Source organism: Pinus tabuliformis, chromosome 4_1 (assembly GCF_031772625.1).
Source record: "Pinus tabuliformis cultivar Carrire ecotype Pingquan chromosome 4_1, CPIR1, whole genome shotgun sequence".
NCBI classification, from domain to species: Eukaryota; Viridiplantae; Streptophyta; class Pinopsida; order Pinales; family Pinaceae; genus Pinus; species Pinus tabuliformis.
Genome location: NC_142303.1, coordinates 301,130,439 through 301,202,527, shown reverse-complemented (window position 1 = coordinate 301,202,527; position 72,089 = coordinate 301,130,439). Strand labels below are relative to the sequence as shown.

At 41.3% G+C, this 72,089-nt stretch overlaps 1 protein-coding gene across 1 annotated transcript; it reads left to right on the top strand.

Moving 5' to 3' along the window:
* The first annotated feature begins 16,225 nt into the window (after nt 1–16,225).
* LOC149175483 (uncharacterized) lies at nt 16,226–35,441 on the top strand. The gene is made up of 5 exons (XM_089421146.1): nt 16,226–17,405; nt 17,544–18,065; nt 18,570–19,136; nt 19,527–19,703; nt 34,900–35,441. The coding sequence occupies exons 1-5, from the start codon at nt 16,226–16,228 to the stop codon at nt 35,439–35,441; spliced, it is 2,988 nt and encodes a 995-aa protein (XP_089277272.1).
* The last annotated feature ends 36,648 nt before the right edge of the window (nt 35,442–72,089 follow it).

Sequence of the window (72,089 nt, the reverse complement as noted above, 5' to 3'; positions counted from 1 at the left end):
AGTCCTCATGGATGGCCACTCTAATCCTCATTTAACACAACTAGACATGTATGCAAAGCAGTCAATTACTTCCTTCATTCCCTCAAATTCGTCTCTGTTAAATTTTTTCCTCGTTGCCTTGTCTCAAAGCCTTCTGCAGATCTATCTAACTTCGACAACTAACTATGTTATTCCGACATTTAATTCTTTAGTTGCTGACTCCTACATCAATTAAGTTCACTGTACTACTTCATCAAAACTCAACATATCATAACTTACACAGGTGGAGTTTTACGAGATTGCATTGCTCTGATATCCTTGGCCCCCTTTTCCTTTAGCTCCTTTGGCATTTTCTTTCTCATAGGACCGAGATCAAGATTAGATACCTCGAGATAAAGTTATGTGCAATCTTCCATGATGACTTGGTTATGGAATTTTTTAGTAGAGCGAACTTGTATGGAATTTCACGTGACATTGTTTCAACCTTCGGCATTTAAAATGATACACAACAAACTACAGTCTATTCACTTTCAGACACTTTTTTAAAAACTCAAATATGATTCTCATAGGGAAAGTTATGATGATTTTCCCTAGGTCACCTATTTGAGACTGAATTTTGGAGCATGCAAATTATTCGAACTATAAATCAGAAAATATAACGAACCAAGATCTGAAATTTTTACACGAAGTTCACCAAGATTTTGATTCCACGCTGTCAAAATTTTAGCTTTTATATCCTCGTAGAAAAGAGTTATATCGAAAATTCCAATATGACATGTTTGAAGCAGCAAAACCATAAAATCTAATCTTTTATACCAAATGTTATGCAACCATATCACAAAAACAGAAGAAAAGATAGATCAACAACTTGAAAATAAGCCTTTTTCCAAGGGGAAACCTCCTTTTACCTCACTGTTGTAGCGGCTACAACCACCCTCCAAAATTTTTCCTTAACTTCATTTTGGAGCCTCCCTTCCAACCTTCACAGCAACTTGCCTTGCTTCGTCAAGTTCATAAGCTTTAGTGTTTTTCTTTCACAAAGGAAGCATGTCGATCACAGCTTGATGCATTCCCCTCACAGGTTGTTCACCCAGAGTTGGTCCATTTGCAGGCTGAGTAGCTTCCCCAAGAAAATTGCGCATTTCTGGAGGGAAACCAACCTTCCCTCCAGAAATTGCACAATCCTATATGGCAGCCTATTGAGCTCCAATATTGTCCAATTCCGTCAGTCAACACTCCCAGCAGGAATTGCGCAATTTTCCCCAGCAGCGTTGTTCAGCCTAGAATTTGCGGAAATCTGGGTAGCAGTCAGGTTCTCTACCCAAAAATTGAGCAAATCTCCTGGGCATCCATCCCAGATCCCAGCCAGAAATGCACATTTTCTCCCAACAGTCGAGAAGTCTCTTGCATGTGCAGTTGAGTTTACCGGTTCTCTCTGGGAACGAGAAAAACTGACTTGCATGCATGGGTTGCTTCTCCCAAGGCAGCATGCAAAGGCATCCCTTGTTTCGGGGATCTATTTCTAGCAGTTGGAGGTTACATGCAAGGATCATTTCAGAAGCCTCCCACCAAGTGTCGCTTTTCCTAGATTTGTGGCATGTGCGTCACAACCTTGATATTATCAAAACTTATCAACCGGATGTTGCAGAGCTCATTCCTCACATCAACCTTGCAGCTCTGAAATCCCACATCACATCTAGGAGCAGTGGGCACATTCAACTCAAGTATTTTTGGGTAAGCCCGCTTTCCATGCCTTGTGTTGCATTTCTATTTATTTTTGTGTTTTCGCTTGTGTGAGTATGGTTTGCTTGATTTCTTTGAACGCTTTCTGTCATTTACATGTTTACTAGTTTTTCCTAGCATTGCTTCAGTTTTCATTTATATCTCACTATTATGGCATGCATGAAACTGTTTTTCACGAACGGTCGTTGATTCAGCGAATCACCTCACCCACATGCACGTTGTTCCATTTTCTGAATCTGTCATTCATTGTTTGCATGCATGATCATTCATTTATGCTTGCACTTAGTATCACCATGCATTCGCACTCACATTCACTTTCAGTTTCACGTCGGCAAGTCTGGGTAGCCTTGGCCCAGACTCTACCTCACCAAGACAGCATTGCGCAATCCTAAGAGGGAAGGCTCTATCTTCCTCTCTGGAAATGTGCATTTCTACCCAGTGACTATCCTCCAGGACTGTTTTGCGCATTTCTGAGGGACAATGACTGTTGGCCTAGAAAATTGCGCAATACAATCACTGAGCCTGCAACCATTGCCAACTGAGATTGCACATTACACAATTCCAGCAATCAGAAGCCAGATAGGACTGTGCATTGCACATTTCTAGCAGTCAGTGAGTCTCCCAGCAGCCTTGGCAGACTGTCTCCTGACCTCCCGGCCGAAATTGTGCAACCTTCATGATCAGTCACACAGGTATGTTGCGAGTCAGTTCTCAAGTTCATTTTGGTTTTTGACTGACAGATTTCTTGCCATGAGTGTTTCCATGTCTCCAGGTGTTGCAGGTGTTCATCTGCCTCTTAGTAGTGCAGGTACAATGGTTTCCAAGAGAGCAGAGTCGAAGACATCGTTCAGAGCACACCTGGAGATGCATTCGATCAAATGTCTATGAGCTTGCCTACTCACGAAGACATCAAGTTGTTCGTAGACAAGAACATCAAGATATCACAGCGAGCAGCATCATGAACAGCAGTTGAAGGTAGCATACCAAATCCATCAAATGCATCGAACATAGCGAATGTAGTGAACGCAATGAATGTAGTGAATGCATTGAACGCAGCGAATGCAATGAATGCAAGAGGAAGGTTGTTGACAACACAGAGGCGAAACAAAGTTGCAAGATCAAGCAGATCCACTGATGATGAAAGAAACTTTGGAGACTCAAGCTATGAGGTGACGGCGCGACATGAATATCGTGTGAAGACAGAGAATGGAACAAAGGAGTTGCATGTTCTGAAGTAGCAACTCAAGGAAGAACATGAAGCTTCACAGACAGACGAATGAGTTGCAGCAAGAACAGGAACAGTAGTGGGTGCAACATGCACTCACGGATGAAACTGTGCTCGTACAAGTTAAAGATCCATCCCAGCAGTTGGCACGGAGCAGACATGGTGAGCAGTGTTGTTGATCGCATGTATGGGATTCAGTAGCATGCGTGTCATTGTGCGCACACATGCAATCCAACCCATTCAACACACTCACCGAGTCCAACTAGAGCTGAACATGTACTTCAGCAAGTTGTTGTGCATGACACCAGCACACACTTGAATATCAACATAGACACTATGCATCACTGTGTGTCGTTTCATGCGCACCCAAGAAGATCATGCACATGTTAGTAGACGAGTTGGATGAAGGAGCTGAAATAATGCACCAGATGCAACAGAGACAAGAGTTCGCTTTAGCAAGATGTCACCATGGGGTGCATGCACACCATCATGGATGACCAAGCTTGGCATCAACTCACCACCTTCATCAACACAATCATGTCAAAGAGTTGGTCTCATCACAACAAATCAAGTGTCAGCGATGTCTTGCATGGCTTGTTCAAGCCATTTTGTCTCACATGAGTACATGTGCATTGTAATGTTGAGTCATGTCAAGTGTAAGTCAAATGTCAATAGTTGCATGTAACATTCATAGAGTAGGTGAAGAGTTATGACGGTAGTTGAACTATCACAAAGGGGAATGTCAAGGGTCACCCCACCCTTTGCTATAAATAGTCCCTCATAACTCATTGTATAGGCTTTTGGTCAGCCAAGCTTCTGATAAGACTATCTTGGAAAGAGCTTGGACATTATTCTAACGTACCTTGGCTTCTCCACTGCACGGAGCTAGTTCATCTCTTTGGAGGAGAAAGCGGATGTGGTTGTAACGTTCCACTTTTGGGGATAGTAGGTTTACATGGATGTATTGTGTGGTTGGAACTTACACTTCTTTATATAGTAAGAGCCATCACGTTTTCATGCATATGTTGTTATTATAGTTGGACTGTTTCGGTTGCTGTAGAAATGTATGTTGTTTAACTTACGCAGTTGTGTATGAACACTTTTGTATGTGATTATATGAATCTTGTTGCAGATGTGATGTTGGTTTAACCATCACTTTGGATTGTCGGACTGACCTGCTTTTCAGTTTGTGATGCATCTTCGCTCGTGAGTTCCCTTCCCAATTGAGGACACTTACAGGTTGCTAAGGGGCGCACTCATCTCAACCCCCATGTGTTTCAACCTCTCATACACCTTGGTTGACTCACTGCAGTGGTCACACCCTTGCTACTAATAGAGTTATCTTGCTTGCCTCTATGTGCAATCGCGATCAAGGCATTTCTTTATGATCCACTGCTGGGACTCCTACACCAAACGGTCTGAGGTCTAATTGGGACTTCTTACCAAGGAGATCCCCTTACATGTTGGCGGGTCCAGCACCGTCAACATTTTGGCATTAGAATGAGGTCCAGATGACAAGTTGAGCCCTCACATCTGTTTTAAGTCTCTACACATCTATTATGACTCACTACCGAGCTGCGCTTCTGGAATGTATGTCTTACGGAAATGATTTCATCATCCTGAAAAGGCTCTCGGATAACTTGTCTCATAAAATGTTTGATGGTGGAGGCTATGTAGCCTTGGTAAGGCACGCGGTTGGCATTGTAGGCTCATGCGAAAGACATGGATTCTTTGAAGAATACATGAGCTGCCCGTTGTTCATCTACACGCTTCGAGGGCACCCAATGCATTGGTGTGCCACCTTGCCCAAAAAATCTATTCATTCTATTGCTCATCTAGTCATAGAGATGGACTGTGCTTTCAATCACTTTGACTATAAAGCACTCAACAAAGAAATTTTGGAATTACGAAAATCACCCGATGAATCCGTTGAACAGTTTCACACACACTTTTGTAATCTTGCATACTGATTCCCGAAAGATGATATTGATTAGGAATTTCTTGATGGAAGATTTGAGTATCTTCTTCACGTATTTGAGCCCCGCTCAGCACACTTTGGCGATGGAGCTACTCCATCACAAGCAGGCATAGTTGTTGTCACAAGTGACTGTCCACCTTCACCTCATCAAACAGCTCCACCACCACGGAGTGATGTGGGAGATCATGCACACACCTTTGTTGAACTGTCACATCCTCCCACCCCACCTGCTCTTGAGATTTGTGCAGATTTGGCTTGCAAGCCTATTGGTTGTCACGTGGACTCGTTCCCTCGACCTCCGTCCTCACGTTCTATTGATCCTCCGGATTGTACTATCTTGTGTTCTCCCATTTCGGACTCCTCACCTATTGTGAACGAGGATCAAGTTGTCGACGGAGTTGGTGTTATGCAGTCGACCTACGCCATCATTCATGATGAGTGTGTGCGAGAATCTAAAGAAGATCCCGCAATGAAGGATGACTCCCTTCCAGCCGCGCCTCATCCGCTTCATCCTGACATCCCTTGTGATTCTGCCACTGTTGATTTCTCCTGTGAAAACTCATTTCCAGATGTTTCTACTTCCAAGCATTCACAAGACACCTCGGATGTCAATCTGTCATTAAAGTGTAGAGAGGACACATCTTCCTCAGAAAATCCGTTCAATCTGTCATTTATCTTTCTTGAAAACACAGAGGGTGAACATCCCCCTATGCCCGATTCATAAATCATGAGGATGCTGACAAGCATCTTGAATTTTTTGGTCTTGGTTGTCGTGACCTATTCACTTCCTCATCTGATCACGATGTCGATTCAATCGTTGTTAATTTGTCCAAGACACTAGTCTACAATGATCTATTTGTCAACGAAGTCGAAACCCCCCAGACTGTTGAGGCACTTCAGCCCGAGCTGATGGTTATGTCAAGCCCTTGCTGTCCTAAGGTTGGTTTCACTTCCGGTCAGGAAATTGTTGAAACACTCAAGGCTCCACTTCACTCTCTGCTTTGCATAGAAGATAAGCCAAACACCCAGATTTCACTTCCTCCACTCGAACTAAACGATCCCATCTCTCATGTCTTGGAGGAATCTTACACAACAAGCACACATGCACAACACAAGTTGTCTACCTTTCTCATGTTTGCCTACATGTCACCGTCAAGAGAATGCATGCACTCAACATATGCACGCAGTCACTTGTAAGCCCAGAGTGTGTTTGTCTTCACTATTACATATTTCTTGTTTGTTGGTTCGCGCAGCTGTCTTGTTCGTGAACCATGCCTTCACCAACATGGGTCAACCAATGCGCCAGTGGCTACATTGGAAGTATCACTTCACGTGAGATGGCCCATGCACCGTTAGCTTAGGAGTAAGAGTAGTGTTTGCTTTTAGTCAGTTTGCTTGCATGCTTGTTTGCTTACTTGTTTCATTTGTTTGTTTGTTTGTCTGCTTGCTTGTTTCGTTTGTTTGTTTGTTTGTCTGCTTGCTTGTTTTCTTACTTGCTTTGCTTTTGCTTTTGCTTCTGATTTGGTTTTGCTTTGTTGTTTGTCAGTTTGCTTGTTTCGTTCGTAGTTTAGTTTCGCTTGAAACCATGTATAACTCTTTAAACGAGCTGGGTGAAGTACAAGAGGGCTTGTACAACTACCACTACTTTGTTATCTGTCATCTTGCCTCTGTATGAAGAACTTGTTACTTTTGGTCCATGATACGTCAAAGGAAAATATGTATTGTTCAAAGTGAACCTTGGTGAAAACACAGTGCTTTCGCGCTATCTAGTGTAACAGTAAAAAAATAAATTAATTTCTTAATTAAAAAACATATGCTGACAAATAATTTTATATATATATATTACCTGTGATCAAGGTCTGCCAGATGACAACAAGGTTTTGGGGACGACTCTCCACCCAACCATAGGCTCAATTGTGCAAGGATTCTGCTACAACTGGCCACCCCCGAGCCCTCAATCAGCGTACTACTGCCAGTGACTCCTAAGTCTTAGTATACCATTCTCCCAAGAGAATGAAAGATAGAATCTCGGAATGATGGAATACCTCCCATCCTTCTCACCATCTATTAAATAGAACAAAAATTGGAAGGGGAACCACATGCACACACTCCATGTGTCTACATGCAACTTTTATTCTTGTTTTATTTCTTTACTTTTCTTTTTTTTAGCTTTCTTGTTTTATTTCCTTATTTTTGATAGTTTTCTTGTTTTATTTCTATTTATTCTTATTTAGAGCTTTAATATGGTTATTACTATTTTTATTTTTATTATTTTTATTTATTTCTTTATGTAACAGTAAAAAAATAAATTAATTTCTTAATTAAAAAAAAATATATGTTGTACAAATAAATATCTACATTACCTGTGACCAAGGTTTGCCAGATGACAACAAGGTTTTGGGGACAACTCTCCACCCAACCATAGGCCCAATTGTGCAAGGATTATGCTACAACTAGCCACCCCCGAGCCCTCAATCAACGTACTACTGCCAGTGACTCCTAAGTCTTAGTATACCATTCTCCCAAGAGAATGAAAGATAGAATCTCGGAATGATAGAATACCTCCCATCCTCCTCACCATCTATTAAATAGAACAAACATTGGAAGGGGAACCACATGCACACACTCCATGTGTCTGCATGCAACTTTTTCTCTTCTTTTTTTTTTCACTTTTCTTTTGATTTTTAGCTTTCTTGTTTTATTTCCTTCTTTTTGATAGTTTTCTTGTTTTATTTCTATTTATTCTTATTTAGAGCTTTAATATGGTTATTACTATTTTTTTATTTTATTTTTATTATTTTTTATTTATTTCTTTGTATATATTTTTAATATCATTTATTATTTAACATTTATGATTTATTATTTTTATTATTTATTATTAAGTAATTTATTTATTATTATTCATTATTTTTATTATTAATTATTATTTTTGTATTATTTTTATTATTTATTATTTATTATGTATTATTAAGGGGAGGGATATTACATACTCTCCCACTTTAAGGAACTTCGTCCCGAAGTTAAGTTTTATTATTTATTATTTATTATTATTTTTATTATTTATTATTTTATTTGCTTCATGTTGCCAACACCCTCTCCTGAACTAGTATAACCAGTAGGCATCGAAAGTCCCCAACACCCCGGGAAATCTCAAGGAATCTCTGTCCTTTTTCCCACTTTCAGCACCAAGCATAAGCCTGACCCAGTCTGTATCCTAGTCCAAGGTTGGCCCCAAGGCTCGCGCCTGACTCAGACCTCATCTGCCCCAAGGCAGGCATCCGGTCTGATACTCAATGACCTCGGGCATCTCGCAAGGCTGGCCCACTCCCTCCACAACTACTACGGCGCACAGCCCCAGGCATCGAAGTCCTTTACATCCCTTCCAGACTTCGGCATCCCAATCCAATACTAGGCACCTAACCTAGAACATCAGGCACGTGGCCTCCTCAAGATGGTCTCATAGCTCTTCTAGAGTTATCCATCAAGAGCTCTACACAAGACAAAGGAACCACTGGCATATGTAGTGTTGATTGAGTTTGTCCCCAGCCCATATGATGTTACTTATTCTCCCTCGTGCGTATGGGCTCGCATGAGATCATCAAATAAACCGGCCCTCTCGGCCCATTGTGGAGTCCTGTCAATCATCATACCTCAACATGCAACCAATGCATTAGCTATACCATCATAGTATCATAGAAATTAGTCCATATGCCAAATCTTGCATGTCATCATGAGAACATTCATCATAGTTAATCGCAACATTATGAATAATACATGCTTCACCTCATGAAATACCATCATAAGTTATAACATCAACATTAAATACCTATCATCATGTAGTAAATGAATATGTCAATATACCTCGACATAACATCATAATCATAAGGATACATCATCACTATAAGAACCTGTTGAGGGCCCCGAAATCGGGTCAACAACAAGGGGGATACCCACCCGGTCCGGAACCTGGTTGGCGGCTCCTTGCCCGTTTGATGTAGCGGGTCCGACTGGGGGTAACGGGACCAGCTTCCCGATGCATGGGATGTGTGTGTGTGTAGAGTTTGATTATGTTGATTCTGGAAGCATTCTAAAACTAATTTAAATCTAACTTGCAAACTGATTCTAAGCTATAGTAATCTAATGAAAACAACATATGTAATCTACACTAACCCGGGATATATCTTTTCCATTATGCGATTTAGAAAGATTTCATATAATAACTGGTAATAAAGATCATTCAGCTATCACAAGAATATAAACCATTTAAGATGAACCATTCTGCATAAGAAGTTAAACAAAACAGTTGTGAACAGCATATCGCATAAATAAATCATTCATATGTCAAGCATAAATAAATGAGTCCACCGTACAAAAGTGCCAAATGATAACCCATATGCTCATACATCAACATATAAACGATATCAGCTGCATATCGCTCTAAGAATATAAGCAGAAATTCGTCAAGAGATAAAAGTACCATTTATGACTGATTTTTACTCACAGACTTCAAGCAATAACGATTTATCTCTACTTGTTCTAATATCTACTAAGAGTACAGTAGTGCAACATTAGTAGCAGACATTAAAATGCAAACATAAATAAATCTCGATCCTTCCATTCATCAAAACCTCCTCTGAGGGTGCAGAAGTGCATGTTCCGAGGACAAGTTTTTGAAAAATTTCTGGACCCTTCTCCAATGCAATGAGAAGGGTTAAAATACTACTTCCTAATTCTAATAATAGTATTATTACAAAATTTAGGATACGGTTCTCAAATGACCGCCCTTTTTCTAATTTAGTTAAAAAGGAAAAAACAACATTCTAAATGAAATTACTTGTGAACTTGGTCTTTGAAGTTGCAGCTGTCAAGCATAGGCTTGAGAAGAGTAGGTTGGCTGATTTCTGCGCTTAGCTGGGCTGCGAAAACGGCATCCATAAGAGCTGGCGCTACCTTCTCGGCTGCGTTCATGATGCATCTTACTGTCATGCATTGGCTGTGCGGTTTAACTAAGTATGTCCAGTAACTTTCCCAATTTAGTCTAGCCAATGCCTGGATTGCTTTCCCGTTTGCCTGCGCTTTCTGCCTCCATTCTGTCTCTAGTTGCAACTTGCTCGGTAGGTATCTCGGGGTGGTCTCTGAAATCAAATTGGCTCTGTGTAAATTTTCATTTACACAGTCGATAAGGATGCTCGCTTGTGTCGCCGTTGTCTCTGCTGCTTGCTCCGCCTGTGTGATTTGTTCGTCCCATTTATTAAAGAGCAGCTCCTTGTGATTTTCATTAATCTTGGGTGCCCCTGCTCTTTTCCCTTCCTCATCATCTTGCCAAGTCAAATATTCTGTTACTCTTTTGTTGTTCTGATCATAGTCGTTCCGCAATTCCACCACCTGGCTGGTGATCCTGTCGCTTAGTTCACAAAAGTTTCTCCACTGTGATATTCTACGTACCATATCTTCCTGTTGCTGTGATAGTTGCTCGTTCAAGCCGATGGACTCTGAAATAAACTCTGCCAGCTTAGGTTCATCTTTATGCATTTCTTGCACCGTCTGCAGTTGCTTTTCTTTTTCTTCAAGACTTCTTTGATAGCTTACCTGCATCTGGCGAAAGTCTTCCTGTAGCTTTTCGAGCTGTCTGGAAGCTTTAGTGTTTGCGTTGGCTTGTTGCAACTGTTGTTGTAGCAGTTGTATTTGATTTTCATGTTCTTTTAGGAGTTGCTGAACTTCAGAGGCCTTGTCAATAGTTGCAGAAGCATATGCTCCTGCAATCTGAGACAGCTTCGTGAGATTCTCGGTTGGATTATTATTTAGGTCTTTCCACAAGACGTCTAGATGTTCAGCATCTTGAGACAGTGCATTCTCAAGCTTTCTCTTCTTTCTTTGTCTCCTTACAACTGCTTTGTGCTGGGGACTGTAGAATACGTCCAGTGGAGGAATTTCTTCTACGTTGAGTAGAAGTTCTGAGGATGGAGCGATAGGAAGGTGTTCTGCTTCTGCGGCATTACTGACTATGGTCGAGACGACCTCTTGCACCACCTGTGTATTGCCCACAGGTGTCTTCGGGACTTGCCCTTCAAGATTAATTAATTCATTGAAGGTTTCCCACTCTTTATCCAACTCTGTTGTGACAAGAGGTGTTTCGACGACAGGAGGGGGAACGTTTCTTGGTGGTGAGGCGATAACTTGCTGCTGAGCCATCGTACCTGACTGAGCTGTGTCTTTGGTTGTTTCTTCGTTCTTTTCTTTGTCGTGCACAGACTCTTCAGGATGTTCAGATATTTCTCTTGCGGCGCTGGACTTAGATCTGGAAGTGTTGGACTTTTCACTGAGGCTGATGCTCGGAGTCGGTTCTCTAGTAGCTACTCGTAGCCCTTCTAGTGGAATACTAGCCAGCCTTCTCTCTCTATATAACGTGAATTTCCGGAGGTCGTCTGGAGACAACCTTGACTGAGTTTCTTGCAAAATCTCTTTGAGCGAGCTCTTACTCTGAAAGAGATCATCAAACAGATCTTTCTTCCCATAGAACACTCTTATCTTGACGTTGGTTGTAAATTCCTGGGCCACATTATTTGGGTCGAATGGTCTTGATGAGAACTTAAATAATTGAAGACACGTCACATTCTCCACCTCGCCAAAAGCGTGTCCCACATCGAACAAAGAGAAGGCCCCACAAGTGACGGGAAATTGAGGCCAAATGGCCTTCTTTTTGTCCTTTAGGTCCTTGGTTAAGCCGCCTTCAGAACAAGTTTGATAAGCGATTTCCCGGGCCAACAGTTTATCAGGGACATACAAGGGTAGGACATGTGGAGGTACAGTGCTTCCAAAAACTCGAATGTAGGTAAACCATTCTTCCCCAAACCATCTCGCGATGGGGATGATGTCAATTTGGGCCTCGGGAGAGCACCTTGGGGGGTCCTTATCATATATCATTCTATTTATGGGCAATATGATCCCATGGCAAATCTGGTAAAAATGAGGGGAAAACTGGGAATCCCATAAGACTTTATGATAAACATGGATGGGCAATGGGTCTTGGGTAGTCCATTTCCAACCCATGGTAGGAAAATTTGATACAAGACAGACGGAGTCCATTATATAGGCAGACAAATAAAAAGGAGGATAGACCATTTGGGAGAAGGATCTCCTAGAACGGTAATTGACAACCGCCGTGTATGGAGTATCAGAAAGGATTTTGGCCCAATCTACTATCTCGGAGCTAGTCGCGGCGTCAACTAATGGTAGCCATTCAGATGAAAACTTATTGATATCGGGCATACCAAATAATCTACAGAGCATGGCTGTAGCAAAACAATATGGAGAGGTAAGGGAACCAGTGCTGTACATACCGTTTTTATCCTTTTTCAACGGCTCATCTCTTCTTGACCATTCTTTAGTGGTGTCTGATAGATCTGGATTTTCTACTGCGAACTTCTTAACAAACTGTGCATTATAGGTCGCTTGCGGTTCAGGAAGATGATACATGAGCTTCAGGTCTTGGGCAGCAAACGATCCCATGAGCCCATGTCCCTGGACTTTGAATTGCCTATTTGCCAAATCCGCATCATCTAGAATCCACTTGATCATGTCTGTATATGGTAGGATCTTCAGCCTTGCCGCTATTCTATGGAGGAAAGAACACGCTAGGTCTTCCAGGGATGCCTCCGAAGGACGTGATGCACCCGCGACAGCAGCAGTTACCTTCATTATTCTAGGGTTCTCTTCTTCTAACAACCTATACATGCCTTCCCATGTTGAGATACCTGCATCTCTGTTGCAGGCTGTATCTGTGTACAAGGGCACCATCTCCTTGGTTTTTTCTCTTGTTTCGGAGCTTTGAGCTTTGTTCTTCTTTCCCATTTCGCTTTGCGCTTCTGTCTGATTTGCCTTCGCACTTTGCTCCTGCAGGTTACGAGTGAAATGGAAAGACTAATCAGAAAGGTGATGGGAGAGTTTTAAATGCAAGAGATAATCAGATATGCCACCTTACGTGAAGCAAATCCGCATCAAGGCACGCGTCTTTATTCCACTTAATAACTGACAACTAATTTATTACTATCATTAAAAGCGCATAATTTCAAGTCAGGTTATAGTAAGTGGCTTTTCTTTGGGTGACGCGCCCGAAGGATTCGTACTAAGGTGCTTTATGATTTGCCAACGTACCCTTGCATGTCGCGCAATCGCAAATCGCAGCGATCGCAATATCGCGGATCGCAATAATTCAATGTTTGCCAAACTTTTCCTGCCTCATTTCTGCGATATGCGATCGCGCGACATAAACAGTAAAACATCGTGCGATAAACAGTAAAACATGATTTAGATTCTCCATAAAAGTATCTGTCTTGGCTAAGGAAGCACTCCTAATTAGTTCACCCACACATTTTAATCAAGTAAATAAGGAAAGTCTTGAAAAATAACAGCTGCATCTTCCCAGGTAGCTGACCCTGGGCTATATTGGTCCCATTGGACCTTGACTTGCTCAAACTCACGGTTCCTGAGTCGACAAACCCGGCGGTCCAGTATACAGAATGGTTCGACCTGAAGGACTCCTTCCTCGGAAACCTGCAATTTTTCAAATTTCAAAACATGGGATGGGTCGGGTACATATTTTCTAAGCATAGAAACATGAAACACATTATGCATCCTTCTTAGATGGAAGGGCAGCTCGAGCTTGTAAGCAATTGGTCCAATCCTCTCTAGGATTGTGAATGGCCCAACAAATCTAGGGGATAGCTTTGTTTCCTTACCCATCCTAAAGGGACTTTTAAAGGGTTTGATTCTAATGAAAACTTGGCTTCCTTCCTTAAAGTTTCTATCAATTCTCTTTGCATCAGCATAACTTTTTTGGCGATCCCTAGCTTCTTTTAGTCTCTGCTTAATTGTGGCCATTTGTTCTTCCATTTCTTGGAGCATTTCAGGTCCCAACATGACTCGGTCCTCTAATCGATCCCAACTTAATGGAGTACGACATGGTCTTCCATACAAGATTTCGAAGGGAGTTGCCTGTATTGAACTGTGGTAACTATTGTTGTAGGCAAACTCTACTAAGGGAAGGTATTTCTCCCATTGGTTTTGTTGATCCATGACATACATTCTTAGCATGTCCTCCAACACTTGGTTTACTCTTTCTGTTTGACCATCTGTCTCTGGGTGATATGTTGTACTAAAATTCAGTTGTGTTCCCATAGATTGTAATAGACTTTTCCAAAATCTGGAAGTAAAACGTGTGTCTCTATCAGATATTATCTTTCGTGGTACTCCATAAAGGCGAATTATTTCTTTCAGGAAAATTTGAGCGATAGTTGATGCTTCAAAGGTGGTCTTGACTGGAATGAAATGAGCACTCTTTGTTAATTTATCAACCACAACCATAGTCATGTCTCTGGGATGTCATAGGTAAGCCTCCAACAAAATCCATCAAAACAACTTCCCACTTAGTTTATGGTATATCATGGGGTTGTAAAAGCCCTGCCGGGTGACGATGTTCAGCTTTAACCTGTTGACATTCTAAACATCGAGCCACAAACATTGTTATATTCTTTTTCATTCCTGTCCAGAAAAATAGTTGTTTTAAGTCTGCATACATTTTCTAGACTCCTGGATGTGCAGCGTATGGAGCTTGATGGGCTTCCTTGATTATTAAATTCCGAAGATCATCATCTTTTGGGACATAAATCCTACCCTTATATCGTAGCAATCCATCATTTTCTAAGGTGTATTCCTCCCACTTGGTTGCCACAGGTACCTCTTCTTGTAAGGCAAATTTTATTTGCTGGTAATGTGGGTCCCCTACTAGATGATTTAGAATCCGGCTCCTCAAGTCTATCTTTAATGCCGACATTGAATGAAGTCTAGGTCTCCTGCTTAAAGCATCTGCCACTTTGTTCTCTTTTCCCTTAATATAGGATATCTTGAAATCATAATCACTAAATAGCTCACTCCAGCGTCGTTGTCGAGCATTAAGGTCCTTTTGTGTGAAGATATACTCAAGACTTTTATGATCTGTTCTTAACTCAAATTGACGCCCCATTAGATAATGTCTCCACAATTTCAAGGCCATTACAACCGCTGCTAATTCCAGATCATGAGTTGCGTAATTGATTTCATGGTTCTTAAGTTTTCGAGAAGCATAAGCGATAACCCCTTCATCTTGCATCAAGACTGCACCTAATCCTTCTTCTGATGCATCCATGCATACAAGAAAGTCCTTGTCCATGTCAGGTACTTTTAATATTGGGGCCGTTGTTAGTCGATGTTTTAGCTCATTAAATGCTTTCTCACACTCACTTGTCCATTCAAACTTAACCCCTTTCCTTTGGAGGTGGGTGATGGGATTAGATATCTGCGAGAACCTTTCTACAAACCTTCTATAGTAGCCTGCCAATCCCATAAATCTACGTACTTCCTTGACATTCCGGGGATTTGGGACCGGATGCCTGCCTTGGGGCAGATGAGGTCTGAGTCAGGCACGAGCCTTGGGGCCAGCTTTGGACTAGGATACAGACTGGGTCAGGCTTATGCCTGGTGCCGAAAGTGGGAAAAAGGACAGAGATTCCTTGAGATTTCCCGGGGTGTTGGGGACTTTCGATGCCTGTTGGTTATACTAGTTCAGCAGAGGGTGTTGGCAACATGAAGCAAATAAAATAATAAATAATAAAACTTAACTTTGGGACGAAGTTCCTTAAAGTGGGAGAGTATGTAATATCCCTCCCCTTAATAATAAATAATAAATAAAAATAATACAAAAATACTAATTAATAATAAAAATAATGAATAATAATAAATAAATCACTTAATAATAAACAATAAAAATAATAAATCATAAATGTTAAATAATAAATGATATTAAAAATATATACAAAGAAATAAATAAAAATAATAAAAATAAAAATAGTAATAACCATATTAAAGCTCTAAATAAGAATAAATAGAAATAAAACAAGAAAACTATCAAAAAGAAGGAAATAAAACAAGAAAGCTAAAAAAAAGAAAAGTAAAGAAATAAAACAAGAAAAAAAGTTGCATGTAGACACATGGAGTGTGTGCATGTGGTTCCCCTTCCAATGTTTGCTTTATTTAATAGATGGTGAGGAGGATGGGAGGTATTCCATCATTCCGAGATTCTATCTTTCATTCTCTTGGGAGAATGGTATACTAAGACTTAGGAGTCACTGGCAGTAGTACGTTGATTGAGGGCTCGGGGGTGGCCAGTTGTAGCATAATCCTTGCACAATTGAGCCTATGGTTGGGTGGAAAGTCGTCCCCAAAACCTTGTTGTCATATGGCAAACCTTGGTCACAGGGTAGATCATGGCTCCTAAACGTCGAAGACAAACCCGAAACAACCTTGGAGTAGAAACACCACCTCCCGCCACTTCAGAGATAGGAACCCCAGCTGAGCAAGCTATATTACATTCCCTTGGAGAAATGACCAATATCTTTAAGGACTGGGTCTCAAGCCAAGGACGAGATCAAGGAAATGTGCAAAAGGAATTGGAACAAAAACAGAGACAAGACCTAAATTCTCAACTCAATGCCAAAGATGGACAAGCAACACTTGATATTATGAAAGAAGTCCAAAAATCCAAATTACCAGAGTTTACGGGTCTAGAAGGGGGTTCAAAAGCGGAAGCATGGGTAATGGTTGTCAAAAGAGCACTTAGTTTTAAGGCATACACTTCTAGGGAAAAGGCCCAGATATCAATGAGTCTACTAAAAGGAGATGCCTTATTATGGTGGGTAAATGAAGAAACGAAGATGCAAGTCACCCCAGTACAAGTTACTTGGGAAATGTTTGAGGAAGCCTTCCGAACTAGGTACCTATCAGAGGAGTACAAACACCAACAAGTAGGAGCTTTCCATGAAGTACGACAGAATGGTAGATCTATCGAGGACTATGAAGCTGAATTTTATTCGTTGGTCCATCACGTGGACTATATGGCTGATGATAGACGTCAAGTTGAAAGATTCTTACATGGACTCGACCCCTTAGTCCGAGCAGAAGTCGCCATGTGGAAACCCACCACTATGGCAACAACCACTAGTTTAGCCAAACAAGTCTTGAGGAAAATCAATATGAAGAAACAAATGGTAGTTGATGAAAGTTCAGGAAAGGAGCATTCCACAATGAGGCTAAATAAACCAGGGGGGCAGCCATATAGATTTCAGGGAAGACAAAACACTGTTTCTCGGATCGCTAGCGCAACTTCTCGACCGCCTCTGAGAGGACATAAGGGTCAACCCTACTTGATTAATGGGAGAAGTAGAAGATTTGGTGACCAAGGACAAGTACAACATGAGAAGCAGGCACAAGTAGAATGTTGGCAATGTAAAGGTCCACATTATAGAAAAGATTGTCCAAGCTATCAAACAGGGATTAAACAACAGGAATACAAAGAAAAAGGAGAAAGACCACAAAACCCACATCGAATTCATGCAGCTACAAACCATCGCCAGGCTGAGCACCAAGCCACTGTAGTAAAATCTGCAGGTATGATCAATAACATCCCTCTATCTGTGTTAATTGATCCAGGTGCTACTGATGGTTTTATTTCACCTTCAACAATACTTAGATGTGGATTGACAGCTCATGAGCAAAGTAACTTTAGAATGGTATAAATGGTGTCAGGCTCTCAGCAATCAGTAGGGTCAACGGTAAGAGATTGTAGTGTTAACATTGGGGGGTGTGATACCAAGATTAATCTATATAGTAAAACTCTCGGAACGTATGACTTAATCTTGGGAATGGATTGGCTTGAATCCCATCAAGCTATACTGGATTGTTATAATAAGACAGTCCTCATAAAAAATGACCAAGGAGAAACCAAAGTAATAAAAGGGATTAGACGTGGTGTTACGTTGCGCCTCATATCAGCCAAGAAAGTTAATAAGTGTATGAGGAAAGGGTGCAAAATTTATGCGGTAGAAATGGTTCCTACCAATGAGAAGTCCTCGGATAAATTGCACCCACTACTTTCCGAATTTACAGATGTATTTCCTCCAGAGCTACCAGGTTTGCCTCCAGTTCGAGAAATTGATTTCTCCATAACCTTGAAACCAGAAGTGGAACCCATATCCAAAGCACCTTATCAAATGATTGTTCCAGAGCTTAATGAATTGAGTATACAGCTCAAAGAACTTCTTGATCAAGGTTTTATAAGACCCAGTGTGTCACCTTGGGGTGCACCAGTAATTTTTGTAAAGAAGAAGGATGGAACTCTTAGGTTATGTATTGATTACCGAGATCTAAACAAGGCCACCATTCGAAATAGGTACCCCATGCCTCGAATCGATGACCTCTTTGACCAACTAAAAGGAGCTTCAATATTCTCCAAGATAGACTTACGGTCAGGTTATCATCAGCTAAGAATCAAGGAGGAAGACATACCTAAAACAGCATTCAGAACGTGCTATGGACACTATGAGTTTATTGTTTTGCCATTTGGTTTGACTAATGCCCCAACAACATTCATGAACTTGATGAATAGTGTCTTCCGAAAATATCTGGACCGCTTTGTCCAATTTTTCTTGGATGACATCCTCATTTACTCTCGTAATGAGAAAGAGCATCTAGAACACTTGAGGTTGGTACTACAATGCCTCAGGGAACATAAGCTATATGGAAAACTTTCTAAATGTTCTTTCTTTGAGAAAGAAATTAAATATCTAGGCCATACCATTAGTGGCAAAGGCATTGCAGTTGATTACAGTAAGATGGAAACTATAATGACTTGGCCATCTCCCCGGAATGTCAAGGAAGTACGTAGCTTTATGGGATTGGCAGGCTACTATAGAAGGTTTGTAGAAAGGTTCTCGCAAATATCTAATCCCATCACCCACCTCCAAAGGAAAGGGGTTAAGTTTGAATGGACAAGTGAGTGTGAGAAAGCATTTAATGAGCTAAAACATCGACTAACAACGGCCCCAATATTAAAAGTACCTGACATGGACAAGGACTTTCTTGTATGCACAGATGCATCAGAAGAAGGATTAGGTGCAGTCTTGATGCAAGATGAAGGGGTTATCGCTTATTCTTCTCGAAAACTTAAGAACCATGAAATCAATTACGCAACTCATGATCTGGAATTAGCAGCGGCCGTAATGGCCTTGAAATTGTGGAGACATTATCTAATGGGGCGTCAATTTGAGTTAAGAACAGATCATAAAAGTCTTGAGTATATCTTCACACAAAAGGACCTTAATGCTCGACAACGACGCTGGAGTGAGCTATTTAGTGATTATGATTTCAAGATATCCTATATTAAGGGAAAAGAGAACAAAGTGGCAGATGCTTTAAGCAGGAGACCTAGACTTCATTCAATGTCGGCATTAAAGATAGACTTGAGGAGCCGGATTCTAAATCATCTAGTAGGGGACCCACATTACCAGCAAATAAAATTTGCCTTACAAGAAGAGGTACCTATGGCAACCAAGTGGGAGGAACACACCTTAGAAAATTATGGATTGCTATGATATAAGGGTAGGATTTATGTCCCAAAAGATGATGATCTTCGGAATTTAATAATCAAGGAAGCCCATCAACCTCCATATGCTGCACATCCAGGAGTCCAGAAAATGTATGCAGACTTAAAACAACTATTTTTCTGGACAGGAATGAAAAAGGATATAACAATGTTTGTGGCTCGATGTTTAGAATGTCAACAGGTTAAAGCTGAACATCGTCACCCGGCATGGCTTTTACAACCCCATGATATACCAGAAACTAAGTGGGAAGTTATTTCGATGGATTTTGTTGGAGGCTTACCTATGACATCCCAGAGACATGACTGTATTATGGTTGTGGTTGATAAATTAACTAAGAGTGCTCATGTCATTCCAGTCAAGACCACCTTTGAAGCATCAGCTATCGCTCAAATTTTCCTAAAAGAAATAATTCGCCTTCATGGAGTACCACGAAAGATAATATCTGACGGAGACACACGTTTTACTTCCAGATTTTGGAAAAGTCTATTACAATCTATGGGAACACAACTGAATTTTAGTACAGCATATCACCCAGAGACAGATGGTCAAATAGAAAGAGTAAACCAAGTGTTGGAGGACATGCTAAGAATGTATGTCATGGATCAACAAAACCAATGGGAGAAATACCTTCCCTTAGTAGAGTTTGCATACAACAATAGTTACCACAGTTCAATACAGGCATCTCCCTTCGAAATCTTGTATGCAAGACCATGTCGTACTCCGTTAAGTTGGGATCTATTAGAGGACCGAGTCATGTTGGGACCTGAAATGCTCCAAGAAATGGAAGAACAAATGGCCACAATTAAACAGAGACTAAAAGAAGCCAGGGATCGCCAAAAAATTTATGCTGATGCAAAGAGAATTGATAGAAACTTTGAGGAAGGAAGCCAAGTTTTCATTAGAATCAAACCCTTTAAAAGTCCCTTTAGGATGGGTAAGGGAACAAAGCTATCACCTAGATTTGTTGGGCCATTCACGATCCTAGAGAGGATTGGACCAGTTGCTTACAAGCTCGAGCTGCCCTTCCATCTATGAAGGATGCATAATGTGTTTCATGTTTCTATGCTTAGAAAATATGTACCCGACCCGTCCCATGTTTTGAAAAATTGCAGGTTTCCGAGGAAGGAGTCCTTCAGGTCGAACCATTCTGTATACTGGACCGCTGGGTTCGTCGACTCAGGAACCATGAGTTTGAGCAAGTCAAGGTCCAATGGGACCAATATAGCCCAGGGTCGGCTACCTGGGAAGATGCAGCTGTTATTTTTCAATATTTTCCTTATTTACTTGATTAAAATGTGTGGGTGAACTAATTAGGAGTGCTTCCTTAGCCAAGATAGATACTTTTATGGAGAATCTAAATCATGTTTTACTGTTTAAACCTTATGATACATACACTATGATTTCTGTTTAGTTTAATTAATTGTTAATATGTTGAGGATAATGGTAGGGGGATAATGATGCACATGTGGTTCTTATAGCGATGATGTATCCTTATGATTATGATGTTATGTCGAGGTATATTGACATATTCATTTACTACATGATGATAGGTATTTAATGTTGATGTTATAACTTATGATGGTATTTCATGAGGTGAAGCATGTATTATTCATAATGTTGTGATTAACTATGATGAATGTTCTCATGATGACATGCAAGATTTGGCATATGGACTAATTTCTATGATACTATGATGGTATAGCTAATGCATTGGTTGCATGTTTAGGTATGATGATTGACAGGACTCCACAATGGGCTGAGAGGGCCGGTTTATTTGATGATCTCATGCGAGCCCATACGCACGAGAGATAATAAGTAACATCATATGGGTTGGGGACAAACTCAATCAACACTACATATTCCAGTGGTTCCTTTGTCTTGTGTATAGCTCTTGATGGATAGCTCTAGAAGAGCTATGAGACCATCTTGAGGAGGCCACGTGCCTGATGTTCTAGGCTAGGTGCCTAGTATTGGATTGGGATGTCGAAGTCTGGAAGGGATGTAAAGGACTTCGATGCCTGGGGTTGTGCACCCTAGTAGTTGTGGAGGGAGTGGGCCAGCCTTGCGAGATGCCCGAGGTCATTGATTACCGGACCGGATGCCTGCCTTGGGGCAGATGAGGTCTGAGTCAGGCGCGAGCCTTGGGGCCAGCCTTGGACTAGGATACAGACTGGGTCAGGCTTATGCCTGGTGCCGAAAGTGGGAAAAAGGACAGAGATTCCTTGATATTTCCCGGGGTGTTGGGGACTTTCGATGCCTGCTGGTTATACTAGTTCAGCAGAGGGTGTTGGAAACATGAAGCAAATAAAATAATAAATAATAAAACTTAACTTCGGGACGAAGTTCCTTAAAGTGGGAGAGTATGTAATATCCCTCCCCTTAATAATAAATAATAAATAATAAAAATAATACAAAAATAATAATTAATAATAAAAATAATGAATAATAATAAATAAATCACTTAATAATAAATAATAAAAATAATAAATCATAAATGTTAAATAATAAATGATATTAAAAATATATACAAAGAAATAAATAAAAGCAAAAATAGTAATAACCATATTAAAGCTCTAAATAAGAATAAATAGAAATAAAAAAAGAAAACTATCAAAAAGAAGGAAATAAAACAAGAAAGCTAAAAAAAAGAAAAGTAAAGAAATAAAACAAGAAAAAAAGTTGCATGTAGACACATGGAGTGTGTGCATGTGGTTCCCCTTCCAATGTTTGTTCTATTTAATAGATGGTGAGGAGGATGGGAGGTATTCCATCATTCCGAGATTCTATCTTTCATTCTCTTGGGACAATGATATACTAAGACTTAGGAGTCACTGGCAGTAGTACGTTGATTGAGGGCTCGGGGGTGGCCAGTTGTAGCAGAATCCTTGCACAATTGAGCCTATGGTTGGGTGGAGAGTCGTCCCCAAAACCTTGTTGTCATCTGGCAGACCTTGATCACAGGTAATATAGATATAAAATTATTTGTCAGCATATGTTTTTTAATTAAGAAATTAATTTATTTATTTTTTTGTTTTATTTCTTTACTTTTCTTTTTTTTAGCTTTCTTGTTTTATTTCCTTCTTTTTGATAGTTTTCTTGTTTTATTTCTATTTATTCTTATTTAGAGCTTTAATATGGTTATTACTATTTTTATTTTTATTATTTTTATTTATTTCTTTGTATATATTTTTAATATCATTTATTATTTAACATTTATGATTTATTATTTTTATTATTTATTATTAAGTGATTTATTTATTATTATTCATTATTTTTATTATTAATTATTATTTTTGTATTATTTTTATTATTTATTATTTTTATTATTTGTTATTTATTATTTTTATTATTTATTATTTATTATTAAGGGGAGGGATATTACAACTAGTGTCACCTTCTCTATTCGGTTGTTTTTGGGTTAACCCTTGTCAGATCAGTCAAGTAGAGTAAGGTGAGGGGGAAAACCTAAACAGGCATGTCAGAGATATAATAAACAACTTCTCTGCTGGAAAAACCTCTTATGCTCTCAATAAGTCAGGATCCCTCTTCCGCCTCTGAAATGAATAAGTGTTATGCATAGTTAAAAAAAAATGAAAAAAAAAAGTGAAAAAAGTTTGAAAAAAAATGAAAAATGAATAAGGCGAAAGAAGAGAAAGGCTTCCTAAGTAGAGAGGTGATGCAAGTAATTCTGTCGGGGTACTGACCAAGCTCACTGGCAGCGGAGCCATTCTTGTGTTCCTATGTGACTCCGTCGAGGTACTGTCTAGGCCTGTTGGCAACAGAGCAACACCAGAGATGAAATTAAGGCTCTGACGACTATACTTCTTGTGCACCAATATACCCCTTAACCCCAAATGAAACAAATGTGTTGCCTTGGCTTGGAATGTGTGTCAATCGACCAAGGGCTTGGCAGATGCTACATCTTACAATCAAGCTAGTGTAAAGCCAGGATGAACTAAGAACTGAACAATTCTTCTGGAGGTGTCAGACTTGCTTTTCATGAACAAGGTCCATTCAGAGAGCTAGAGTTCTACCAGTGTGTCACCAAGTGTTGTAGCAACTACAACCACCCTCCAAAATTTTTCCTTAGCTTTGTTTTGGAACCTCCCTTCCAACCTTCACAGCATCTTGCCTTGCTTCGTCAAGTTCACAAGATTCAGTGTTTCTTCCACAAAGGCAGCCTGTCGATCACAGCTTGATGCATTCCCCTCACAAACTGTTCACCCGGACTTGGTCCAGCTATAGGCTGACAAGCTTCCCCAAGAAAATTGTGCATTTTTGGAGGGCAACCAGCCTTCCCTCCAGAAATTGCCCAATCCTGTCTAGCAGCCTACAGGGCTCCAAGATTGCGCAATTCTGCAAGTCAACACTCCCTGCAGGAATTGTGCAATTTTCCCCAGCGGGGCTGCTCAACCCAGAGTTTGCGCAAATTTGCGCAGCAATCAGTTACTCTTCCCAGAAATTGTGCAAATCTCTTGGGCAGCCAGCCCAGCGCCCGACCAGAAATGTGCATTTTCTCCCAGCAGTAGAGCAATCTCTTGCATGTGTAGCTGAGTTGACTGGTTCCCTCCAGGATCGAGAAAACTGACTTACATGCATGGGATACTTCTCCCAAGGCAGCATGCAAAGGCATCCCTTGTTTCAGGGATCTATTTCTAGCAGTTGGAGGTTACATGCAAGGATCACTTCAAAAGCCTCCCACCAAGTGTCGCTTTCCCTAGAATTGTGACATGCGCGTCACAACCTCAATATTATCAAAACTTATCAACCAAACATTGTAGAGCTCATTCCTCACATCAACCTTACAGCTCTGACATCCCGCATCACATCTAGGAGCAGTTGATACATCCAACTCAGTTGTTTTTCAATAAGCCCGCTTTCCATGCCTTGTGTTGCATTTTTGTCACTTTTTTTGTTTTCGCTTGTGTGAGTATTGTATGCTTGATTTCTTTGAACGCTTATTTTCGTGTACATGTTTACTAGCTTTTCCTAGCATGGTTTCAGTTTTCGTTGATATCTCACTATTGTCACATCCATGAAACTGTTTTTCACGAACGATCGTTGATTCGGTGACTCGCCTCACCCACATGCATGTTGTTCCGTTTTCTAAATCTGCCATTCACTGTTTGCATGAATGATCATTCACTTATGCTTGCACTCAGTATCACCATGCATTCGCACTCACATTCACTTTCAGTTTCCCGTTGACGAGTCTGGGCAGTCTTGTCCCAGACTCTACCTCACCAAGAGCCTCACCAAGACATCGTTGTGCAATCCTGAGAGGGAAGGCTCTGTCTTCCTCTCCGGAAATGCACATTTTTGGCCAGTGACTGTCCTCCAAGACTATTTTGTGCATGTCTGAGGGACAGTGACTTCTGGCCCAAAAAATTGTGCAATACAGTCACTGACCCTACAGCCATTGCCAACTGAGATTGTGCATTGCACAATTCCAGCAGTCAGCAGCAAGACTGGATTGTGCATAGCATAGTTCTAGCAGTCAGTCAGTCTCCCAGCAACCCAGACTGTGCCTTGCGCAGTCTTGGCAGTCAGTCTCCCGACCTCCTGGCCGAAATTGCACAACCTTCATGATCAGTCACACAGGTATGTTGCAAGTCAGTTATCAAGTTCATTTTGGTTTTTTACTGATAGATTGCTTACCATGAGTGTTGCCATGTCTCCAGGTATTGCAGCTATTCATCTGCCTCTCAGCATTGCAAGTACAATGGTTTCCAAGAGGGCAGAGTCGAAGACACCGTTCAGAGCACACCTGGAGATGCAGTCTATCAAATGTCTATGAGATTTCCTACTCACAAAGACATCAAGTTGTTCGTAGACAAGAACATCAAGATATCACAGCGAGAAGCATTATGAACAGCAGCTGAAGGTAGCATATTGAATGTGGCAAACGCAACGAATGAAGCGAATGCATCGAATGCAGCGAAGGCAATGAATGCAAGAGGAAGGTTGTTGACAACACAGAGGCGAAACAAAGTTGCAAGATCAAGCAGATCCACTGATGATGAAAGAAACTTTGGAGACTCGGGCTATGATGTGACGGTGCGACATGAAGATCGCATGAAGATAGAGAATGGAATAAAGAAGGAGTTGCATGTGTTGAAGCAAAAACTCAAGGAAGAACATGAAGCTACACATATAAATGAATGAGTTGCAACAGGAACAGGAACAACAGTGGGTGCAACATGCACTCATGGATGAAACTGCGCCCGTACAAGTTAAAGATCCATCCCAACAGCTGGCACGGAGCAGACATGGTGAGCAGTGTTTTTTATTGCATGCAAGGGATTCAGCAGCATGCATGTCATTGTGCGCACACATGAAATCCAACCCATTCGGCACACTCACCGAGTCCAACTGGACTTGAACATGTAATTCGGAAAGTCGATGTGCATGACCACCAGCACACACTTGAAGATTAACACGGACACTATGCATCATTGTGTGTCGTTTCAGCCGCATCCAAGAAGACCATGCACACGTTAGCAGACAAGTTGGATGAAAAAGTCGAACCAATGCACCAGATGCAACGGAGGCAAGAGTTAGTTTCAGCAAGATGTCACCATGGGGTGCATGCACACCATCACAGACGACCAAGCTTGGCATCAACTCACCACCTTCACCATCACAAGCATGTCATATAGTTGGTCTCATCACAACGGACCGAGTGTCATGATGTCTTGCATGGCTTGCTCAATCCATTTTGTCTCACATGAGTACATGTGCATTGTAATGTTGAGTCATGTCAAGTGTAAGTCAAGAGTCAACAGTTGGATGTAATAGTCATAGAGTAGGTGAAGAGTCATGAGGGTAGTTGAACTGTCACAAAGGGGAATGTCAAGGGTCACCCCACCCTTTGTTATAAATAGTCCTTCATAACTCATTGTATAGGATTTGGTCAGCCAAGCTTCTGATAAGAATATCTTGAAAGAGCTTGGACAGTGTAGTAATGCACCTTGGCTTCTCCACTGCACAGAGCTAGTTCATCTCTTTGGAGGAGCAGGTGGATGTGGCTACAACGTTCCACTGTTGGGGCTAGCAGGTTTACATGGATGTATTGTATGATTGGAACTTACACTTCTTTATATAATAAGTGCTAGCACGTTTTCATGCATATGTTTTTATTGTAGTTGGACTGTTCCGGTTGCTTTAGCAATGTATGTTGTTTAACTTGCGTAGTTGTGTATGAACACTTTTGTATGCAATTATATGAATCTTGTTGTAGATGTGTTGTTGGTTTAACCATCACTTTGGATTGCCAGATTGACCTGCTTTCCAGCTTGTGATGCATCTTCGCTTGCGTGTTCCCTTCCTAGTTGAGTACACTTACAGGTTGCCAAGGGGCGCACTCATCTCAACCCCCATGTGTTCCAACCTCTCATACACCTTCCTTGACTCACTGCAGCGGTCACACCCTTGCTACTGACAGAGTTATCTTTCTTGCCTCTATGCGACATCGCGGTCAAGGCATTGCTTGACGACCCACTGCTGGAATCCTACACCAAACTGTCTGAGATCTAATTGGGACTTCTTACTGGAGAGATCCCCTTACATGTTGGCGGGTCCAGCACCATCAACACTTACATAAATGAAAAAATCTTGGGTGATACAAATGACAAGGTCTCCTTGGTGTATATAGGAGTCTAAAGGGTCACAATATATTCAGGGCCTACATAACAATAATAATATAAGGGGTCAACAATAACAATAGTGGGCTTCTATGGGGCACAACAATAAAAATATTTGGGCTACCTGGGGCACAACAATAGCAATATGGGGGCTACACTAGTATTATAAGGACCTAACAATGGAAGTGACAACGATACATGTGACAATGACCTTGTTATTATGATACTTGATTACCTATCACCTTGATGCCAGCAACCTTGATGAGAATGACCTTAATGAACAGAGTTGAAGACTATGATACTCTTGTACTCCTTGATATCGTTGTAACCTAGTATGGCAATGACCCATGGTATGGAGATAACTTAATGATAATGACAGTGACCTTGCTTATGATAAATGATGACAGTGACATGATGGATGATGCATAACAAAAGTCTTGATATGACAGTGTTCATGACAGTGACTTTGATGACAACTTGATGGATGACTTAAGTGAAGATATCTCTACGACAAATTTGATTTTGTATAAGACAGTGATATGATAGCATCTCTCTTGGATTTGTTTCGTTCAATTCACAAACGAAGTTGTGAACTCACTTGGGTTGGCCATGATTGTTAATCTCATTCTTATTGTACTTTGTATCTTAACTGAACAAATGATGAATATCTAATAGAAGAATAATATGGTTAGGTTTTACCCCTTGTGGTATTTTTCCCTAATCTCTAACCTAAATTATGGTGTCTCCATTGTATATGTTTTTTTTATGTTGTTCCTTATCGTTTCATTTCATTGTTGATGTTATTGTTCTCTGTACATAATCGATGATAATTTTAAGATGTCATGGGGTGATTTTCATATGTAAATTTTGAAAAAGTTTGAAAATGTAATTATCTACAGCAAAGAACAATCTAGCCCTTAAAATTAACATAATGTTGTATACTTAGATGTTTGAACAAATAATTCATAATGATGTGTCTAATTTTATTTATGTATGTGATTATTAATATTGCATAATAAATATCTTGTCATTATGTTTGTTAGCAATTAGTTGCACAACAATTAACATCTCGTAATTATTTTATAAGGTTCCTTTATTGAGGGTGTTCATGAGTGTCACAAGTATTTTTCATGAAATTAAAGCTAATGAACAGTATAGCAAGGATGAGACTAAAAGTGAGAAAGATGAAAACTAAAGTGATTCTAGTGAATATGGCTTTTTCTCTAACTTTTATGTTATTGATTATACTTAATCAATTTCTCATGACATATTATTTATATATTTATTGATTATTTTCCATGTCAATACTAAGCTATTGATTATTTTCCATGCCAATTCTAAGTTATTTTTGTCCTCTAAAGCAACAAGGGCAACAAGATTCCAAGTGTAGAGATGCATAAAAAATTTCATGCACCAATGTTATCGCCCTTCTTTTAGTCGTTCTCCAACTTTCCATGGGGTCTTGCCAAGTTGCAACTTTGTTATCACTCCTTTCCTTTCTTTCATCAAGTCAAAGAGGATAGTTAATCTTAGAAATTTCTAAGCAAAGCTAATTAGCTTCTATTTTATAAGCTACTAAATGGTGATGAGTTCTAACTACTCATTAGATTCTTGGGTACTTAACACTTGGGGTGGGAAATGACCAATTCAATATTCAACTACAAAAATACCTTTCCAATCCAATTTATGACTATGCAAGGTACTCAAATCAGCCATAATCATTAGATTATTCTTAGTCAATAAACCAATGAACCAAGCTAAATAGCCACTTTCTATTCCTAAGTGACTTCTCATTAACCAAACATGACAATGAACTTCTCTAAATCCACAATGAAATTTTGTTTACAATAGTGCTACTAAATATCATGGTCTTCCCTGAACATTCCACAAAAATCACATGTCACATGAATAGAACTCATAGCAATAGGATTATTTATGAATGGATGTAAAGGCACAACATGAAAAACACTCTTTCAATAAATTGAATAATCGATAGTAGTAGGGTGAATCACCACTAACCAACGGATGGGGTGGTGGTGTGAGTCAAGGATTCCAAATGGGCACAACCAACAAAATACCAATATTCCACATGCAAAACAAAAAACAAATGTGTCAACATTAATAGTCTAGCACTATTTTCACTTTAAGCTCAACATTCTCACAGAATTATATATTTTCACTTGAGGCTCAACCTTCTCACACAATGATAAAACACATATAGCTTATGGTCCTTATAGTTTTGGTCATTCAAATAGCCAACATCATGTGCTACCACAACTATCATTAACCAAGTGCAACCTAATAAAGTGGTCATTCAACTCTTAGGGTTCATCTCACACAATGATTTACCTCAACCTCCAATATGTTGACAACTCAACATCCCATGAGCTAACATTTCTTTGGGACATAGTAACAATTGATGAGCTCTTTATCACACTAGTATTTATAGAAATTTCTAGGGATTCAACAATGATAGGTCAACTCTTTTTTCATATATTACTATCTATACAAGATTTTAGTACTTTACAAGTGATAAGTGGTCATTCAATCCCTAGGTCAAGTGTGGCTTATTGGGAAAATGTTTCCTTAACAAAATAAAACTTTATGGGATTGTTATGAATATAAATAATTAATTAATAATTAATAATGATTAGCATACTAAAGAGGCATGCCTCTAAGGACATGATCCTTTATGAAGGAGCACTTGCCTAGCTATATAAATAGGCCTTCATTTGTAATCAATATATATATATATGTGTGTGTGTGTGTGTGTGTATGTGTGTGTGTATATGATGAATGCTTTTATATTTCAAATATTCTAAATATTTCGCTGCATATATGAAACTGGTTTGTTACACTATTATCAGAGCCTCGTTCTCCAATCCCAAACTTTGGCAATTAATTCTTCATCAAGTTTATTGTCATTCAATTGAAACTTTCAGACAAACAGTATTGTGGAGGTTCTCCATTTTGCTATCAAGTCTTTGGCCATTAAAATAAAAGAAAAAAATTAAAATATATTATAAATAATAATAATAACAATAATAAATAACCAAAAAAGAGATTACATATGGGGAAAAAAATTAACCCAAAAAAAAAAGATAAATAAATAAAGCAATTTGTGGTTGTTAGCTGCCATACCAACAACAGTGCATGGTGTTACTGACAAACGATTACCGCCACCGACAGACCAATTTCCACAGCCACAACTGGACTGCTCCACCGTTGTAGCAGGTCGTCACCTCCCTCGTTTCAAATTCCTTCCATCGTCTCCACCACTAAATCGCTCAACTACCAGTAATATGCCCATCAGTCGCATTGTGTTGTCGTCATCCAAGGAGAACGATCCACTAATTAGCCAATTATTTTCTCCATTATCGCACGCCGCCACAACCACTCTGCTACCGCCACTAACGTTGATCTATAACTAGGTCAACTTTGTCAAGTGTTATTCTGACTCTAAGCTGCCCTTGTTGCTTTTCGACTTCCTCATATCGCTGATTTCATTTGCATACAGATTCCATTTTCCCCCCACCCGATTTGATACTTACCCATTGTTTCAATCACCCTACTCGAGTGACAAATATTAAGCAACTTTCATAAAAACAATTACAAATATTATATCGGTACACTTAACCATCACCACGTTGTCTAATTAGTTTTTCTTTATGTGGTTCATTCCATCTCAAGTAGTGGCTATTAAACGTGAATACGTTTCCATTCTTTAATGGTGTAACCTTTTGTAACTAATCCTAAAAGAAGGATTAGAATCCTTACATTGATTAATAGAAGAGTTATAAGGTTAGAAAATTTATTTAGAAAAAACAATAAGTGGAATACATTATTAATTGAAAAGCTACAAGATTATTATAGTTATTTAGAAAAACAATAAGCTAAATTATATATATATATATATAGATATATACATGTGTGTGTCCTCTTTGTTCATATGGATATCCTAATTGTTGAGAATCATTTAGAAATCAAAATGTCCTATGCACAAAATACTACAAAACTATTTAGTTGAATATCAAAATGACACATCAAAACAATCGTTAGAAGGTAATATGAAGTTTCGTGAAGAGATAAAACAATTAATAGTGACAAATGCAAATTTCAATAAAGAACATGTGGCTCAAGAATTGAAGAAAATAGAATCCAACTTGCAAGTTGAACACCCAACATCACTCCTACAAGAGAATGTAATCCAGTGTGCCGAGAAATTGTAGTTGAAAAATCAAGTGAATCCACACATTAAAAATTTTGAAAACAAAATAATGAAACTTCAACAAAACAAGAAGGCATCACAGCATAAATATGAAGATCTTGAAGATATGCATTATAAGGAAGTAATAAATAAAGACGAAGAAATTTCTCGCCTCAAGGACCATAGTGAAAAATTACTTGCACAAATCAAATACACTAAGGTCACAAAGAATGAACTCAAGAAACAACTATCAGATCAATAAGAGGAAATTTTACACTTAAAGAACCTTAATCAAATTTTATTAGAGCAATTCAAAATTTTAAAAGATGAGGAGAATGACACTAAGAATAAAGTCAACGATCCAAAAATGATGAAATTTCCCACATCAAGTATCACAATCAAAAGCTACTCATTCAAATCAAGAAACTTAAAATTGATAAGAAACCATTGGAGAACAAATTAAAAGAGCTTATGACAAAATCGAAGTCTTCAGACAAGACAACCCAAGTTGAAGAAAGGGAAACAAACACTACTCCAAATAAAATCACGATTTAGAATGATCCCAAACCAGTTAATGTAAAAACATATTCAAATATTACAGTTCAAACGATAGATTTCAAGTGAAAATCCAACAATTAACCAAGTGACTCTTGTACCAGAAGAAAATCAAATACCTCAAGTAAATCAAGAAATCGCACAAACGAGATAAGGAGAAATCAAATCACAAGAACTCCTTATTGGCATCAAAATCATAAAAGTAGATTTCTCAACCAGTGTGCAAATCCATATCACTCATCCCAGAGAAAAGTGACTTATGTTCCAAAGATAACGATGTCAGCACAATTCAGTCTTATGAACTCGAGAAGCATCTATCAAAGCAAGTATCGAGTAACTACAATATTCCACGGAAGATTGATTTAGAATGTTCAAATCTCTTTTCAATTCGACAATTTTGTTTCTCACTCAGATGATCCTATCATCTTGTACCATCGAAGAATTATGAAAGGTGTGAATAGATTACAAGACAAATAAGCAGATAACATGTATTTTCCACAATAAGCTTTGAGGACAAAGCTTTTCTAAAATAAAAGGCAATGTTATGAATGTAAATAATTAATTAATATTTAATAATGATTAGTATATTGAAGAAGCGTGTCTCTAAAAACATGACCATTCATGAAGGGGCACTTGCCTAGGTATATAAACAGTCCCTCATTTGTAATCAATATCATCTCATATATCTTGTATTCACACACATATATATACATCCGTTCATGAAAGGGAACTTGCCTAGGTAATTAAGTATTCCTTCATTTGTAATCAAACCTTGTTCATTACAAGCATTTGCCTTGACTCGTCACAACGCATACTCTTCTTTAATTTTTGCACCAAAAGTATAGAGGTGCTCTTCAACATAGCATGGCATATATGTGGTCAAATACATACATGACATCTAAAAAAATTGATCCAACTTAGACCATGTCTTGTATTAATTCCTTCATCTTGAACTATTTAAAAAATCACCTCCAATGAATATCACATATTCTAGTTCAGTTTCAACTAATGACTATCTTGAATACTAAGAATTCAAATAAGTTATGATCATAAAAATACAAAAAGGGACTCGTGGGATGCTTTGCTAGCAGCTGACAGCGCAGCCTCCTGACGGATCGGATCCCCTAACGGGTCGGATCTGCTCTCTAAACCAGTTGTTGGCCACTGGTTCAACCAGATCGTATTGGTAGCTAAGAGGTGCGATCATGAATGGCCCCCCGCCTCAGGGTGAGAGGCCGCAGTCCTTCAAGGACACAGTGAATCGTACCCCGCTCGTGCAAGGACGGACGAACCCGACAAAGGCTACCACTTCACAAAATGTTGAAGAAACCCCTACCATGGGAGCACAGTGACAAGCAAAAGAAGGGAAAAACCGATGTTTGCCACGAGTAGTGACCAACCCTAAGTTTGTAATCCCCAACAACCGCATGGAGCAAGGCCACCAATATATGAAAGATCATGCTATGATCTGCAAATTTCTAGGCATCTGGCCCAAGGAGCAAGACATCTTAATGTGGATCCAGCACAAATGGGCACCGCGAGGGAAAATTGAGCTCTGACTCCAAGCAAAAGGGTTCTTTACAATCATCTTTGCATATCTGGAAGATAGACAACGCATCTTCAAAAATGGGCCATATTTTATGGGTAGTGTGGGGTTGTTCATCAGGTACTGGGAGGAATGTTATAACCCTGACAAGGAAGAATTCAGAGCAACTCCAATTTGGGTGTGCTTTTACTCACTACCAGATGACTTTTGGGAGCAGGACATCCTTGAAGGCATCGATAATTCCATTGGACAATTTGTCAAAATATCTGAGGTTACTAAAAGGTGTTACCATGCAGCCTTTGCCCGGATCTGTGTGCATATGAACATCTCACAACCTCTGCCAGAGTCAATAGAATTAATCTATCATGATACCACCTGGATCCAGCCTCTCAATTATGAACATGTCCCATTCAAGTGTCGAAGGTGCCATGAGTATGGCCATTTATTCAGAGATTGCCCCCTGACTAAGGCGAAGGAAGCTAGATTTTCCACTCAACATCGAGATGCAGAAGGGTTCCAACAAGTCGAACGACGTCGTCCTTGCCTGAACCGTCCCCCCCAAGATCCATTGCAGTTGCACCCCGCGTCCGATGAGACCCAGCATGCTCAAACAACTTCGTCCACCATGGTCCTGAAACCCCTGAGAGCTCCCAATCCCAACAACCCTTTTTCCACACTAGAAAACTTGGATCCTGATCAGGAGCAGACAAGGGAGGAGATCTCCTCCTCCTCTAAGGAGATCTCCTAGTCCATGGAAGTCGACAAGCAACCCCTCTCCCTAGGGGAAAATATCGCAGCCAAGTGAAAGATGCCAGAACATTCAGAGGATGCTCGAAGGGTTAAAGATGTCCTTACCCACACAAGCAAGATCCTGGAAGTAGAAGAGAAGAATAACAGATTAGGCGCAGAAGAGAAGAAAATGTTGGAGATATTCAAAGCTTGGATTAAAGCAGATGCCAAAGACATACCAGGAAGCCAGATGTTTCACTTTGGCCATCTCTACTCCCAATGGGCGGCTAGATCAGGTAAACCAGATCCAAATCTACGAGGTACAGGGAAAGACAACAACCCTCTAGCCCTCACCATTGTTGAGTCAGGAGGCTCGAAGAAAGGCAAGAAAGGAAGGAAATTGACCAAAGATCTGATCCGTGAAGCTAGGGAATTGTTGTTGAATTCAGGGAAGATGGGACAATTGATGGATTACTTTCCCAAATCCGCCCCACCTTTTTCATTAAGATCATCTCTTGGAACATCAGGGGCCTCAACAGCCCAGGTAAGATCAAATCCCTAAAGGAAAAGATAGTTAAGCATAAGCCCATCATAGTCTTGTTACAAGAAACCAAAATGAATGATAAGAAACTCACCGAGAACAACTAGAGATGCTGGAAGAATAGTCAAGTCATGTCTATAGATGTGATCGGGACCGCTGGTGGTCTCGCTATTCTTTGCTACCTTAATAAGGTAGTGTTCATTGATTGGGTTGGATCTCGATTCTCCCTTTCGACAGCCTTCAGACTGGTAGGAACAAAAAATTATATTAGTCTTACAGCGGTTTATGACCCTTCCAACCCTCGAGAGAAAGGCCTATTTTTCTCTCAGTTTCACGGATTAAGAAGCTCCCAAGAAAAGGAAGATTGGATCTTAGGAGGGGACTTCAACCTGATCCACAATCTGGATGAAAAGAGAGGAGGTGTTCGGAGGTTGGACCCTTCTTCCTCAGAGTTTAATGATGCTATTGAAGAGCTACATTTGGTGGACATTCTCCCAAAGCATGGACTCCACACATGGAACAATCAGAGAGGAGGGCAGGATCAGGTGGCTAGTCGTCTAGATCGCTTCCTCCTATCTGAGCACTTCATCCTTCAAGATCCAAATGTAGAAACAGAGATTCTTCCGTCCCTCGGCTCGGATCACTGGCCAGTCAGTATGGATATTACTTCTGTGGTTGCTCCTCAGCGGAAGCCATTCTGCTTTGAAATCCTCTGGCTATGGCATCCCGGCTTCCTGGAGAAACTAGAAACCTGGTGGACCTCTATGGACAATCCACCAGGCAACAAGATGCAATCCTTCCAAATAAACTCCAGGCGCTGAAGCTCAAAATTAAAACCTGGAACCGGGAAGAGTTTGGGAACATTTTTTAGGAGAAGAACAAACTGGAAGCTCGCCTAGAAGACGTGGAGAGGAAAATCATAAGGGATGGCCACTCCCCAGAATTGGTCGATGCAGAGGGGCTTCTAATCCGAGAAATAGAGGAAAGGAAAGCCCAAGAAGAGATCCTATGGCGCCAGAAATCACGAGTCCAATGGCTTCGCGAGGGAGAGCACAATACCAAGTTCTTCCACAGGTCCATGATCAACCATCACCAGCAAAATCGCATCACTTAGCCTCAAGGGTCCACGGGAAGACGCTATGAGCGGCAAGAAGACATTGAAAGGGAACTCAGAGCCTATTTTTCAGCTTTATTGCAAGATGAAGGCTATGACAGGTCTGAACCAATTCAGACGGTCATGCATCATATCCCAACCCTGGTCACCCCTACTCAAAATGAAGCCCTACTTAACCCCATCACGCTCGCCAAGGTGGAAGAAGTAGTTAAAGCCTTGCCGACCAATAAATCCCCAGGCCCGGACGGATTCACTACTGAATTTTTCAAAGCGGGCTAGCCTTTTTTGAGTCAAGAGATATGGGATCTGGTGGAGGAATCTTGTCGCCTTCATTGTATTTGGTCAGGCCTGAACGCCACCTTCCTCACCCTCATCCCCAAAGCCCAAGACGCCCTAGCCCCCAGTGACTTCAGACCCATCGCCCTCTGCAATGTCATCTATAAAATCCTCTCTATGATCCTGGTCAGACGTTTGAAGCCCATTCTACACCACATAATCAGCCAGGAACAATCAGGTTTTGTAGAAGGTCACCAAATCCTTGATGGCATTGTCTCAGCACATGAGACCATACACTCTATGCAATCCCACAAAATGAAAGGCATGTTGCTCAAACTGGATCTGTCAAAAGCCTATGATCGGCTGAATTGGGACTATCTACTGGCAATTCTCAAGGCCTTTGGATTTGCAGATGATTGGGTCCACTGGATTAGATCCCTGATTTCCACCCCATTCTTCTCCATCTTGATTAACGGCTCCCCCTCAGAAACCTTCAGACCTTCTCGTGGTATTCGTCAAGGGGACCCTATATCCCCCTTCCTCTTCATCATTACAGTAGAAGGTCTAGGAAGGATGATCAAGGCAACAAAACAACGGAACTTGTTATTCATGGCACCAATGTCTATATGACTCACCAGTAGTTTGTGGACGACAACCTCTTATTTGGGAAAGCGACTATCAGGGAAGCGACCCAGCTGAACAATATTTTGGTGGACTTCCAAGATGCTTCAGGTATGCTTCTAAACAAGGATAAATCAAGTATTTATTTCTTTCACACTCCCTGGCCAGTCCAAGCTTGTCTAGCCCGTGCCTTGGGTTTTACAATCGGATCTCTCCCTTCAAAATATTTGGGAGCCCCCATATTCAACCCCCTTCACATTTCCCCTTAGAAATACATCTGCACTAAGCTCTCTAAGAAGTTATCGACCTGGACCTTTTGTGTGCTCAACCTGGCAGGAAGGGCCACCCTTGTGAAATCAGTATTGCAAGATATGTCATTATATCAACTATCCGCCCTCCCTGCTCCTAAAAGCATCTATGCAGAGTTATCAACCACGTTCAGGAGATTCCTTTGGAGTGGTGCATCCATGGACCAGAAATGGTCGTTAGTTTTCTGCCATAAACTTTGTCTCCCCAAGGCCATGGGAGGGCTCAGTTTGCGAGATCCAGTCGTCTTAAGCGACACCCTCAGTGCAAAGCTCTGGTGGAGGTGGCTTCAAGGGGGGGACGAACTCTGGAAGGCAATCTAGTCTCAGAAATATGGACAAGGAAAATCGCAGGAAGCCCTCCTTCGTGAACCTCTTCCGAGCACTGGATCTGCAATATGGAACTGAGCTAATAATAATAGCGATCTGATTCGAGACCACTTCTTTTGGGAAGTAAGAAATGGGCAATCCTCCCTCTTCTGGCAGGACTCCTGGCAGAAACTCCCTCAACTTGATCAAGAACAATCTCTCTCTGACTTGATGCCCCTCTTCCACTCAATCCTGGCCCTCTGTGTGGCAGATTACTGGCTTGAAGGTGTTGACGATCACGGATGGTGGAGATGGAAGTCTGGTACAGACTGGTCGGGAGTGATCTCACAAGAGGACAATTCACGTCTGGGGATTCATCTCTCACAACGTCGGGTCCACATAACCCAGGAGGTGGACAAACTCAGATGGGGCCACTCTACATTGGGAACCTTTTCAATAAAAGAAGCCTATCTCATTTGGGCTAATGGTCGGGCACAATCGGATCACCTCTTCTGGCGGCATATCTGGAGAAGCAATTTGTGGCCCAAGGTTGCTCACTTCCTTTGGCTAGTGGGTCACAAGCGGATATTAACCTGGGATAGACTTTAGAAACGAGGATTTGTTGGCCCGTCGATGTGCCCCCTATGCAAGCAGGCGGAAGAATCCCTTCCTCATCTCTTTGGAGGTTGCCCCATAACATGCGAAGTATGGAATCAAGCTTCCGATCTCTTTGGCCCAATAGCTAGTCAACCTGAAGACATCTGAGAACTCCTTGAGAATTGGAAAATTAACCGGTTCTTCAACCTGAAGACATTCGAGAACTCCTGGAGAATTCGCAAATTAACCGTTCTCCAATTTGGTGGTGAACCGTGCATGGTGGCTCACACTAGGACTACTTTTATGGAACACCTGGAAAGAGAGGAATCGGGCCCTATTCAATGGACAAACGCCTTCTAACGCACACATATGGAGCCTGACGACATCAAACATCTGAGAATCCATCATTTCTGACAAATGGTCACTTAATGACTAGGACCTAGACACACCTGAAGCTAGGATCTTAGCCCATTTGAACCTCTCATTTGCCATGATTTATCCCAACACGCCTACCCTGCGATCTCCCCCTACCTCTTCTCCCTCTTCATTTCTCCCTCCCCCTGATGATTGCCTTCATATTAACTTCGATGGGGCTTCCAAGGGTAATCCTGGCCTAGCAAGCTTCGGTGGCATCATTCAAGACTTTGTTGGCTCCCAAATGCAGTGTATTCTAGCTTTTGTGGTCTCTCAACAAACAATGTGGTTGAACTGACACGATTGGAGGTGGGCATGAGCTTGGCCTCCCACCTATGATACAAAAGAATCAATGGCACAGAGGATCATCAATGGCTCTCCCCCTCAGAAGGTGGTCAAGAGTTGGAGATTGGGATCTCAACTTTCTCGCATCCAGCACGCCTTGACACAATTCGAGTACATCAGCAGTAGCCATGTACTTCAGGAAGGTAATAAAGTAGCAGACTGGTTGGCCAACTGTGGTGCAAACCCTCCCCATAAAATTTCCAGGGTGGCCTTGTCAGAACTTCAAACCAAAGCTGACCCAAACCCCAGGAAAATGCAAGCTCTCCAAGAATTGATACACAAAGACTTAGAAGTCCCTAATGGGAGTGTCCAATTTATGGGACAAGTGGTGACACGTTAGAGTGTGGAGCCAGTTGGGCCTCCACGTGCAGTACAAATGCCCAAAAGGCTCGTTGGGACCTGGGTTGGACTCCCGCGAGCGTTACTTAATGTGCAGCATAGGTAGGAGGGTGGCCATTTGTAGTTGTTGGGTGATGAGGAGGGAGTGTTGGGTGCGACAGAGTAGTGAGGTATTGGCGTCCTGGCTCAAGATGTGGCTTGGGGTGACAGTGCAGGACGAGCTTGGTGTAGGTGGATGTGCAGGGTGCTGGAACTTGCAATCAATTTGGCCATGGGATCCGGAGGAGAATTGGAGTAGCCGGCACGACAAGGGATACAGTTCCGGGGTTAGAGAGTGTGGGTGGTGTGCATTCGTTTCCCCTTCCTCACTCTGGTTCTATCTCTGGAAAGGGGTTGCTCCTTTGGAGAGGCAATGCGACAGAGAATTTGGGTCTTGGTTCTTTCCCTATAGCGGCTCGTCCACTTCAGAGACTGGTAACGCGCCCCCCAGTTTTCTTGCAGACAGTGGAGAGGGATACGAGAATTGCACCAATTGTTCAGAGCTCCCTGACGTCAGGGTGGTAAGCAACGTGTTTTTGTGTTTGGTTCATATCAGGCTTGTGAAGAAACTTCAACCCCCACTCTGGTTATCATTTTTCCTTATCACTCCATGCATTTAATTTTAAATCCAAGCATAATAAAAATTCTAAAATTTGGAAATGACAATATTTTCTGAAAACACAAATTTCGAGATTTCACAATTGTGGAAATTGCATAAATAAAACACAGTAAAATTATGATAGCCACACACAAAAAACAACACAATGATTTTTGGTCAATGTGACCCTGGAAAAACCCCCTACAACACTTGGGAAAAACCAGTTTGAGAGCTCTCCTTTATTTCTAAAAAATGCTTTTATAGAGAAACTGAAATACATAGTAAAAATTCAAGCAACCACATATTACAACTTATCTCGATTTCCATGCTTAAACTCCACATCGAAAATTGTGCCAATCAACAAACAACCAAAACAGAAATTTTCCAGCAATAAAACAGCATTAAATGTTGTACAACCTGCCTCGAAAAAGTGCCCAGAACTTGTTGTACAAACCGTACGGATTTTAGCAGTACGTCTGCCTCGAAATTCATGCCCTTGTTGTTTTCCCTCTTCCTCAATTTTTGTGCCTTTCTCTTGTTGTATGGTTTTGCCTTAGGATGCGTGCCAATAAATGTTGCTACCTAGATTTTCTGAAATGTCTTCTTGCTGCTCTCCTTCACTTCCTCAATACTCAGAAATTTTCTCCTTTGTTGTGCATGGGATCCCCCCCAAGGCAAGTTTTGGGGCTTAAAGCCCAAGTTTTGACTAAGTCTATTGTAAAGACTCCACGATTTATGAGGATGGAACGCGAAGATGGTCAATGAGTCAGAGGGTTTTCCACCCTCATTTTTGTAATGTAATGTCAGTTTGATAGATCTACCCATGGTCCGCGAACCATGGGATTGTATAAATAGAGCGAGACCTAAGTGTAAAGAAGAATGAAAAAAACACGATCTAGGAAATCAATGAAGCAGTGAGTTGAAGTGTAGAGTTGTGTCTTTGGGTCGTAGAGTAGGAGAAGGCTCTGTAGCTGAGTGCGCAAAGGCCTAGTAGTCTGTTAGGTACCTATACCAATAGGTTTCATATTTCATGATTGGTAAAGTAAGTTCAAATATGCTCTGCTTTGGTGATGCAAAGATCCCATATTTTCAAGAGAAGTTAATATGTGTACATAGCTTGATGTTGACTCAATTTGGATGGGTGATCCAACAGCCTAATCTGGATCATGCCATGTTTCAATTTCTTGTTGTAGAATAGAGAAAGAAGTCTGTCCAAACTGTTCAATCTTGGCAGACCAGTAGTTAGGTAGATAATTAAGGTTCCCAACTGCTTAATCTGGGACCTTGGAAGCAATAAGGCTAGTTCTAGATAGAAAATCAAAAGAAAAAGCCAAAAGAAAAGAAAAGGCACATGAGGTTCTGCAAGTCTAAGTGCACCCTCCATGAAGAAACAAAAAATGCTAGGCAAGTTAATGGGTAGGTAGAGGGGGTTGCAGAATTGTCATTCCTTTCAATTGAATTTTGCTGGTCTAACATAAAGGAAACATCAGTGGATAGAGAAGTTCCTCTTCTCCATCATCTTGCAGCAATACAAAGGAGCATGTCTAACTTCCTCTTTCCCCCCCTCACATTCATTAACTAACATCCCATTACCAGCTGTGTTCATGAAAGAAGTCAAAATCTTATGGTGGTTCTTGTTTCTTTAAAAGCCACATTTCTTGTGTAAAATTCTTTTCATTTTGATCTACTTCCTAAACTAAGTTGATTCCATATAAAACTTAGTGTTTCCACTCCTCATCCACTTCTTCCACTCATATTAACTTCTAATTTCCTATTATTTAAATCCCTATACACCCTATTCCCCCTATTACTATGTAAATTATGCAAAAAACCCCAAAATACCTATGTATCCCCTTCCCCGAGCATTATAGCTCTAAGTTTGGTTTTAAATGGTTTAAGCGCTAAAACATTAGAGCGCGACCCAAAGAGCGCTGATATATTAATCCTGGGATTAATCCAAAATCTGCTTGGATTAATAACCTTAATTCGGTTTTGTGACTAAACCTGTGCATAACCCATTTTTCCCGTAATACAGTTAAAAAACCCACTTTTCCAATGTTTTGTCGGGCGCGAATTTCACCGAATAATATTATTTTATATGCCCGCCCGCTTCCGTATCGCCCTGGCATCTGATTGACCCGTCGACCGTCGGATCTGGGTTTTCCCATCCGACGGCCCATATCCATATCGGGTCGGCCCCGACGACCGTAAGTTACCTCCCGAGAAACTGTCAGAGGGTGACGTCAGGCCTTTGCCACACGTCGCCCCCAAATTTTCTCGGGTCACCCTCTGACAATACTGCTTCCGTATCCAAAGCGGTCCGAGAACTTACCACTTTCGGTTTTCGCTGACCAGTCACGCTCACGTCACGTCCTCGTCATCGCCACGTCGCGCTCACGTCATGCCACGTCGCCAGCGCATCAGCGCCCCCGTCCGCCAATGCTCCGACATGTCCGCCACCTATGCAATCCCCGTGGACCACTCACAGGCCGCCACGTCACCCGATGACGTCATGCTGACGTCACCCGACCCTGACCCCACCTGATGATGTCATGCTGACGTCATCCAAAAAGGCGCCAATGACCCAGAATTCCATATTTTTGCCGAAAATTACGTTTTTTCTCGCTTTTTGCAAAAACGACTATTGCTTCCCCTGCATGCGAATTACGACCAATCTGTCGCCAACCTGCAGAAATCGCTACGAAGACCGTGGGTGCGTCCAATCCACCTGTATTTGTAACCATTGCTGGCAATTCACAAGGTATTTATCCAAATCATTCCCTCCGCGCCTGGTTTTGTCCATAATTGTCCAAAGCTAGCTTAAAAGAGTGAGAAAACACTGTATTTACCAGTCAGTCCCCGGTGCCAGTGTCTATTTTAAATTGTTGGGTCGAAACTCCTCTGCAGAACCTGCATTTAGCCAAATTTACCTAAATTCACAGTTAGTTCGCGCATTCGTGAACTTAAAGACCCGAGCTCCATTTATTCACCAAGGAAAGAGTTTACTAGGCCTGGAATTTGTTCTATCAGTCCTCTGTGCAGTATTTCAATTGCTGTCACTACCAGTTACCCTCTGTTCCTTTGCAATTCGCCTCTCTGTTCCAGAGATACCCCTCTGTGTTGCTCTGTTCAGTAACACCAGTTCACGTACAAATCAGAGTCCCAATTAGCCATGGAAGCACCAATAGCATTAAATATCCCACCTCTAAATGCCCCACAGAGAGAGTTAGAATGGAAGGCTCTGGGTGATAAAGATTATCAGATGATAGAGTCATTTCCAATGAATTCCAAATTTAACATCCATATGCTGAATGAGTTAAAGGCCCAACACCTCAGTGGAGCTGATATCTTGGGGATTTGGGACTCCAATTTGCCCATTTTTAACCTTCCTCAAGTCAATTCCCTTCCAGACTTGATCCATAGATGCTGTGAATGCTATGATCCATGTCAGAGAGCTGTTCTCAGTCCCACAGGCTCAGTCTTGTTCCATATTACCCCTGAGGCCATAAATGAGATGCTGCACTTTCACACTGCAAGACCATTGACTCCTCTCTCCATGTTGGACTTATTAAAGAAGGGGGGCAACCTGTCCAGTGCCCAAATCATCAAAATTAATCAGTTATTTATTAAGCCAAGCTCTGAAGCTGTGAGAACGCCTCCTATTGGAAATCCATATCTCAATGACTTGGGCAAAATGCTTGTAGATTTGATTAGCTATGTCCTGGGCTACAAGGGAGTTGAGGATGTTGATAACACCATTATGGCCATGCTGTCCATATTTTCTCCTGGGAAGCCTCCTGCTGTGCACTATGACTATGTTGAATACATTGCAAACAAGATTCATGAGCAACTGATGAATCTAGAAAGGGAAAAGGTGTTTAGATACACCTCATACATATATCATCTGTTCTTATTTTATCAACCTGACAGTTTCCCTATTCCTCTCAAGAAACTTGATGCCCAGGGAAATCCAAGGTCGGTTGTGTTTTGGACTTCAGTTTTTCATCATACCTCTTGTTCACCATACACATACTGTGAATTCATAGACCTTTTCATTCATCCAGCTATGACTTTGTTATTTGGTGTTCCTCCTCCGAGATTGACCGATGAAATGCAAAGAATTCTCCATCTCTCTAAGTCCTACAGCATTGGTGATTGGTACTTTTACCAACACCATACAGTAATCAGAATATATGGCTGTGAGTTGAACCCTTATAGGCTGCCAAGATATGTCCCTATGAGACTATTTGCTTTGGAGTATTTCAGGCAGTTTGGAAATGCAGACCAAATCCATTTCCATAGTAACAACAAGAAAGTGCAACTAAAAGTCAGGAACCAGCTAGGCCCTTTTCTTTACAACATAAGGGAGGAGGGATGGAAGGAAGCAGATGGTATGCTAGAGGCCCTCCGATTGGAAACCAGTTTTCGCTGGGTACCTTATGACCCTAATCATTTCATTTCTCTCAGGAGGCTAAAACATAAATTGGGTGGCTATGCTCACATTAGATTGCCTCATATTGAGAAATATGCCAATCTACTAAGTTGGAAAGAGGGAACCCTAGAAGAGGCAATTACTAGAGAGAAAATGATTCAAAGAGAGGCAAAGAATATTGAAAAAGAGGTTGACTTGGAAACTTGTGGACAGGTTTCCTCTTCATATCAAAGGCAACTTGGAGCAGCTGCCTCATCTTCTACAGCACATCAGCAAGCAGCCAAAGCTACTTATCAGGCTTCCAGCAAAGGCAAAGAGAAATAGATGGAGCCAGAACAGCCACCTCATGAAAAAGTACAGCAACAAGAAGAACAACAAAAACAGGAGCAGCCAGTGCAACAAGAACAAACAGCTGAAGCCCCAATATCCACTGGGCAGCAGGCACAAGAAACTGTGCCTCCTAGGCAGGAAACGACAGTGGAGGCCTCGGTCCTCCAAACCCCACAAAATGAAGACAGAAATCGGAAGAGGGATAGAGAGCAGGAGACTCCCCTCACCACATCCACAACTCAAGGGGAGAAAAGACAGAGGCTAAATCCCCTTTCAGAAGAAGAAATGCCTATGGGGCAATCTTTGGGCATGGGCCCACCAAGCATGGAAGCATCTGCAAGTTCCTTTCAGCAGGAACAGGAAAGGACAGTTGGAGGAGAAGTCAGCTCCTCAAGCCACCAAAGGGGAGCTGAAACAGGCATCAAACAACAATTTATTGATATCAAAAAGAGGAATGAGCCACTCAAGATACAGCTTTACAATCACTTGTTGAAAATGGCTCCTACAAACCAACAAAGGTTGATGTCTGCATATGATTTACATGAGGGCAAAATGATAATGAGTCATTTCATGCCAACCATGCTGCAGCCATAGTCAGCTGCAGACTACATAAGGACCAACCTTGAGGTCCTTGCAAAAGACATCCACCCTATGGATCAGATTGAATTACACAAGCAAACGGGTGAGATGGTATATGCCACCCTTGCAGACAAAACATTGGTAAATTATAGGCTGGAAAATAGCCTAAACAACACAGCTGCCCAACTTGAGTTGGAGAAAACATCCTCCCAGGCAAAAGACAACCGAATCAAAGAGTTGGAGGATATCATCATAGAGCTTGGGCATGATCCCAAGGACACCAAGGCTATACAGGCGCTGTTGAAATTAAGAGATGCAGACATGGCAGCATTAAGAAAAATGATCAAGATCCCAGCAACTCTTCATCCTCAGACAGAAGAGGTTGCCCAGCTAAGGCATGACCAAGATGCAGCAGCTATGCTGGTATCATTATACAAACAGCTGATCCAGACAGAGGAGAAATTGGGAGAGTCACAGGCTGCGCTGCAGGCAGCCCTACAACAGAAGGAAGGAGGCCAAACATCACAGCCCCCTCCACAAATAATCAACCTTGAGGAATCTCCTCAAACTACTGCTCCTCCTGCAGAGCAGACAGCTCAAACAGCGCCATCTACATCAGCACCAGCACCAACAACAGAGCAGGTTCCAAGCCTTGATATGCAGAAGCTGAAGAATGAAATCCAGGCCTTAGAAGCCCAAATGGCAGAGTTAAATGAAGCCAGGGAGAATTTAGCTAAGCTGAATGAAAAATATGACAAGTCAAAGCAAAGCATAGCTGAAAAGGGAAGAGAAGTGAAGGCTCTCAAAGAGAAGATAAAGGAGCTGGAGAAAGAGTTCACCCTTGAAAAACTGGTGGCTGAGCTCAAGACAGTTTTATGGGCCAACATTGGCCAATCAATCACAGATCAGTGGCAGTATATAGAGACCATTCATGAGCAAATGGATCTCATAGGCAAAGCACACAGGGAAGTCCAGAGAGCAAGGGCATCTCTAGGCAATATGCCTGAGATAGCCAATAGAATGATTAACGTGCTCAATAACCGTACAGGTCCTCAGTTGACAGCAATAGGAATCCCTAACAGAACTGAAACTATCCTGCTGATAAAGAGGGTCCTTACATTAAGAAGCCTGGTACAAACACTGGAAAGAAGAAGCCAGGACATGCAGACAGAAGTAAACAAATTTATGGACAAGTTTGCAGCATTACAAAGCAGAGGTCTTCCTGGCTTACTGAACAGCGCAGGGAGACTACTTTCACATGAGAACTATGCTAAAAGGGTCAATACATTTGCTACCAATCAGATCACTGTAAGACCAAGTACCTCAGAAGAAACAGGGCCAGCATCTGGGCAAAGTCTCTATAACAGAGTAGAGAACTTATTTTTTATTATGAATTGTTGGAAATAATACTGAGAGGGGGGGGGGGTGAATCAGTATTATCAGATCAGTAAAAACTTTCCAATTTCATACTCAGAAACATATACGCTACTTCAATTAAGTGAACCCGCGTGTACACGCTACTGTGTCTAATGAAACTCGTGTATATACAGAGATCTTATAATTCAGTTAGCTTAATCTTCAGTAAATGCATCAGGACATTATTAAGCATATTAACAGTCAACAGGTGCAGAATAACAGAACAGAACATCACACAAGAGCCACACACATGAACACCATGATATAAGGTGGAAGCCCAATGTGGGTGAAAACCACCTGCTGCAATTTGTCTCTTTCTTTTTTAATAAGAACTTCTTTTACAATGTACTGGTGCAGTCCTTTACCAGTACGCAGGCTACAACCTGCAGAGGGCTACAACCCTCTCTCGTTTTCCAACTACTTTTGGAAGGGAGCTACAACCCCCTCAGCTCTTGTACTAGCCGATCCATTTACTAGTACGTAGGTGCTGACCCTACAACCTGCTTTCCTTCAGGGACCACGTTTCATTAATTTTCAGACTGGATCCAAGAGTACAAAACAAACATTACCACAATACAATCATCAACTTATACTTGCATCATAATTCATTAAACAACCCAATACTGAATCACTGAAACCCTGTCATCAAGAACACAGAACCCAAACCAGAGCCCAGAACTCTGCAACAACCACCAGAATCAGCAGCAACCTGAAATATCAAATCTTATTATGCATACGCTACTTCACTGTACCAAAACCGCGTGTATACGCGCTTTCACCAAAGGCAACCCGCGTGCAGATCTAGAAATAGTTTCTTATGCCTTCGCTGTCAGATCCGACCCTTGCCAAGCGTCCCGAACAGATAAACAGTAATACCAGATCTTCTCACTTCGTCAGACACACAATGCTTGCATTCACTTGCCTAATGATCTTCTCCTTATATAGCCTTAGGCCTTGTTCAATACCAAGAGCCAAAACCATAGAAATCCAATACCATCATCTTCAAAACTAGGGATCAACACGTCCGTCGAGACACCAAGGTCCAAAACCATAGGCACAACTTCCAAGGAATAACCGTCGTGGACCAAAGATAAGTTTTCCACATACACGCGCTTTTACTGAAGCCAACCAGCGTGTACACGCGACTTGGTATATAGCTAACCTGCGTATACGCGACTTGGTATATAGTTAACCTACTTGTATACGCGACTTGGTCTTAACGAACCTGCGTGTATGAACTTTCTTGGCATGTTGTACTAAGATCTGTCCTCTGATTAAGTTGCCATCACCTGTACCAACCTCTGAGCACCTATACCAACCTCTGAGTGAGTTGCCATCAAGGACAACACTTGAATCATAATGCCAACAATCTCCCCCTTTGGACTTGATGGCAACCACCACACCAAGTCACTCTCCCCCTTTGACATCAAGGGCAAAGGGCGGACCAAGATATTTTATTCTTTGGTATACCTTTTACTGTCCATACTGCTGTCCATACTCCCACTGAGTACATGCTGAAGTTTCTGATTTGGCTCCCCCTTTGTATATGCCAAGTTGTATCAATCCATCCATGCTTCCCCTTAGCAGGTGCAGGTTCTAAGACCAGCCATTCAGATCTGTACCATAAGCATCACCCTGCAATACTATTCCTTTGATCAAACAACAAGATGTATCATTTAGTTTCATCAGCAACTTCTAACCATAATGCCAACAATGAATGATTTGAAGTATATGCTCCCCCTGAGTGTGAGCCAACCATGACTGAACCATTTCCTGAGTCTGTTCTGCTCCCCCTGAGCCTGAGCCAACCATGACTGAACCTGGGTCTGTTCTGCTGCCCTTTCTTCATATACGCGACTTTGCAGCCTGTAACTCGTGTATATACGCGACTTGTCTTCATTATATCAGCGTATGCAGGATGGAATACTGAATTTCATCACTTTCGGATTCCCCTGTGTCTGTTATGTCAGCTGTCTGAATTATGTCGCACCTTTCTGTCTCTGTCTTCTTCAGTTCCTGGAACTGTGATAATGTATGGTCCTCTTGTTTTGAATTTTGAAATCTACTCCTGCATTCCCTTGCTTTATGCCCATAGTTGTTGCATGTATAACACCTTACATTTTTCATGTTCCTTCTATCACAATCAATTGCTTTGTGTCCATATGCATTACAGGCAAAGCAATATCCTCTGAAATACCTGGGATGCAATGATCTTTCTTGAACCATTCTACTTCTACATCTAGCTGCAACATGTCCAAGATTATGACATACATAACATTCAACATTATTCAGTGGAGGAAATAATCGTCTATCACGTCCATAGTTAGTAGTAAAGGATCTTCCTTGAGGAATTTCTTTCCTTGGTTGTTCCTTGTTGAGCATTTCAGATTTCTCATTAGAGTTTCTTGCCTCACCTTGTGAACTAGATTCACCTTCAACATATTCATGAAAACCAAGACCAGTTTTGATAGCAGGAGACCTTTGGCTATTAAGAATATCATCCAAGACTTTAGTACTATCTTGAAATCGTAAAAGCTTATCCTTTTCTTCTAGTTTACCTTTCAAGATATTTACCTCAACTTGATGTTGTTCTTCCTTTATCAGATACTGATTCCTTAGGTCTTCTTCAGCTTTTCTTCCTTCTTCCACTTGTCGCTTTAGTTTGGTCACTTCATGTTCTTGATCTTCAAGATCTTCTCTGTTCTGTTCTCTTGATTTTTTAAGATCTTCTTTTAGAGAGAGGATCTTTGATTCAAGTCTCTGGATAGTTGTACTCTGATCCTTTACTATATCCTGCAATTGCTCCCTTACCCTGGTTACTGTCTCCAATTGTTCATTTAATTTGGTAACTTCTTCTATTTCTGCATTCTTCTTTTCATGTGCCATGAGACTTTTAATATCTTTGCTATTATTGGATGAAGCATTCTTCTTTTCATGTGCCATGAGACTTCTAATATCTTCACTATCATTGAATGAACTTGTAATATGGGTATAATAGCTTCTACCATCTTCTTCAGATATCTTTCCTTTGTTATGAGGGCATCTAGCAGCATAGTGACCAACTCTACCACATATAAAACATTTGAAAGGTAGCTTACCTTTGAACCGTCCAGTTCCCCGTTCAAGATTCTTAACAAAATTTACCTCATCTTCTTCCTCTGACACTTCGAATGCGGCTTCTGGTGGTACCTCTTGTCGCATTTCAAAAGCAGTTAAGATCCCGTGAAGCTGTGACATGGTGATTTTCTGCACATTCTCCTTTTCTTCTATGGCAGATACTTTAGAATCAAATTTAGCAGACAGAGATCTCAAAACCTTTTCAACTAAGACAACTTCCTCAAATTCTTCACCCAGATCCCTTATACAATTCACAATCTCATCCATACGCAAGAAATAATTAGCTATGCTTTCATTACTATGCATCTTAAGAGTTTCATACCGGATTCTGAGAGTTTGAAGCTTTGCTCTTTTTACCTGATCATCTCCTTCGTAGCTTGTGACGATTTTGTCCCATATTTCCTTAGCTGATTTGAAATGCATGATCTTCATAAATTCTGATTGTGTCAAACTACTCAATAGGACAGTAACAGCTTTGGCATTGAGCTCATATTGCTTTTTCTCTGCTGGATCTGTAGGAGTTGCTGATGGGAATTTGTATCCTCCATCTACGATTCCCCAAATTTCTGCTCCAAGTGATTGTAGATATGCAGTGGTTCTTATCTTCCAGTGAGTAAAATTGTTCCCGTCAAAGACTGGTGGCCTGATGTGTGCCTCTCTTTCTGGATTAGCCATTCTGATGGATCTTTTCCTTCAAGCGATCAAGCTTCCTCTGAAGGACCTGCTCTGATACCAATTGTTGGAAATAATACTGAGAGGGGGGGGTGAATCAGTATTATCAAATCAGTAAAAACTTTCCAATTTCATACTCAGAAACATATACGCTACTTCAATTAAGTGAACCCGCGTGTACACGCTACTGTGTCTAATGAAACTCGTGTATATACAGAGATCTTATAATTCAGTTAGCTTAATCTTCAGTAAATGCATCAGGACATTATTAAGCATATTAACAGTCAACAGGTGCAGAATAACAGAACAGAACATCACACAAGAGCCACACACATGAACACCATGATACAAGGTGGAAACCCAATGTGGGTGAAAACCACCTGCTGCAATTTGTCTCTTTCTTTTTTAATAAGAACTTCTTTTACAATGTACTGGTGCAGTCCTTTACCAGTACGCAGGCTACAACCTGCAGAGGGCTACAACCCTCTCTCGTTTTCCAACTACTTTTGGAAGGGAGCTACAACCCCCTCAGCTCTTGTACTAGCCGATCCATTTACTGGTACGTAGGTGCTGACCCTACAACCTGCTTTCCTTCAGGGACCACGTTTCATTAATTTTCAGACTGGATCCAAGAGTACAAAACAAACATTACCACAATACAATCATCAACTTATACTTGCATCATAATTCATTAAACAACCCAATACTGAATCACTGAAACCCTGTCATCAAGAACACAGAACCCAAACCAGAGCCCAGAACTCTACAACAACCACCAGATTCAGCAGCAACCTGAAATATCAAATCTTATTATGCATACGCTACTTCACTGTACCAAAACCGCATGTATACGCGCTTTCACCAAAGGCAACCCGCGTGCAGATCTAGAAATAGTTTCTTATGCCTTCGCTGTTAGATCCGACCCTTGCCAAGCGTCCCGAACAGATAAACAGTAATACCAGATCTTCTCACTTCGTCAGACACACAATGCTTGCATTCACTTGCCTAATGATCTTCTCCTTATATAGCCTTAGGCCTTGTTCAATACCAAGAGCCAAAACCATAGAAATACAATACCATCATCTTCAAAACTAGGGATCAACACGTCCGTCGAGACACCAAGGTCCAAAACCATAGGCACAACTTCCAAGGAATAACCGTCGTGGACCAAAGATAAGTTTTCCACATACACACGCTTTTACTGAAGCCAACCAGCGTGTACACGCGACTTGGTATATAGCTAACCTGCGTATACGCGACTTGGTATATAGTTAACCTGCTTGTATACGCGACTTGGGCTTAACGAACCTGCGTGTATGAACTTTCTTGGCATGCTGTACTAATATCTGTCCTCCGATTAAGTTGCCATCACCTGTACCAACCTCTGAGCACCTGTACCAACCTCTGAGTGAGTTGCCATCAAGGACAACACTTGAATCATAATGCCAACATGAATGAGATCAAACATTTGTTTGAAGTGACTCCAAACTTCTACAAATATACAGAGGCAGATGAGACCTTAGATGCAATTTTGAGACATCAATTGCCCACACAGGAATGGTGGACCAAAATGATACAGTTGATACTATGAACAAGAGCCTCTCATCAAGTTTTTTTTATCAAAAAACATAAGTTATCATGTACAGGAAAATTTGATGCATTCACTATGTATGGAGAAGAATGGACTGAGCCAACTCAGCAGAAAGATTCAGCCACTAAAGCAATACTGACAGCTGCAAATGACAGGGCCGAGAAAGCTACAGCATGACAAAGCATAAAGACACATCATTCAGCATTTATGCAGAACGCTCAACCGACTCAGTGGCCTCCAAAGGTCAAAAAGATTTCTGACAGAATTAAAGAGCATTCAATTTGTATTTAGAGCAGTAATAACTTCTTTATCTGCTATTTTGTAAAGTTAGTGAGCGTATTCAATTTATCAAGTGACTCAGCAGTTCAGATATTTTGTAAAACTGATTGTATATATTCCCCCTCGTATAAGCTTGCAAGGGTTGTTGTTACTTGTTCAGAAAGAGAACTCGGCTGTATCTTTGGAGAGATAATACAAAGAAGTTTTGGGATTTCAGAGATTGTCTTTTCTGATGTATGCTGTGTTGGAACCATTGAATGCTGCAAAATTCTAGTGCTATAGCTTGATACAATAAGTTTCTCTATCTCTATCTATGTTTAATTTTTGTTTATTTCATTTCTCATGTATGTGGTCCAATCTCAACAAGAAAGAAGAAGAATAACTCAGGATTTGTCCATGGAGACACCCTGAATTCAATCTTTCCTTGTTATAAATGTTTTCTTCAGGTTTATCTGTTAAATTGGAATTCTTAAATGCTCCAACTTACTATAAATCTTTAACAGTTTCTGTGCAGTAATTCTTAGATGCTACTGAATAGAATCGGTTTTTTCAACTTACAGTCACACTATGTATAAGTTTCCATTTCACTCTGTTTCATTTATAAACCAAAAATTGTATCATGAATAGCTGTCTAGCTCTGCAGTAAATCTTTCTCCATCACAGACATCAGGACCTACTCAATTTCTGACTCCATATGCCCAATGGACTAAAAAATCCCTCAAACATTTCATGCCCTTCTCAAAACAACAGTTCACAACCAAAACCTTAAACAAAAGCTGAACTCATAACTAGCCTAAAATTTTCACAAACAGAGCTAAAGCTTAAAGAGAGAGCCCTCTCTGATTATAGGTAGGCTAGGACCTATAATCCAAAGCTTGGTTAGTGGTTACCCCGGCCGTATTCCCTTGGGAGTCAAAGGGAACAACCTGGGTGTTAACATAAATGGCGACTCCACTGGGGACCTGGATAAACTTTGCAACCTCCTATCTGATTCTTAATGCTGTAGATAAAGCCTGAGTGACAGCCAGATAGCCTTAGAAACTGCCTCTGCTTTGCATTTGCAGGAATATATAAAAGCTGCCTCAGTCAATCTTTATTCAGTATTAATTCTCATATAGTTGTGCTATAACTGACCAATCCTTATAAAAACATCACTACCTCCTTAGAAATTCTCACAAAGAAAGTTATAGAAGCTGGCTCCTAAGAAGAAAACTCGTTACACAAGATCAAACCCAGATCCTGATCCAGCACCTGAGTTTCAAAATCCAAACTTGATTGCAAGAATCCTCAAGAGACACAAATCAGAAGGCACCTTATCAGATTCAAGTTCAGAAGCAGGTCTCCAAACTGACATTCCAACTCCTGCTAAAGCTTCTTTACATCCTCATACAACTGGCCCACAATCTCCTAGTTCTTCATCTACTTCACAAGGTATCCTTTCAACCACTCCATCAACTACACACACCCCTTTCATCCCATTTCCTCCACTTGTCCCATTCATCCCTGTTTTCCCTATTGTCCCACCAAACATGGCCAATAGATATGCCCCACTACAGTTACCGGCCAATCCAGCTCCTATGCCTCAAGAGTACCAAAGCAAGATCTCATATTTTGATGGTACTGGCTCATATCCAGCCCTTCAACATACTAAGAAAATGCAGGACTACTTTGAAAACTACGAAATAGATGATGATGGGGTTAGAATGAAAATTTTTGTGCAAAGCTTAACAGGGGATGTAAGAACATGGTTTAGGTCACTTGCAGCAAACTCAATAGTTGACCCTGAAGCCCTCTATCAAACATTTATCAACAGATGGGAGAAGAAAAAGGACCCACTCCATATATTATCTGAATACAATACTATCAAAAGAGGTCCCCAAGAAACTATCCTGGACTACTGTGCCCGGTTTAACAATGTCTATAATGCTATTCCCCAAAATCTTAGACCCCCACCGGATCTAGCTTTATATACCTTCCCTGATGGGTTTGATTCAGATATGGCATATCAATTAAGGGAAAGGGCTCCCAGAACTTTAGTTGAAATGCAAGATATAGCAGTAAGTGTGGAAGCCAATCTGATAGCCAAGAGAAATAGGACAAGAACTGAGAGAAAGACCACCTTCAAAGAAGAGCCTTCAGGCTGGGATCAAAAACTGGATGCAATAATCACTGGTATGCAGATATTAGGTGACAGAGTAGAATCAGTTGAAAGGAAGTCATCATGGGAAGCACCACAGAATAATCCTATTAGGAATCCTAATTTCAGAAGAAACCAAAATCCTAATGTTGGTAAAGCTAATTCTGAACCAGAGATTAGACCTCCATTCCAAGAAAATTATACAGAAGCATCCACTTCTAATGAAAAAATAGATGACACCCACATTAACCTAATGGGCCTGAATGATGATCAACAAGTTTTCCTAAGTCAAGAAGATCATAAGGATGATGATATTAAACAGTTTCAAACCAAGTCAGGTGAGTCATTCGACTTTAAACAAGGCTATGACACAGTTGTTTATGAAGTTCATAAACAATACAAGCTAAGGAGCATAACCATAAATGTGACACAGCCTGAGAAAACAAAGGACACTCCTCTGCCTAAGAAAACCATTGTCACAGAGCCAATTGACAAAACTGATTCAATTACAAAGGAAGTAACAGTTGAAGAAATAACTGAAACATCTTCCCCAAATCAACAATCAATGGCTACATCACCCTTACAGCCCAATCCAAGTATTACTTCCCAAAAGATGAGTAAAAAGGACAAGCCTCAAGATCAGAGTGAAAACCAAGAAGAAAATTTGAACAACAAAGAAAGGGTTGTCAACCACAACACCAAGGTCCAATCTAAAAAACCCTTTGACTTAGAAGCTGAAATTGGAAAATTGAAGATAGCCATTCCTCTTTCAGAGCTAGCCAAGCATGACATTTACAAACAAAAAATCAAAAAATCCCTCCAACTGACCCATAATAAAGATGATGTTAATGTGTTGGATGATACCCCAGAACTACTTTTCGGTCCAGAGGTTGATGGAAAGACAGCAGTTACAGGCATCTTACCTTTTTATGTCAGCTTGCACGTTCATGATAAAATATTACATAATGCAATGTTTGATTCAGGTGCATCTCATAACCTTATGCCTAAATCAGTGATGGAGAGACTTAACCTAGACATTACAAGACCATATAAGGACCTATTTTCATTTGACTCAAGCCAAGTTAAGTGTTTAGGTTTGATAAAGGATCTATGTGTATCCCTGGTCCAGTATCCAAACAAAACAATCTTAATGGATGTTGTAGTTGCTGATATCCCACCTAAATATGGAATGTTTTTATCAAGATCATGGGGGGCTCAACTCCAAGGTTCCCTACAGTTAGACATGTCATATGCCACCATCTCAGTCTTTGGTCAACCCAAGAGGCTATATAGAGAGTCACTTATGAAATACATGGTGAGCAGTGAAGAAAAGCCTCAAAATTTCCCTATTTATGCAGTCCATTCAGATATGGATTCCTTTATTCTGTTCAATGATGATACAAGCCCTGAGAGTGATAATAAATCAGTCACACTTGAACAAAACATGCATGAGAGTAAGCAACCAATTCCCCAAGAGATCCAAATTGAGAAACCAATTGATGAGTCACTCCTAAAAGATAAACCAGATGAAAAACAAGAACTCCAACTTATAATCCCAAATTATAGAAAGAATGTTGAAAATCCCTTAAAACAGGAGATCTTATGGTTCCTTGAGTTTGATGGATCAGTCAACAAATTAGGGGCAGGAGCGGGGGTTTGGATACATAACAAACAAAACAGTCATGTAGAGGGCCGAGCCTATAGGTTAAACTTCAGGTGCACCAACAATATAGCAGAATATGAAGCTCTCTTACTAGGCCTCAAGCTAGTAAAATCCTTACAAGCCATAAAAGTTTCAATCCTAGGAGACTCAGACTTAATTATCCAACAAGTAAAGGGAAATTTTGTCACTAATGACAAAAGACTGAGATCTTATAGGTCTGTTGTTGCTGAAATACTAAATTCCTTCACTGAATTTCAAATTACCAAAATTCCTAGAACCCATAATCTTCATGCTCATAGTTTGGCTACATTTGCAAGCACTTGTAAACTACCTTTTGAACCCCAGCATTGCTTTACAGCTGAGATAAAACACAGACCTTCTGTCCCAAACAATGTCAAGGATTGGCAAGTGTTTGAGGATGATACACAAATAAACAATTTCTTGACTTTGCAGCAAGAATTTTCAGGACTAAACATTGATACTGAGGCTGCAAGTGATTCACAAATACTAGGTGAACAGCAACAAACAAATATCTCACTCGAAACAGCAAATCGAATGCTTTGTCCAACAAACTTTAACCAGGAGAAAATACAAGAACTTGAACAATTACATTTTGAGGAAATAGCTGATGCTGAAGCTGAAGTTATACAATTGAAAGACCAACAGGCCTAGCTCCATTAGAGGACATTTTTTACTCAAATGATGTCCCTAGAAAACCGAAATTGCAGCCCCTTAATGCTGCCATTGAAGAGTGCAACATTGGAACTATTGAGAAGCCCAAGATAATAAAATTGTCTGCATCCTTACCTCCTGATCAGAAGCCTAAATACATTGACCTCTTCAAAGAGTTTCAAGATGTCTTTGCATGGATTTATGAGGATTTAAAATCCTATGACACCTTTGTGATCCAACACACAATCCCTCTCAAACCCAGTCAAAAACCCTTTAAACAGAAATTGAGGAGAATCAATCCTATGCTTCTCCCTTCAATTGAAAAAGAGGTACAAAAAATGTTTAACGTTGGCATCATAGCACCAATCAGGTTTTCTGATTGGATTTCAAATGTGGTCCCTACAAGAAAGAAAACTTGTGAAATAAGGCTTTGTGTTGATATAAGGAACTTAAATCAAGTATCCCTAAAAGATAATTACCCCTTACCCAAGATGGATAACATCTTGCAAAGAGTAGTGGGGGCCTCAAGAATTTCTTTACTTGATGGATTCTCAGGTTTCAACCAGATCTTAGTTCACCCTGATGATCAGAACAAAACAGCATTCACAACCCCATGGGGAACCTTCAAATATGTCAAAATGCCTTTTGGATTGAAAAATGCAGGAGCTACCTTTCAAAGAGCAATGGATATTGCGTTTGCCAAAGAAATTCATGATTTCCTTGTCATCTATTTAGATGACCTCACACCTTTCTCAAAATCTGACCAAGAACATTTGAGACATCTAAGGCAGATATTCATAACTTGTAGGAAATATGGAATTTCTCTAAATCCCAAGAAATCCATGTTTGGTTTGGAAGAAGGCAAGTTATTGGGTCATATTATTTCAAAGGATGGCATTAGGATTGACCCAGACAGAATACAAGCCATCTTGCAAATGCCCCACCCAAGAAACATCAAAGAATTACAAGCATTCTTGGGGAAGATCAACTTCCTAAGGAGATTTATCCCAAATTTGGCAGAATTGAGCAGATTACTAAATAACATGCTAAAAAAGGATTCAAAATTAAAATGGACAGTAGAAGCAAATCAAGCTTTTGAAGGAATAAAATTGGCCCTTACCCAAACTCCAGTCTTAACAAATCCACAATTTGACAAAGAGTTTATCATTTTCTCTTTTGCCTCCCAGCATACTATTGTTGCTGTCTTATTACAGAAAGATGACCAAGGAAATGAGAGACCTATTGCTTTCTTTAGTAGAGCTCTCAGAGATGCACCCCTGAAATATCAGATCATGGAAAAGCAAGCATATGCTTTGGTCAAAGCCATCAAAGACTTTAGGATCTATATCCTATACTCCCATGTTATAGCTTATGTACCAAGTCCCATTGTGAAAGACATACTTACTCAAGAGAACTTAGAGGGCAGAAGAGGAAAATGGATTGCCAACATTTTAGAATTTGACATTGAAATAAAACCTACAAAACTGATAAAAGGGCAAGGTTTGGCCAAATTAATGTCTGAAACAAATTTCCAAGCCTTGGACATCAACCAACTGGACAATGAACCGGAGCTGGCGACTCCAAAGATCAATGTAGCCTTTGAACAATCTTTGTGGTATTCTGATATCTGTTATATATTGCAAAACCTGTGTGCTCCCCCAGGATTGTCCAGAACTAAATGTAGGTTCCTAAAAATGAAAGCTTCAAGATTTTATGTCATGGATGGCAATTTGCTTTGGAAAAACCATGAGGGTATATTGTTAAACTGCTTAATTGAGAATGAGACTAACAATGTCATGAAAGAATTCCATGCAGGTGATTGTGGTGGACACCTGTATTGGAAGTCCACTGTGGATAAAATACTGAGGGCTGGTTACTATTGGCCCACTTTGTTCTCTGATGTTAAAAATTTCACTACCTCATGCCATAAGTGTCAAATATTTGAAGGAAAGAGAAAGTTACTGCCACTTCCTTTGAGGCCTATTGCAACAGAGAGACCTTTTCAACAATGGGGCTTAGATTTCATTGGGGAAATTCATCCCTCATCTTCAGGCCAACATAGATGGATCCTCACAGCCACAGACTACTTCACCAAATGGATTGAGGCCATCCCATGTAGGCACGCAAATGATTCAACAATCATTCAGTTTTTCGAGAATAACATATTGTCTAGATTTGGTTGTCCTGATAAGATCATAACAGACAATGTTGCAGCTTTTAGATCCAAGAAGATGGTGAACTTCTGCCACAAATTTCATATTACCTTGGGCCACTCTACTGCATACTATCCCCAAGGTAATGGCCTAGCTGAATCATCAAATAAAAGCCTTGTAAACATCATAAAGAAGGTGTTGGAAGAAAATAAGAAGAATTGGCATAAGAAGCTGGTCAATGCCTTATGGGCAGATAGACTAACAACCAAGAGATCAATTGGGGTCAGCCCATATGAGTTAGTCTATGGATTAGAAGCCAGATTTCCTTCATCACTAGGGGTCCCTGTTATGAAACTACTTCAAGAAAGTCAAGCTGAGCCCAATGACATGCAAAGAAGGATCAATCAAATAATATGTTTGCAGCAAACTAGAGACCAAGTTTATAGCAGAGTTCAAGTTTTACAAGAAAAGTTAAAGAAAGCTTTTGATAGAAGGACTAAGGCTGAAGATTTCAACATTGGTGACAAAGTCCTCAAGTGGGATTCAAGAAGGGAAGATAAAGGAAAACATGGAAAATTTGATTCCCTTTGGAGAGGACCATTTGCTATTCAAGCAGTACAAGGAAACAATACTTACTTCCTAAAAAATCTGGATGAAACTGACTTGGATGAAGGTCCTGTGAATGGCAGGATGTTGAAGCACTATTTTGACTACTTTCCATGAACATAGCATGGTTTTTCCCCTGTACATAATCTGTTGTATATAATGTTTTCTTTCAGCATGTGAATAGCTCAGTTTGAAAGGTCTTGCAGAATCAGGAAAGGACTTTTAGTTCAGCAAGTTCCACAAGTATGACAGATTCCAATTTTGAGATTTCAAGGAGGAAAACTCCAAGTTTTGGCAAAAAGAAGTCAAAGGGCCAAGGCATTATGACCTGCTGTTCTTGGTCTTTCAAGAAGAAAAACCATCCCCATGTGGAGCCACTATTAGGTACCTATACCAATAGGTTTCATATTTCATGATTGGTAAAGTTCAAATATGCTCTGCTTTGGTGATGCAAAGATCCCATATTTTCAAGAGAAGGTAATATGTGTACATAGCTTGATGTTGACTCAATTTGGATGGGTGATCCAACAGCCTAATCTGGATCATGCCATGTTTCAATTTCTTGTTGTAGAATAGAGAAAGAAGTCTGTCCAAACTGTTCAATCTTGGCAGACCAGTAGTTAGGTAGAGAATTAAGGTTCCCAACTGCTTAATCTGGGACCTTGGAAGCAATAAGGCTAGTTCTAGATAGAAAATCAAAAGAAAAAGCCAAAAGAAAAGAAAAGGCACATGAGGTTCTGCAAGTCTAAGTGCACCCTCCATGAAGAAACAAAAAATGCTAGGCAAGTTAATGGGTAGGTAGAGGGGGTTGCAGAATTGTCATTCCTTTCAATTGAATTTTGCTGGTCTAACATAAAGGAAACATCAGTGGATAGAGAAGTTCCTCTTCTCCATCATCTTGCAGCAATACAAAGGAACATGTCTAACTTCCTGTTTCCCCCCCTCACATTCATTAACTAACATCCCATTACCAGCTGTGTTCATGAAAGAAGTCAAAATCTTATGGTGGTTCTTGTTTCTTTAAAAGCCACATTTCTTGTGTAAAATTCTTTTCATTTTGATCTACTTCCTAAACTAAGTTGATTCCATATAAAACTTAGTGTTTCCACTCCTCATCCACTTCTTCCACTCATATTAACTTCTAATTTCCTATTACTTAAATCCCTATACACCCTTTTCCCCCTATTACTATGTAAATTATGCAAAAAACCCCAAAATACCTATGTATCCCCTTCCCCGAGCATTATAGCTCTAAGTTTGGTTTTAAATGGTTTAAGCGCTAAAACATTAGAGCGCGACCCAAAGAGCGCTGATATATTAATCCTGGGATTAATCCAAAATCTGCTTGGATTAATAACCTTAATTCAGTTTTGTGACTAAACCTGTGCATAACCCATTTTTACCGTAATACAGTTACAAAACCCACTTTTCATATGTTTTGCCGGGCGCGAATTTCACCGAATAATATTATTTTATATGCCTGCCCGCTTCCGTATCGCTCTGGCATCTGATTGACCCGTCGACCGTCGGATCTAGGTTTTCCCATCCGACGGCCCCTATCCATATCGGGTCGGCCCCGACGACCGTAAGTTACCTCCCGAGAAACTGTCAGAGGGTGACGTCAGGCCTTTGCCACACGTCGCCCCCAAATTTTCTCGGGTCGCCCTATGACAATACTGCTTCCGTATCCAGAGCGGTCCGAGAACTTACCACTTCCGGTTTCCGCTGACCAGTCACGCTCACGTCACGTCCTCGTCATCGCCACGTCGCCGCCGCATCAGCGCCCCCGTCCGCCAATGCTCCGACATGTCCGCCACCTATGCAATCCCCGTGGACCACTCACAGGCCGCCACGTCACCCGATGACGTCATGCTGACGTCACCCGAACCTGACCCCACCTGATGATGTCATGCTGACGTCATCCAAAAAGGCGCCAATGACCCAGAAGTCCATATTTTCGTCGAAAATTGCGTTTTTTCTCGCTTTTTGCAAAAACGACTATTGCTTCCCCTGCATGCGAATTACGACCAATCCGTCGCCAACCTGCAGAAATCGCTACGAAGACCGTGGGCGCGTCCAATCCACCTGCATTTGTAACCATTGCTGGAAATTCACAAGGTATTTATCCAAATCATTCCCTCCGCGCCTGGTTTTGTCCATAATTGTCCAAAGCTAGCTTAAAAGAGTGAGAAAACACTGTATTTACCAGTCAATCCCCGGTGCCAGTGTCTATTTTCAATTGTTGGGTCGAAACTCCTCTGCAGAACCTGCATTTAGCCAAATTTACCTAAATTCACAGTTAGTTCGCACATTCGTGAACTTAAAGACCCGAGCTCCATTTATTCACCAAGGAAAGAGTTTACTAGGCCTGGAATTTGTTCTATCAGTCCTCTGTGCAGTATTTCAATTGCTGTCACTACCAGTTACCCTCTGTTCCTTTGCAATTCGCCTCTCTGTTCCAGAGATACCCCTCTGTGTTGCTCTATTCAGTAACACTAGTTCACGTACAAATCAGAGTCCCAATTAGCCATGGAAGCACCAATAGCATTAAATATCCCACCTCTAAATGCCCCACAGAGAGAGTTAGAATGGAAAGCTCTGGGTGATAAATATTATCAGATGATAGAGTCATTTCCAATGAATTCCAAATTTAACATCCATATGCTGAATGAGTTAAAGGCCCAACACCTCAGTGGAGCTGATATCTTGGGGATTTGGGACTCCAATTTGCCCATTTTTAACCTTCCTCAAGTCAATTCCCTTCCAGACTTGATCCATAGATGCTGTGAATGCTATGATCCATGTCAGAGAGTTGTTCTCAGTCCCACAGGCTCAGTCTTGTTCCATATTACCCCTGAGGCCATAAATAAGATGTTGCACTGTCACACTGCAAGACCATTGACTCCTCTCTCCATGTTGGACTTATTAAAGAAGGGGGGCAACCTGTCCAGTGCCCAAATCATCAAAATTAATCAGTTATTTATTAAGCCAAGCTCTGAAGCTGTGAGAACACCTCCTATTGGAAATCCATATCTCAATGACTTGGGCAAAATGCTTGTAGATTTGATTAGCTATGTCCTGGGCTACAAGGGAGTTGAGGATGTTGATAACACCATTATGGCCATGCTGTCCATATTTTCTCCTGGGAAGCCTCCTGCTGTGCACTATGACTATGCTGAATACATTGCAAACAAGATTCATGAGCAACTGATGAATCTAGAAAGGGAAAAGGTGTTTAGATACACCTCATACATATATCATCTGTTCTTATTTTATCAACCTGACAGTTTCCTTATTCCTCTCAAGAAACTTGATGCCCAGGGAAATCCAAGGTCGGTTGTGTTTTTGGACTTCAGTTTTTCGAGACCACTTCTTTTGGGAAGTAAGAAATGGGCAATCCTCCCTCTTCTGGCAGGACTCCTGGCAGAAAATCCCTCAACTTGATCAAGGACAATCTCTCTCTGACTTGATGCCCCTCTTCCACTCAATCCTGGCCCTCTGTGTGGCAGATTACTAGCTTGAAGGAGTTGACGATCACGGATGGTGGAGATGGATGTCTGGTATGGACTGGTCGGGAGTGATCTCACAAGAGGACAATTCACGTCTGGGGATTCATCTCTCACAATGTCAGGTCCACATAACCCAGGAGGTGGACAAACTCAGATGGGGTCACTCTACATTGGACACCTTTTCAATAAAAGAAGCCTTTCTCATTTGCGCTAATGGTCGGGCATAATCGGATCACCTCTTCTGGCGGCATATTTGATGAAGCAATTTGTGGCCCAAGGTTGCTCACTTCCTTTGTCTAGTGGGTCACAAGCGGATTGTAGACTGGGATAGACTCTAGAAACGGGGATTTGTTGGCCCGTCGATGTGCCCATTATGCAGGCAGGCGGAAGAATCCCTTCCCCATATCTTTGGAGGTTGCCCCATAACATGTGAAGTATGGAAACAAGCTTCCGATCTCTTTGGCCCAATAGCTATTCAACCTGAAGACATTTGAGAACTCCTTGAGAATTGGAAAATTAACCGGTTCTTCAACCTGAAGACATTCGAGAACTCCTGGAGAATTCGCAAATTAACCGTTCTCCAATTTGGTGGTGAACCGTGCATGGTGGCTCACACTAGGACTACTTTTATGGAACACCTGGAAAGAGAGGAATCGGGCCCTATTCAATGGACAAACGCCTTCTAACGCACACATATGGAGCCTGACGACATCGAACATCTGAGAATCCATCCTTTCTGACAAATGGTCACCTAATGACTAGGACCTAGACCCACCTGAAGCCTGGATCTTAGCCCATCTGAACCTCTCATTTGCCATGATTTATCCCAACACGCCTACCCTGCGATCTCCCCCTACCCGTTCTCCCTCTTCATTTCTCCCTCCCCCTGATGGTTGCCTTCATATTAACTTCGATGGGGCTTCCAAGGGTAATCCTGGCCTAGCAGGCTTCGGTGGCATCATTCAAGACTCTGTTGGCTCCCTAAGGCAGTTTATTCTAGCTTTTGTGGTCTCTCAACAAACAATGTGGCTGAACTGACAGGATTGGAGGTGGGCATGAGCTTGGCCTCCCACCTATGATACAAAAGAATCAATGGCACAAAGGATCATCAATGGCTCTCCCCCTCAGAAGGTGGTCAAGAGTTGGAGATTGGAATCTCAACTTTCTCGCATCCAGCACGCCTTGACACAATTCGAGTACATCAGCAGTAGCCATGTACTTCAGGAAGGTAATAAAGTAGCAGACTGGTTGGCCAACTGTGGTGCAAACCCTCCCCATAAAATTTCCAGGGTGGCCTTGTCAGAACTTCAAACCAAAGCTGACCCAGACCCCAGGAAAATGCAAGCTCTCCAAGAATTGATACACAAAGACTTAGAAGTCCCTAATGGGGGTGTCCAATTTATGGGACAAGTGGTGGCACGTTAGAGTGTGGAGCCAGTTGGGCCTCCACGTGCAGTACAAATGCCCAAAAGGCTCGTTGGGACCTGGGTTGGACTCCCGCGAGCGTTACTTAATGTGCAGCATAGGTAGGAGGGTGGAAATTTGTAGTTGTTGGGTGATAAGGAGGGACTGTTGGGTGCGACAGAGTAGTGAGGTATTGGCGTCCTAGCTCAAGATGTGGCTTGGGGTGACAGTGCAGGACGAGCTTGGTGTAGGTGGATGTGCAGGGTGCTGGAACTTGCAATCAATTTGGCCATGGGATCCGGAGGAGAATTGGAGTAGCCGGCACGACAAGGGATACAGTTCCGGGGTTAGAGAGTGTGGGTGGTGTGCATTCGTTTCCCCTTCCTCACTCTGGTTCTATCTATGGAAAGGGGTTGCTCCTCTGGAGAGGCAGTGCGATGGAGAATTTGGGTCTTGGTTCTTTCCCTGGAGCGGCTCGTCCACTTCAGAGACTGGTAACGCACCCCCCAGTTCGCTTGCAGACAGTGGAGAGGGATACGAGAATTGCACCAATTGTTCAGAGCTCCCTGACGTCGGGGTGGTAAGCAACGTGTTTTTGTGTTTGGTTCATATCAGGCTTGTGAAGAAACTTCAACCCCCACTCTGGTTATCATTTTTCCTTATCACTCCATGCATTTAATTTTAAATCCAAGCATAATAAAAATTCTAAAATTTGGAAATGACAATATTTTCTGAAAACACAAATTTCGAGATTTCACAATTGTGGAAATTGCATAAATAAAACACAGTAAAATTATGATAGCCACACACAAAAAACAACACAATGATTTTTGGTCAATGTGACCCTGGAAAAACCCCCTACAACACTTGGGAAAAACCAGTTTGAGAGCTCTCCTTTATTTCTAAAAAATGCTTTTATAGAGAAACTGAAATACATAGTAAAAATTCAAGCAACCACATATTACAACTTATCTCGATTTCCATGCTTAAACTCCACATCGAAAATTGTGCCAATCAACAAACAACCAAAACAGAAATTTTCCAGCAATAAAACAGCATTAAATGTTGTACAACCTGCCTCGAAAAAGTGCCCAGAACTTGTTGTACAAACCGTACGGATTTTAGCAGTACGTCTGCCTCGAAATTCATGCCCTTGTTGTTTTCCCTCTTCCTCAATTTTTGTGCCTTTCTCTTGTTGTATGGTTTTGCCTTAGGATGCGTGCCAATAAATGTTGCTACCTAGATTTTCTGAAATGTCTTCTTGCTGCTCTCCTTCACTTCCTCAATACTCAGAAATTTTCTCCTTTGTTGTGCATGGGATCCCCCCCAAGGCAAGTTTTGGGGCTTAAAGCCCAAGTTTTGACTAAGTCTATTGTAAAGACTCCACGATTTATGAGGATGGAACGCGAAGATGGTCAATGAGTCAGAGGGTTTTCCACCCTCATTTTTGTAATGTAATGTCAGTTTGATAGATCTACCCATGGTCCGCGAACCATGGGATTGTATAAATAGAGCGAGACCTAAGTGTAAAGAAGAATGAAAAAAACACGATCTAGGAAATCAATGAAGCAGTGAGTTGAAGTGTAGAGTTGTGTCTTTGGGTCGTAGAGTAGGAGAAGGCTCTGTAGCTGAGTGCGCAAAGGCCTAGTAGTCTGTTAGGTACCTATACCAATAGGTTTCATATTTCATGATTGGTAAAGTAAGTTCAAATATGCTCTGCTTTGGTGATGCAAAGATCCCATATTTTCAAGAGAAGTTAATATGTGTACATAGCTTGATGTTGACTCAATTTGGATGGGTGATCCAACAGCCTAATCTGGATCATGCCATGTTTCAATTTCTTGTTGTAGAATAGAGAAAGAAGTCTGTCCAAACTGTTCAATCTTGGCAGACCAGTAGTTAGGTAGATAATTAAGGTTCCCAACTGCTTAATCTGGGACCTTGGAAGCAATAAGGCTAGTTCTAGATAGAAAATCAAAAGAAAAAGCCAAAAGAAAAGAAAAGGCACATGAGGTTCTGCAAGTCTAAGTGCACCCTCCATGAAGAAACAAAAAATGCTAGGCAAGTTAATGGGTAGGTAGAGGGGGTTGCAGAATTGTCATTCCTTTCAATTGAATTTTGCTGGTCTAACATAAAGGAAACATCAGTGGATAGAGAAGTTCCTCTTCTCCATCATCTTGCAGCAATACAAAGGAGCATGTCTAACTTCCTCTTTCCCCCCCTCACATTCATTAACTAACATCCCATTACCAGCTGTGTTCATGAAAGAAGTCAAAATCTTATGGTGGTTCTTGTTTCTTTAAAAGCCACATTTCTTGTGTAAAATTCTTTTCATTTTGATCTACTTCCTAAACTAAGTTGATTCCATATAAAACTTAGTGATTCCACTCCTCATCCACTTCTTCCACTCATATTAACTTCTAATTTCCTATTACTTAAATCCCTATACACCCTATTCCCCCTATTACTATGTAAATTATGCAAAAAACCCCAAAATACCTATGTATCCCCTTCCCCGAGCATTATAGCTCTAAGTTTGGTTTTAAATGGTTTAAGCGCTAAAACATTAGAGCGCGACCCAAAGAGCGCTGATATATTAATCATGGGATTAATCCAAAATCTGCTTGGATTAATAACCTTAATTCGGTTTTGTGACTAAACTTGTGCATAACCCATTTTTCCCGTAATACAGTTAAAAAACCCACTTTTCCAATGTTTTGTCGGGCGCGAATTTCACCGAATAATATTATTTTATATGCCCGCCCGCTTCCGTATCGCCCTGGCATCTGATTGACCCGTCGACCGTCGGATCTGGGTTTTCCCATCCGACGGCCCATATCCATATCAGGTCGGCCCCGACGACCGTAAGTTACCTCCCGAGAAACTGTCAGAGGGTGACGTCAGGCCTTTGCCACACGTCGCCCCCAAATTTTCTCGGGTCACCCTCTGACAATACTGCTTCCGTATCCAAAGCGGTCCGAGAACTTACCACTTCCGGTTTTCGCTGACCAGTCACGCTCACGTCACGTCCTCGTCATCGCCACGTCGCGCTCACGTCATGCCACGTCGCCAGCGCATCAGCGCCCCCGTCCGCCAATGCTCCGACATGTCCGCCACCTATGCAATCCCCGTGGACCACTCACAGGCCGCCACGTCACCCGATGACGTCATGCTGACGTCACCCGACCCTGACCCCACCTGATGATGTCATGCTGACGTCATCCAAAAAGGCGCCAATGACCCAGAATTCCATATTTTTGCCGAAAATTACGTTTTTTCTCGCTTTTTGCAAAAACGACTATTGCTTCCCCTGCATGCGAATTACGACCAATCTGTCGCCAACCTGCAGAAATCGCTACGAAGACCGTGGGTGCGTCCAATCCACCTGTATTTGTAACCATTGCTGGCAATTCACAAGGTATTTATCCAAATCATTCCCTCCGCGCCTGGTTTTGTCCATAATTGTCCAAAGCTAGCTTAAAAGAGTGAGAAAACACTGTATTTACCAGTCAGTCCCCGGTGCCAGTGTCTATTTTAAATTGTTGGGTCGAAACTCCTCTGCAGAACCTGCATTTAGCCAAATTTACCTAAATTCACAGTTAGTTCGCGCATTCGTGAACTTAAAGACCCGAGCTCCATTTATTCACCAAGGAAAGAGTTTACTAGGCCTGGAATTTGTTCTATCAGTCCTCTGTGCAGTATTTCAATTGCTGTCACTACCAGTTACCCTCTGTTCCTTTGCAATTCGCCTCTCTGTTCCAGAGATACCCCTCTGTGTTGCTCTGTTCAGTAACACCAGTTCACGTACAAATCAGAGTCCCAATTAGCCATGGAAGCACCAATAGCATTAAATATCCCACCTCTAAATGCCCCACAGAGAGAGTTAGAATGGAAGGCTCTGGGTGATAAAGATTATCAGATGATAGAGTCATTTCCAATGAATTCCAAATTTAACATCCATATGCTGAATGAGTTAAAGGCCCAACACCTCAGTGGAGCTGATATCTTGGGGATTTGGGACTCCAATTTGCCCATTTTTAACCTTCCTCAAGTCAATTCCCTTCCAGACTTGATCCATAGATGCTGTGAATGCTATGATCCATGTCAGAGAGCTGTTCTCAGTCCCACAGGCTCAGTCTTGTTCCATATTACCCCTGAGGCCATAAATGAGATGCTGCACTTTCACACTGCAAGACCATTGACTCCTCTCTCCATGTTGGACTTATTAAAGAAGGGGGGCAACCTGTCCAGTGCCCAAATCATCAAAATTAATCAGTTATTTATTAAGCCAAGCTCTGAAGCTTTGAGAACGCCTCCTATTGGAAATCCATATCTCAATGACTTGGGCAAAATGCTTGTAGATTTGATTAGCTATGTCCTGGGCTACAAGGGAGTTGAGGATGTTGATAACACCATTATGGCCATGCTGTCCATATTTTCTCCTGGGAAGCCTCCTGCTGTGCACTATGACTATGTTGAATACATTGCAAACAAGATTCATGAGCAACTGATGAATCTAGAAAGGGAAAAGGTGTTTAGATACACCTTATACATATATCATCTGTTCTTATTTTATCAACCTGACAGTTTCCCTATTCCTCTCAAGAAACTTGATGCCCAGGGAAATCCAAGGTCGGTTGTGTTTTGGACTTCAGTTTTTCATCATACCTCTTGTTCACCATACACATACTGTGAATTCATAGACCTTTTCATTCATCCAGCTATGACTTTGTTATTTGGTGTTCCTCCTCCGAGATTGACCGATGAAATGCAAAGAATTCTCCATCTCTCTAAGTCCTACAGCATTGGTGATTGGTACTTTTACCAACACCATACAGTAATCAGAATATATGGCTGTGAGTTGAACCCTTATAGGCTGCCAAGATATGTCCCTATGAGACTATTTGCTTTGGAGTATTTCAGGCAGTTTGGAAATGCAGACCAAATCCATTTCCATAGTAACAACAAGAAAGTGCAACTAAAAGTCAGGAACCAGCTAGGCCCTTTTCTTTACAACATAAGGGAGGAGGGATGGAAGGAAGCAGATGGTATGCTAGAGGCCCTCCGATTGGAAACCAGTTTTCGCTGGGTACCTTATGACCCTAATCATTTCATTTCTCTCAGGAGGCTAAAACATAAATTGGGTGGCTATGCTCACATTAGATTGCCTCATATTGAGAAATATGCCAATCTACTAAGTTGGAAAGAGGGAACCCTAGAAGAGGCAATTACTAGAGAGAAAATGATTCAAAGAGAGGCAAAGAATATTGAAAAAGAGGTTGACTTGGAAACTTGTGGACAGGTTTCCTCTTCATATCAAAGGCAACTTGGAGCAGCTGCCTCATCTTCTACAGCACATCAGCAAGCAGCCAAAGCTACTTATCAGGCTTCCAGCAAAGGCAAAGAGAAATAGATGGAGCCAGAACAGCCACCTCATGAAAAAGTACAGCAACAAGAAGAACAACAAAAACAGGAGCAGCCAGTGCAACAAGAACAAACAGCTAAAGCCCCAATATCCACTGGGCAGCAGGCACAAGAAACTGTGCCTCCTAGGCAGGAAACGACAGTGGAGGCCTCGGTCCTCCAAACCCCACAAAATGAAGACAGAAATCGGAAGAGGGATAGAGAGCAGGAGACTCCCCTCACCACATCCACAACTCAAGGGGAGAAAAGACAGAGGCTAAATCCCCTTTCAGAAGAAGAAATGCCTATGGGGCAATCTTTGGGCATGGGCCCACCAAGCATGGAAGCATCTGCAAGTTCCTTTCAGCAGGAACAGGAAAGGACAGTTGGAGGAGAAGTCAGCTCCTCAAGCCACCAAAGGGGAGCTGAAACAGGCATCAAACAACAATTTATTGATATCAAAAAGAGGAATGAGCCACTCAAGATACAGCTTTACAATCACTTGTTGAAAATGGCTCCTACAAACCAACAAAGGTTGATGTCTGCATATGATTTACATGAGGGCAAAATGATAATGAGTCATTTCATGCCAACCATGCTGCAGCCATAGTCAGCTGCAGACTACATAAGGACCAACCTTGAGGTCCTTGCAAAAGACATCCACCCTATGGATCAGATTGAATTACACAAGCAAACGGGTGAGATGGTATATGCCACCCTTGCAGACAAAACATTGGTAAATTATAGGCTGGAAAATAGCCTAAACAACACAGCTGCCCAACTTGAGTTGGAGAAAACATCCTCCCAGGCAAAAGACAACCGAATCAAAGAGTTGGAGGATATCATCATAGAGCTTGGGCATGATCCCAAGGACACCAAGGCTATACAGGCGCTGTTGAAATTAAGAGATGCAGACATGGCAGCATTAAGAAAAATGATCAAGATCCCAGCAACTCTTCATCCTCAGACAGAAGAGGTTGCCCAGCTAAGGCATGACCAAGATGCAGCAGCTATGCTGGTATCATTATACAAACAGCTGATCCAGACAGAGGAGAAATTGGGAGAGTCACAGGCTGCGCTGCAGGCAGCCCTACAACAGAAGGAAGGAGGCCAAACATCACAGCCCCCTCCACAAATAATCAACCTTGAGGAATCTCCTCAAACTACTGCTCCTCCTACAGAGCAGACAGCTCAAACAGCGCCATCTACATCAGCACCAGCACCAACAACAGAGCAGGTTCCAAGCCTTGATATGCAGAAGCTGAAGAATGAAATCCAGGCCTTAGAAGCCCAAATGGCAGAGTTAAATGAAGCCAGGGAGAATTTAGCTAAGCTGAATGAAAAATATGACAAGTCAAAGCAAAGCATAGCTGAAAAGGGAAGAGAAGTGAAGGCTCTCAAAGAGAAGATAAAGGAGCTGGAGAAAGAGTTCACCCTTGAAAAACTGGTGGCTGAGCTCAAGACAGTTTTATGGGCCAACATTGGCCAATCAATCACAGATCAGTGGCAGTATATAGAGACCATTCATGAGCAAATGGAGCTCATAGGCAAAGCACACAGGGAAGTCCAGAGAGCAAGGGCATCTCTAGGCAATATGCCTGAGATAGCCAATAGAATGATTAACGTGCTCAATAACCGTACAGGTCCTCAGTTGACAGCAATAGGAATCCCTAACAGAACTGAAACTATCCTGCTGATAAAGAGGGTCCTTACATTAAGAAGCCTGGTACAAACACTGGAAAGAAGAAGCCAGGACATGCAGACAGAAGTAAACAAATTTATGGACAAGTTTGCAGCATTACAAAGCAGAGGTCTTCCTGGCTTACTGAACAGCGCAGGGAGACTACTTTCACATGAGAACTATGCTAAAAGGGTCAATACATTTGCTACCAATCAGATCACTGTAAGACCAAGTACCTCAGAAGAAACAGGGCCAGCATCTGGGCAAAGTCTCTATAACAGAGTAGAGAACTTATTTTTTATTATGAATTGTTGGAAATAATACTGAGAGGGGGGGGGGGGTGAATCAGTATTATCAGATCAGTAAAAACTTTCCAATTTCATACTCAGAAACATATACGCTACTTCAATTAAGTGAACCCGCGTGTACACGCTACTGTGTCTAATGAAACTCGTGTATATACAGAGATCTTATAATTCAGTTAGCTTAATCTTCAGTAAATGCATCAGGACATTATTAAGCATATTAACAGTCAACAGGTGCAGAATAACAGAACAGAACATCACACAAGAGCCACACACATGAACACCATGATATAAGGTGGAAACCCAATGTGGGTGAAAACCACCTGCTGCAATTTGTCTCTTTCTTCTTTAATAAGAACTTCTTTTACAATGTACTGGTGCAGTCCTTTACCAGTACGCAGGCTACAACCTGCAGAGGGCTACAACCCTCTCTCGTTTTCCAACTACTTTTGGAAGGGAGCTACAACCCCCTCAGCTCTTGTACTAGCCGATCCATTTACTAGTACGTAGGTGCTGACCCTACAACCTGCTTTCCTTCAGGGACCACGTTTCATTAATTTTCA

Coding starts and splice junctions, on each gene's coding strand:
- LOC149175483 (XM_089421146.1), top strand. CDS start 16,226: ATGGCTCCTAAACGTCGAAGACAAACCCGAAACAACCTTGGAGTAGAA. Junction 18,066..18,569: donor CAAAGAACTTCTTGATCAAG/GTTTTATAAGAC, acceptor TCTTTGAGAAAG/AAATTAAATATCTAGGCCAT. Junction 19,137..19,526: donor TGCTCGACAACGACGCTGGA/GTGAGCTATTTA, acceptor TTTTCTGGACAG/GAATGAAAAAGGATATAACA.